We start from the raw sequence: 63,065 nt of genomic DNA, 5'->3' as shown, positions 1-63,065 counted from the left end.
AGCCCCACAGGGTCATGCTGGCATCACTGCTGGGAGAAACCAATGCTCAGAGGTGTGCTGCTGGTCTAGCCACACACCCCGTCAATCGTCACCCGTGCCTCAATGATGCTGGGTGAAGTCCCACTGGCAGCTCATGTTTAGTTATTAAATTCCTATTTCAAACTCTAAAATTAATCTTTTAATCAGCAGCAGAGCAGGGCCATACTTATCAGAGTGCTGAGGAGGTGTTATCTCCCCGCCATCTGCTCGCCACATCCCAGCGGAGCGACCAGACAGCCAAACGCCGGCCGGCACAGCTGGCACCCATCGCATGCTGGGTCACTCAGCACAAAGCTGGCTGCCCCTCAGCCAGGGCTCTCTGTCCACACAAAGCACATCCCAACAGGCAAAGCTGGGGGAGGTTTCAAGCCAAAACCCTGACATATGAGCAGATTTCTGATGTAGAAAATTATTTTGGAGCATTTTTGCCTTGCAAGTGCAGGGAAGCAGGGTTTAGCAGCTCCATGGAACCAAGGATGCCTAGGGGACCCCAGTGAGGCTGCTGATGCTGCCAGGCAGGGGTGTAGGACTGTCTTGACTTCCCTAGCCGTGGTATGCACCCCATGGCCCCATTACATTGACAACCATCAGTGGCACCAAGCTGACAGTGCTCCCCAAAACCCACCCCATAAGGTCGAGCCTGTCCCACACTACCTCCTACTGACTGGCAACAGATTCTGCCTTTTCTGCACCCAAAAGCAGCAGGGAGGCATCGGCTTAGTTCCCCAAACTAACCTCTCAGGTGAATGTAGCAATCACCCCAGGACGCTGCCCTTGCCAGCCTGCCTACACCCCCGTGGGGTGCTGCCACCCCAAAGCCCCCCAGCCCCTGCTCCAATGACCTACTTCAGCAGGAAGCAGATCGTGCCCCAGCAGCATCCATGGCCCCCGGTGACTGCAGGGTACCCTGGGCTCAGTCCCCAGGGAGGATGCCCAGGCTCAGCCAGCCCAAGAAAGCCTCTGCCAAGAGCAGGCTCTGGATCCGGCCCACTGACCCCCAGTTAATCGGCTAAAGTCACACGCTGTGAACCCTGGCCCCAGCCACAGCTGCACTTCCACCAGTTCTCTCTGCCCTACATAGACATCTGCAGCTGCCATGGGGGTCCCTGTTCCCACCCAAGCACCAGCCTAGGGTGGACATAGTCCCTTTGGGGAGGCTGGTTTTGCCAGATGTGAGAACCCAGCACTGGGACAGCAACAGGAGCAAGAGCACCTACAGCTGCTTGCAGAGGCTATAGGTACTTCCCCAGCTGCTGCCTGCAAAATAAATCCCCTTCCCCACCCCTGGCCAATACCAGCCTCACCTGTGCGCTGCCCCTCCCAGGGTAGCTCAGATTCTGTGGGACCCCCGTGAGTCCCTGCCCTCCAGCGAGGAGCCAGCAAAATGAACTGAATTAAACCCTGCAAAAAGCTGAGGGGTCACTGAACGCATCCTCCCTCCATGGGCTAACGCCGCTCGCAAAGATGGGGTCTGACAGGCCAAGCGATGCCCTGTTCCCGCGTGGCAGTATCCTGCCCTGCTTACCAGTAAATGAGAGAAAGCCCATCGAAGTGCTCCAGGTCCCGGCCAAGGGGCTGGAGTTTGGACATCATCTGGGGCCACCTGTCCCCGCTGAGCCCTTAGGGCTGCTGCAGCTGGCTCCTGCTGCCTGGGGCCATGGGCTCAGAGAGACGGCAGCCAGCACTGCTCCCCGGCACAGCCAGCCACATCTAATCCCAGGCGAGTGAGCATGTGATCGTCCCTCTCCCGGCTCCCCCCGGCTAAACCCTGCCAATGTCTCCAGTTCTGCGGCACCAGCCAGGAACAGAGCGGCTGTACTGCTGCCCAAGGATGCTGTGGTACAACTAATTCCAGCTGGCAGGTCCGGGGCCCCCGGGGTCAGAGCTGCTCGAGGCATGGCACAGTGAGTGCCTCTGCCACGGGACCCCCACAGCACCCGGCAAAGGCGTCCCCATCACCAGCATGTGGCCATTAGCTGGGGGCTCTCCCTGCCTGGCATGGTCCCCGGATCAATAGACTGAGTGCTTTTTTTAGAAGGATGACCCCTTCACCCCCATGCTAGTGAGGCCCCCCCTCACCTTGCAATTGCAATGGCTGTTAATGATGTTTATAAGCACTAACAATGGTTATAATCAATGGTTAACCTGCCACAACAAACTATTTAAAGCCAATTGCAGGCGTCGGTGACCTGCACTAAGCCCGGGCTGCAGCAACATGCACTAGTCCCCTCCTCCCCTGCTGCTGCCAACAGGCTTCAGCATTTCTAATTATTTATATAATTTAGGGCACAATTCGTGCATGTTTCTTCCCCCACCCCCCCACCCCAAGATCATCTGGTCATACTTGAGCATCTGAATGGTCCCTCAGGCTATTTAGGAAAACCCTGTGAGTGAGCGCCAGTGGGCAGATAGAAAAATTTTGAAGTAGGGGGGCTCATCTGTGCAAATTATCCCAGAGCAGTGAGGTCACGCTCACCCTGTCATGCTTCCCTGTATCCAGCTGTGGGTGGGATGGACAGACAGCAGGTTGGGCAGACAGTGGGACAGGCAGACAGATCCCTGATTCAGGGTGATGGAAAAGACACAAATGAGCATCAGCCTGCTGCACGATGCTTATTTTATGTCTCACTCTCCCAACCAGGCACAGTCCCAGCAGACCAGCCCAGGGCAGCTGGGTGCCTGGGAATTAGGTGAGTCCCAGAGATTACAAAATGCATCCGTCTGTCCCCGTTCCACATGGCCCAGGAAAGCCACCAGCGCCCCCCCCACCCTCCAGGGGTCAGGTCTTATGCCCACCACTCCCTGCCTGCTCGACATAACACTGGGACACTTGGGGACTGAGGAAAACACCAAATGGTAGGGATGGTGACGATCCGTCTGTCTGGCTGTTGCTGCCTGAGCGGAGGCATCCCGTGGGCACTGAGCATATGTAGGTCCCTGGGAACTCAGTGGTGGCTGTGGCATCTCCAACCAGGGCATGAGTGCCATCAGGAGATTAGTCAGGAGACATCAGTCCTTGGGGTTAGTGTGGCCACCCCAGCCCATGCCATCCATGCTGTGATAAAGAGGAGGGAGGAGGCTGGTGGGTAGACCCAGGACAGGTGGGTGCAGGGCCCTGTGGCACCCGGCAGCCACCCAGGAAGATGTGCCCATGCCCAGGGTGACAGCCCACAGGCACTGCTCGTCAGGCATTAACAAAGCTACCTGGAAGAAAGGGGTGAATTAAGGCTGATCCCACTCAGCATCCTTTCTGAGGGACTGTGCAGGATGTGCTGATGCCAAAATCCTTTTCAACTGCTGCCTCCCAGCCCAGTGACAGGTTCCCTGAGGAGGCACAGTCCTCCACCCAGGACAACAGCCACTGCCCGGGCTTCATTGCTATGCACCTTTAGGGGTGTAGCTCTGCTTTACACCCTGCCCTGGGCCAGCCCTCTGCAGCGCATCCCTGGCCAGGACCCTTCTCCATAGGGATACCCCACAGTGCATTTGGGGCACATGACCTTCCCCAGCCCAGTGACCCCTCCTGCTGAGGTGTACCCCATGCCGGTGCGGGGAGAGCCACCTGCTCCCAGCGCTGTCGCAAGCTGGTGCTGGGCGGTGCCGAGCGTGAGCCCCAGGACTGGTTTCTGCTGCCGGGAGAGGATGGGCAGCAGGGTTTGCCGAAACTGCTGGGAGGGTGCAGGGCTGCTGGCGTGCTGCAGCCAGCTTGGGGTTGGGCCAGCCTCTCCCGGTCTCACCGGTCATGGTTGTCAAAGACACTGTCACCGCGCTCTAGGGCAGGACAGTGCCCAGGGGCTGCAGGGATGGCAAGGCCACCCTGATCCTACCCTGGTGCCAGCAGCCCAGCTCCACCGAAGCACCTGGTGCCCTGGATCATCATTTCCACCTCTCACCCTGCAGCTGCTGGGAGCCTGCAGGGACATCCCATGGATGTGTTCCCCTCTCTTGCCCGCAGCCCTGGGGGGTCACAGCATCCCCTGAGCTGGGCTTGTGGCGTGTATCACAGAGACATGCTGGGAGGGACAAGCTGCCTTGCCCTTTCCTCCTAGAGTTTCTGTGCTGGCGGAAACAGAGCATTATCTCCTTCACTCATCAGAGGCAGTTGCCCGTGGGTACACTCGATCTGCATATTTATACAGATGCAAACACTACACCCCGGAAATTCCAGCCTTTACATCATGGGCCAAAGCCTGCCATGAAGGCTTGGCCTTTTTCTTCTTCTTGATGGCTCCTGGGGAGCCTGCACCAGGGCAGACCCTACCTTAAGAAATCCCAGCCAGGATCTCAGCCACGGGTGATACTCCCCTACAGACAGCAGGAGCCTCTTTGGCATCAGGACCATTGCAATGGTACGGGGTTGCAGGGGGCATGGCTTGCCTCCAAGCTCCCATGAGGCCAGGGCTCCTGTACAGGTGTCTGGGCCTGCAGCATCATGCCACACAGGAGGCAAAGGGGACACCTGGTGTACACCCCTGGGGATGTGGGACCCCCTCCCCTCTCCATCCCTTCATGAGACAGGAGAATAAGGACAAAAAGTGGCTGCCACCACCTTGGATGCAGTGAGCGTATCGTGATCTTAAATTCCTGATGCCACCAGTCCCGTTGTACAGTTCTCAGTGCCTTTCTGAACACTGTGGCTGGGGGACACAGGATACGGACCCACCAAGGAGGGGGTGTCCTTCTCCATCCATCCTCCCCACAGTTTGATGCAGATGCCCCCAATCCCTCCTTGATGCCCTCCATGTGTGCCACCACTTGGTGCCTCCAGCCTGGCACCGGTGGCACCAGCACCCCCGAAAGCCGCCACACCAGCATGCTTTGTTGCACTGCCAGTGACAACGCAGCTCCTCTGCTCCATACCACACCAGGAGGATGAGGAAGACCTGAAATTTAATTTATTCCATGCTGCATTTTCATGCCAAATGAGTCAGAGGACCATCCTCTTTCAGCGGCCTCTCTCAGCTTTTGTTTTGCTTGGCTGCTAGCACCAGCTTTTGCTTAGTGTTTATTCAATATTTAACCCCCTCGATGGCACTTGATGGCTCAAACCAGCAAGTACAGCAGAAAGAAGACACTTCACTGCTGGGACAGGAGCTTTCCCAGCCTTCACCTCCACTTGGGAGCAATGCACTTATTTACTTCTTGCAGCTTGATGAAGTCCTGAGCTTGGTCCTTCAAGTCACTGCACTCCGCAAGACCCATTTAAAGCTATTGGGGCTCACAAGGGCTGCAGCATAGGGCTGGAGCACCTGGAACAGCTTGGCTGGCTGCTGATTTCAGAGAAAACCAGCCTTAAATGGAGCTGGGGGATGTTTTACCCGGCACAGGACCAGTTAGGAACAAGTACGGCTGCATTCCTGTGCACGTGGGAGCTGGCGAGAAGGAAGCAGCAGCATGGAGGTGTTTCGGTGCCCTGCTTTCCTGCACCATGCCAGCCACAAGCGGAAACTCCCTTCCCACCCCGCCAGCGAGAAACCCCCCAGACACAGGAGTGAGTGGTTCAGCTGGCTCCAAGGTAGAGGGTTGTCAAAAAGTCCCACCCAGAAAAATAAATGAGGTTTTGGCCAATCCACTGTTGGTTTGTGTTCCACCAAGTGTCTCAGCTTTTGGAAGATATTTCCAAATTTTTTAACCCCCCATCCAAAGCTAAATCCTAAAGTTCTTCATTGGGAAACACTGCTGAAAAGCCCCCAGGGCTGAGCATCCCCATGGCCAGCTCCTCTGCTGTGATGGGTCCCCAAAACCCCTAGGCTTTGCAGGATGTGCTGGGGCTGCGGTGCCTTTCAGGGCATTCGAGAAGGGGGATGCCACTGCTATGGTGCTGGCTTGACCCACCAAGTCCCAAAGCCTTCCCAAATTAGGATGGGCTTGCGTGGGGTGGGATGGTGGGACATGGTGGGACCAAGCCCGTCACAAAGGTGTTAGCAGAGAGCAAGATGCCGACAGCTGATGCTGATCCTGCACCTTTCAGCAGTGGGGTCGGCCTCGGCCGGCAGTGATGAGGATGGTGCAGGGTGGAGCAGGGCGAGCTCAGCAGGCTGTGGGATCTGTGCCGGCAAAGGGTTTGCCAGGAAAATGCAATCTCATTGCATAATACGTGTTCCTCTCCTGTTCCCCTCCCGCCGCAGCAGCTCAAGAGCTTCTTACCTAGATTAAGTCAATATTGCCACATTGCTGCCTCTGTCGAGGTGCTCACCACCATGGAAGGAGCTTGATGGATGTTTTAAGGGCTGGAGAGGAGTCATGGGAGTGCAGCTGCGCAGGGAGTCCCAGCAGGCTCCAGCCCTGAGTGTGGCTTCTCAGGGTCCCCATGAGCAGCACCCAGTGCACCACTGGGGCTCAGCATCCCCCCCATGAGATCCTACCTGCCCCTCAGAGGGGCCCAGCCCCACTCAGCAGCTCATCAGCCATTGCAGGGCCAAAGCACTCTCCCCACCACAGGGACACCCCTACTTCTTGATGCTCAAGAAACTTCAGAGGAGCTGGTGGCATCAGCTCTGGGTACCAGCACAGGGATGCACCAGGTCCAGCAGCAGCAGGAGTGGGGGGGGGGGGCATAGAACACAGTGGGGACTGGCTGCATCAGTAAACCTCCTGAAAAGCTCATAGGCAAAATAAACACCGCAAAAAACCCCACACCTCCTGTCTCAGCTCTGAGCTGTGGCTCTGGCAGACCCCAGCTGAGGATGAAACCTCAGCACAGGGTGTGCAGTGCTTTGGGCAGGTACCAAGCTCATACGAGAGCTGCCTGTACCTCCAAACCACAGGCCCCCAGATCCACAAAAGTATGCTGTGTGATACAGCTTTGTACAGTGCCTCTGATCCCAAGCCAACATAAAGGAAAAATACCTGGGCAGTTTACATAAGACACAGTTTTCCACTACGACGGAGTTTCTCACCACCCGGCATTTCACCCAGCAGCTGCAATTTTGTGGCTCTCAAGGGCATTCGCACACAAAAATGAGCCACACCAGAGATGCGGAGAGATTAGGAGGATTAAGGCTGCAGAGCTGGCACAGGAGAAGATGTAATGCAAAAAACCTCCAGTAGGCAAAGGCATTTCATCCCTAAATCCAGCCTCTGCTCACCTTTGCAAAGGGTTTAAGAATGACATGGGCTCTGGGATGAGTATGGCTCATAGGGGGAAGCTGGAAGAGGAGGGACTGGTCCCCTGAGCATCTGGGAATTTGTTGCTGCTAGATATTGCGGGGGGATACAAAAGCATGAAAACCAATGTTTCTAGAGCAAATAAAGACACAGAACTTCATGTGGTAAAACAAAAGTAGGTGGGTTGGGTTTCTCTCCTCGCCTCTCCTTGTTTCAGGATCAGAGCCAGCACACGCTGTCCAGGGCAGGGAGGATGGGGATGCAGGTGCTGCCTGGCTGGGCAGCACTGCCTCTGTGGCATAGGGATGCTTGCAGCCTCTGAATGAACTGCAGCGCCGGGCAAATCCCCCCCACCCCACCCACCCAAAAAAAAAAAAAGTAGGGAAAGCCTGGTCTGCTTCCTGGCCCGGACAGGAGCCCAGCAGGGACATGTGGCTGTAGTGGGGACTGTGCCAGCCTCCTGGCACTGCCAGCCCAGCCAGCCCACAGGGATTAACTGGTACCAGGGGGACTGGATAAACAGTTCTTACCAAGGGGATTCTCACAAACCAAATCTATTTAGAAGCAAAATTTGAAGCTGGGCACCCTGAAGACAAAGCTGTAACCTCAGTTATAGTTAAAAGAGCCATCGTGGCTGGTAACTGATAAAGCCCAGAAACTCAGCCCCAGCCAGTTCAGGCCAGTAGCCCCAGTTCAGGCTGTTTCAGGGCTGGCGTGGGAGGGTGGCTGCTGTCAGGCTGCTCCAGCCTTACCCCGCCAGCAGCAGATGGGGTACGAGTCTCATTGCATGGTTTGCAACATGGGAAGCTCAATCCTGGCAGGACCTGGCCACCCCTGCCAGGACATGGCACCACCAGGTTGTGCTACAGCACAGCCTTGGGCACCTGTGAGCATGTTAAATATGTCTTTGCTCACAAAAAGCTTGAGGATGCTTGGATGGATGAGGCCACACAAACGCAAAACATTGCTGTTTTGCAGGGTGGTAGCCCAGCTCCGAGCTGGGCCAAGGCTCCACAGGGCTGCAGGTTTCAGCCTTGTAGCTGAGCTGGTTTCTTATGAGTAATTCACCACCAAGAAGCGGCTGGCAAAGCTAGGGATCACGGTTGTACCACCCCAGTGCCGCAGAGCCTCCAGCAGCCTCCCTGCTGTGTGCCAATGTGCTCAGCCCCATGAGGAAACTGCCTCTCACACCCCAGGAGCAGCCAAAAGGACAACCCACACCAAATCAGCGGGGAGGAAACCTTCCTACAAATACACAAACACACATGTACTTGCCTTGTGTTGTTGCCACTGGGACCTGCAGCCACCAGCACCCCGAGCAGGTGAAGCTGGACCCGCACAGGAGCGTATCACCAGCCAGAGGGCTCTGCACTCTCTAAGGGTGCCTGGGACAAGCCGCCCCAGAGTGGAGACAATCTGATGTACACAGGGGATTGAGATCAATAGGTCATAGCTTGCATTGACTTACCCCCAGAATGAAAATCAGCAGAGGATTTGGGGCTGGTGGGGAAGCTACAATCAGGCCTTTAATCCCACATGGGCACAAAATCCTGGGATAAAAAAGCCAGAGCTAGTCCTAATTGCTGACTGCTGTTTGCTTGTGGACGTATGAGCAAAGCCTCTTAGACTGCAGTGGGCCTGGGGGAGGCATCCTGTTGCCTTCTTGCTGCCTGTGTGTCCAAGCCCCCCGGGAGGAGGGCATCCCTCTTTGTTGGGGGGATCTGTCCCAGCACACGCAAGGGCAGTGCTAGCACTGGCTTCCCGAGTGGGGTTGTGGGCCCAGGGAAGGATTCACCTCTGGAAGGAGCTGTGATGCTCGGGACACCGGTCCCCCCTAAAGACAGAGAAAAACCCGGGAGATGCTGGGTGGTGCAGGGAGGCTGGGGAGGGGCAGCCAGCCCCTTCGGCTGCGCCTCCGTGCCTCTGGCCATCGTCCGCATCAGGGCTGGGGGAGCACCCCGGATGCTCCCGGCTCTGCTGCTCCCTACCCACCCCTGGACTCCAGGGGGGTGTCACGGTTGATCCTACACATTCGAGGGGGGTCCAGCCTCGCCGGAGCCCCTTTCAGGCAGCGGCGGGACGGGGAGTGGTGGGCTCTGCCAAACCCCTCCTGGAAGCCGGGGAGCGCCGGGGGCGGCCGCTGCGGGGCGGGGGCGGCCGGGCCGGGCCGGGGCGGGGGCGGCCGGGCCGGGCCGGGGCGGGGGCGGCCGCTGCGGGGCGGGGGCGGCCGGGCCGGGCCGCTGCGGGGCGGGGGCGGGCAGGAGGCGGTGCAGCCCCGCCCTCCTCCCGCCGCGGCCCGGCCCGGTGGCGGCGCAGAGGCTGCGGGCGGCGGCAGGGGAAGAGCAGGCGGAGCGCGGCGGGCGCCGTGCCGGGGACGCGATGCACTCGCTCTTTAGGAAACGCAACAAAGGAAAATACAGCCCCTCAGTGCAGAAGAAGAGGTGAGTGTCCCGGCCGCGGGGAGCCCCGGTCCCCCTCGGGCCAAGCAATGCCGCGTTGCTCCCATCCCGCAGCATCCCCTCCCGGCGCCGGGGCTCGGCGGAGCCTGGGCACCTCCCGGGGTGGGGGAACCCCCGAGGTGTCAGCTCCTCTCTGACCTGGGTCCGCGTCTCTGGTGCCCGGTGAAGGCACCGAGATGGTTCTTCCCCGGTGCCCCTCACATCGCAGTAGCGGCGGCTCCAGGAGCAGGTTCCTTCGCTTCCCAGTCGTGTGCTCTTAGCTTTTCTTAGGGAAGAAAAGTCTTGTTCTCAGCCTTCATCCACTTGTTCCGTCAGGACCAAGTATTGAGTCAATCATCTTTTCGTCAGCTCTTTCTGGGAGGGTGGGGAGACGTTTCAGTCATGCTGGTCATAAAAAAATGTTGAATGCATGCCGTGAAGAGTCACTGTTAAAAGGGAAAAGATGTAAAAATCCACCCCCTCATCCCCGAGAAGGCTTGGCCCCTCTCTAGGCTGCATGATGCATTGCTGCAAGAGAGGGGCTGGAGAGTGGGCAGCCCCCAGCACCTGCCTGAACGGGGCAGGTGGCACAGAGGCCATTTTTCCAAAGAGGTGGATGTTTGGATTGTTTCAGAAGTGTCCTGTGTTTCCCAGAGGAGCTGGAGGGGCTCTGGAGCACACGGAGTGGGATGGCTGGTGCAGATTCGAGCCCAGGGCTTGTTCGTCTCCCTCCATCCCTCCCCAGAGGCACCTGCCCTGGCCAATGGGCTCAGAGTAGCCACCCTGCTTCCAAAAAATCCTGGTTTGGGCAGGAAACCGGGGAGCTGGTACAGGGGCTGACGTGCCTTCAGGGACCCGGAAAGGGACTGGGCAGCCCAGAAGGCGCCAACATCTTCCAGGCTGGGGGAGCCCCTTGCTGCTCCCTGCCCATAGGTGCTGTGCTGTGGTGTGTAGGAGGGGCACTCCCCAAGAGGGGAGCATGCTGCCCTGGCACAGTGGGTGCTCAGGCTTTAGTATTTGCTGAGCTCCCTCCATTCAGGCTGAGGTTCCAGCTTCAGCCCTGGGGACAGGCTCTCCCGGCAGCCCGGCTGGCTCACCAGGGCCACCCAGGCTACTGCTTCCAAAGCCCAGGGCATGCTCTGCAGCCAGCTCCTGCCCTGGGGAGGGCTGGCTGGAGATGGTGGTGCGGAGCCTTCTGAGGGTCAGCATGTGCCTCCCTGATAGCCCCAGCACCAGCATTCCCATGGTTGAAGGATGATGTAAATACCCAGTTGCATTTCTAGTCTTCAGGGGTGTTAGTGGAAGGCTTGAAAATGAGAAACACCACACCTGGGTTGACATCTTGGGACTCTGAGCAGCATCAGGTGTTGAAAGGCAGAAGACAGACCTCCTCTGCACTGGGTACCCACCCTGTGATCCCCACCCTGGGGCTGGGGCTGCATCTGCGCTCCAAGCCCTGCCAGCACCGGGTACCCCATGCTCACATCATCCCACAGCAGATGGGGCTCAGGAAGATGGTCTTCCCTTTGCCACCCTGCCGCAAGCCCAGCTGGCTCTGGGCAGGTGCCAAAGCACCTCCAACGGCTGCAGGCCAGGCTGAAATCTTTATTTTTCTGGCTGGCTGGTGGCAGCTGAGGAAGCAGCACAGGGCTGTGGCCTCAGGTCACCCTCCCTCCCTGTGCCCCAGCTGTCCTGTCCACGTACACCTTGGGAGGGCTGTGCTCGTTAGCCCCGATTTGTTAATTCCTGTGTTGGAGTTTACAAACCTCTGTGAATCCAGGGAATACTCCCACCGTGTGGAAACAGCCCCACCATCGAGATGGGGAAGCCAGTGCTGGACCGGTTAAACAACTTGCTGGAGAATGGTTGTGAAGAAGTGAGGAACTCCTGCCGCCCCGTCCCCTGCTCCAGGCACTGCCAGGCTCCCAGCCGGTTCCCGCCCAGTTTTGCTGCTAGAAAAACAGAGCAACACTGCTAACATCAACCAACCGCCCCCGCCGTAAACAGGGACAGAGATTTCAACACTCTGTACAGCCCAGCCTCGTCCTGCACTTCAGTGAGTCTCTGCAGCCAGGGCGCAGGGGCTGCACCTTAGATAAGGGCTTAGTGCCAAGGTGCCACTGGTGACCAAGCCTTCAAAGCATGGTGGTAACAGGGCAATAACTGAGTACCAGTTTGGCAAGTGTGCAAGTGTGCTGGAAAGTTTCCTGCAAGCAAGGAGGAGCCGGGGTTACGAGCTCAGCTGATTTAGGTAGGGGTTGCCTAGGAAACACCATCCTACAGCAGGTTGTAGCCTGACAAGAAGCCTCTGTGAGACTTGGTGACTCCTTCAGCCTTGGGACAAGTCCTTCCTGTGACAGGGGCATTTGGATGAGCAGCACTAGAGAGTCAAGATCTCCTTGAGCCTGTGCAGCTCAAGCTAGGTGCTGTAATCTGCCCATGAACGACACTTTGTCTCCCTGGATACAGACAGCCACCTTCCCCAACCCCAAATTGGCCCTTCAGCCTCCCATCCAAGGCACCTTGAAAGCAGCTTCAAGCTTCAAGCAGCACCCCTGCCTATTGCCGAGCTGCCCACAGTCTGCCTGGAATCTGGGGGTGAGAGGTTGGGATGGGCAGGGACAGGTTTCCCTGCTCCATCCCTGCTGCCATGCCAGGGATGCAGCTCCCCATGGGAGCCGAACCCCTCTCTGAACAAGGAAGGAGCCATTTGTGGCAACCATCTCCATGTCTGGAGGCCAATTGGTCCCATGCTAACATTAGGAAGGAGGAAAGCCAGCCTGCTTTGGAGCTCTAATAGGGCAACAGCGAAGAAAAAACAGGAGAGGCATTAAATTCACGATGGTTTGAAGACGACTTGGTGCTGGTCCTTTGCCCTGCTGCAGCCCATCCATCCTCGGCAACTCCTGTTGAGTCTTGGAGCACATCGGTCATGCACTGTACCATAGCTTGGCTGGAAGAAAACCACATGTGCCGAGCACTCTGGACCACACGCCCATCCATCCACCTCCTAACGCCACTCACAGCACCAGCAGTTACTTTAACCCCAGTGTGCAGGTGATGCTCCTCAACAGGCATTCCCCCTGGTTTTGTTTTTCGGATGCACAAGTTAGCAGGACGAGGGTCCAGGTCTCTTCTTAAGAATATCTGCTGCAGTTCTGACCTGGCCCTGTGGTCTCCCGGCTCAGCAGCCAACCAACCCTGGGCACATCAGTAGGTGTGTGGGCATCTTCCTACCTTGCCCGAGGAATGTGAATGATATGATGATGGCACTTCTTTTGTTTCATGGACATTGCTGCTTCTTCTTGCACACCCCATCCCAGTAGCAAAAGGCTCTGGGATTCAGGTGAGACTGGCCATGACTTCTGTGTTAGCGAGTATTATATACATATATATATGTTCCCAAAAGGGAAGGCAGAAGCCTTGACTAGGGACACAGTATGGGGGAAAGCCATCACCCTCCTTCCCTGTTATCTTCTCCAAATACTTGCCACGCTTAGAAAACAGGAGGTTGGTTTCTGTCTTAGAAAGTCCAGGCTTGAGAGGTAGGAAACACAGCTCAGCCTTAAGAAGTTGCTTCTGAAACTCACCATCCTGCCAGCAGGAAAGATGATCATCCTCAGGGTCCCCTGGTGAGAGCATCCATTCAGGAGGGATCCCAGCCCTGGAGACCCTCAGTGGTGTCAGGAGACTGAGTCCCCATCTAAGAGGGGGTGCAGGCATTTGGGACAGAAGCAGGGAGCGCTCTGCCTGCAGGGCAGGCACCCATTTCTAAAGGCTGTTTGGTAGGGCTGGAGTCAGCATGAAGGACCAGACAGCAGGTGAGTCAGGGGAGCTGCTCTGTATTTATGGTGGAGCAAGCCTCGCCATCACCTGGCCTATTTCTGCTTTAATTTCCATGCACATTACAATAATATATCACCATTACTAAGAGGGAAGATAAATATAATTGAAATGAGCTGGACTAAGCACAGCAACGCTGCTGTCCAGCTACACCCTAACATAGGTAGCTTGACAGCACACTGTGCCAGAACTTTGAGCCAGATCTTAGTCTCTCCCAAACCTGAATTCCACTACCATAGCCGAGCCCTTTTGTCCTCTACTCTGTCAGTTTCACTCCAGTGTCATTATAAGAGGCACAAGGGAATATTATGCAGTGGTAGCTGCAGCTCAGGAAGCTTTAAGGGCATTTATAGTTCTGTCCTGTGCCTTCTGGAGGGTTTAAACCCTTTAAGTCCCTCCTAAAGTCTGGTCTCCAGCAGCGGTGCTCACATGGGTATGGTTTTGGTTTTTTTTAATGAGATCTATAAAAATGGAAATTAAATGGAGATGGAATTGAGAGCAGCAGTAGGTGGTCACTGCCGGATGCACCGTCCATGCATCCCAGTAGTGGGATGCGATAAGCAGGACCAGGATCCATGCTCACACACAGTCCTCAACTGATTCCCTTGTCCCTGGCTGAGCAGTCCTACCTGTGGAGAAGCTCCTGGCATGGGGGGACGGAGCAGGACAGAGCCCTTCCCATTAACCCTCCCAGCAAGTATCTGATTCACAGGACAAGCTCCCAGCAGGAGCTTTCCCAGAGATCGTGTTCAGCTGGAGCAGTCAAAACTCCAGGAGTATCTATTTGAACATCCTCGCTTGTGGGGATTAGTGAAGTAGCCTCCTTGTTTGGGAAAAAAGGAGACTGAGAAATCAAAGGGATTTCCTACCACCTGCCAGCAAGTGCAAATAATAATCTTGGGTCCTTCGCACCAGCCAGGCAATGCTAACAGCTGCTCAAGGCAGCACTGAAAACAAATAACGCTTCTGCCGAGCACAGCTTTTCACAAGCGATATTATTTTTTTCTTTCCTGACCAGAAAATGTTAAAGTTCTCCAGAAATGGCAATGCCAGTTTTTCCAAGGTTTTTTTTTTTCCCTCTTCATTTTTCAGACAAAGCCTTATCTATTTTAGCAGAAAAGCTCTGCATTTCCCTTCCCTCTGCCAGAGCCTCGCAAGGGCCGTGCCCTGGGCACCTTTGCTCCTGCCTCCGCCCAGTCACACATGTGCTGCCTGTCCCAGCTGGGCTATGGCCAAATCTTGCCTTTCTCCCTCCCCAGCACTGCTCTATGCTCCGGCCATCCCCTTCTGCCTGATTTTTGGCCCCAGCAGCCCTTTGCCTTACCCTGCCAGCTGCTATCCTCCCAAGCCTGGATGTACACGCGGCTTTTCCTGGCAGCTTCCCAAAAAAGCCATCTCTTGCAAATCCCATCCACACAACTTTCCTGGGCCGGCCTAGGATTCCTTCGCCTGTCACCTTGTATTTCTCCTGCATCTTCTGCCTCTCAGCAGATGAAGGGCATAGGGAAGTGAACTGCCTCCATCCCCTGGCACAGAGATTTCAGCCAGGCTTCAGCTTTCCCAGCCAATCCCTCCAGTACCCTGCTTGACATCCAGATGGATGCAGGAATCAGTCTTGTCCTCATGTTTTATTAACACAGACCCAGCTATGGCAGGGAGGCAGGCAAGTTATTAACAGGGTTGATGATCTCGTATCATTAACATCCCAGTTAGTTGATTCGTGGCACAGAAGTGGTAAGTATGCAGAAATAAATACAGAAATGAGAGATCTTGTAAGAGAGAATAAGATCTCTTTTATTTCTCTATTTATTTCTGTATACTTATTAATTCTATATTTCCAGCAGCAGCAGGGGTGAGCTGGAACACACACCAACCTCCCCATTCGTGGCCCTACACCATGTTCAGCACAGCATGGGGTGCGGGGGGGCAGTGCCCCCAACACTGCGGCGGCTGTTTTGAGATCCATCTCCCATGGGAGGTTATTAGATTTCCCTGCACCAAAACCTGAGCTGGTGACAGTCACCTGCTCCGCCAGTGACGCTTGCATAAACCGCAGAGGCAGAGAGTGCAAATAGCTCTTTTTGCGTGCATCAGGAAGGCCAAGGCTGAGCAGCAGAGCCATGCCCACATTATAACTGAGCATGTCCTTGCTTGCTCTGAGTGAGCTCTGCATTTTCTTTTCCCTTGTCACCCAGATACTGCACATCAAAGCAGTAGTTTCTGGATTACTGGGCAAACCATCCTCTCCAACACAGGGAAACGCCTCCTCTGCTTTCCCTATTCCCCAGCCCCGACACCCGCTTCTGCTCCCTGCAGTGATGAAAAAGGGGCCATCGCCCCCACAGGTACCACCAGGGGTGGAGGGGGGCTTTGCCCCAGCCCTGGGTTCCCTGAGTCACAGGGAAGGTGATGGGTGTGTGGGGAGGGATAGCTGAGGGGCAGTGCTGCTACCTCAGAACTGGCTGGCAGGATGCAGGCAGCCCTGGCTTGGTGGTGGGGTGATTAGAGATGATGGGTCAGACCCAAGGAAAGAGTGGGGAGAAGGGGACAAGAGGCGCATCCTAGCCTGGACACGTCATCCTCATCCCAAACCAGCCTGGCTGTTTCAGCAGCAGCGCTGTGGCCACGGAGCATGGCTCCTGGCAAAGCCAGTGCCTGAGTAAGAGGGTCAGGGCCTGGGTGTTGCACTCTCCAGTTCCTGGCACCCAAGATCAGTTTTCCTGATGCAAAGCGAGCACAAAAGCTGGGCAGAGGCTCCAGGCTCAGCTCTGCTAGACCAGATCAGCAGCAACAGGTCAGGAAGCCATGGCTGAAATGCAGCATTGCCACAGATCCCAAGCAATACCTGGCTTAATTTTATTACCCCTGTAAAATTTAGAAGCTTCAGTCAAAACCAGAACTAGAAAAGCCCCAAACTTCTGCTTTTTGGGATGGTTTTTCCATCCATACTAGAGATCCACTGAAACCCTGAGGATTCATCCCTGGGCTTGCTAGAAAACAGTGAGACCAAGGTGGAGAACACTGAGACAAAGCCAGCAAGCCCTGCCAGCTCTTCCCAAGCCCTGCTCAGTGCCAGTCCACCTCCTGGCTATCGCAGCAAAGCATCCCAAGCTCCCACCTGGATAATCAGCCTCTCCTGCCCTCAAAGCTCAGGTGACCTCCAGTTGATCAGTGAGAGATGAGGAAAGCTCCTTGGTGGTTACAGGTTTTCTGAAGATGCAGGAGATGCCAGCTCTGGGTAACCATCATCTGAAGACACACAAACACATGCAATATGTTTTAGTTGCCCAGCTTCAAACCACCTTCTCTCCACTGATTTCATCTGGTGTTTTCCATGGTTTTCCTGGATGTGGATTAGAAGAAATCCCCAAGTGGATTTTGAAGAGCTGCTTCTACCATTGCAGCAGGATCTAGCCACCCACATTCATCTCCCAGTGCACCCCTGCACCCTCCAGCTGTGATTATTGAACAGAAAATGGGACTCATCCTTGCAATTATTGCAACCAGCTGCATGACTTGCAACAACCCTTTGTTTGCTCCTCTGCTTGAAAATGCCTGCTCAGTTCATTTCTGCCAATGCAGGAGGGCCCATAATTACAGCAATCCCTCTGCTCATCAGGAGGTGCCAGGCAGGCCGCAGCAGCAGTGCCAGACACAAACCACCAGCCATGCCGAGTACCATCCTGATGATGCAGCTTCTATAATAAGAAAAAAATCAGTGTAAATCCTGCCCACGCCAGAACTTCCCAGGGAAGAATGAACTTCTGTAAAGCTGTCAGATGCTATAAGGCTCCTGCAGCCCAGGCAGGGTTCAACGTAAGGAGGAACAAGCCCAGAGCTGGGTTTTGTTTTGTTCTGCTGGATTGAAAGTGATAGCACATGTGGCAGGCAGGAACACATCCTGAAGCTCAGCACCAGTGCCAGGAAGGAGGGTGGCCAGACCCAGGCTTGCCAAGCTTTTTCCCCCAGTGCCTACACTGGAGAAGCAGCAAGCTGAGACATCCCTGCTGGGGGTGGTGTGTGGTCCCCTGAGGTGCACAGGACTGATGAGGCCACATACTGCTCTTACCTGCAGGTAGTTGAGCACTAGCACATGTACAGGGAAGCTACTGTAAAGCCCTGGAAAAGGACTGCCTTCGTCGACAGGCCATTTCCACTCTCAGCTCTGGCCCACCTCACTGTGGAAGTCAGGAGGACTCGTGCTGTCCAGGAGAAGCTCATGTGGTCAAATCCTGCCCTGTGATGGATGTAGGTGCTGCAGGACCCCTCAGAGCTGAGTGACAAAGCTGCTGGATGAGGCTGCCCACCTGGGGATGAGGAGCTGCCCAGGAGCCCTAAGCCCTCCACACCACGAGCAAGCATGGCTGGGCTGCTGGTGCTCCACCAGACAACTCTGCTCTCCCCCAGCCTGCCCACTGCCCTTCAGCCTTTGCAGGAGACACACAACTCATCTACCAGCAGCTATAATGGCAATTAACACTTCCAAGCACCATGTAAAGATTAATTCTACCACCACATAATGAGGTTATTAAGGCTCATTATCCCTGCTCTATAGGTGGTTGGGATTGAAGTGAGCCAACCCTTGGCTTAAGCCCACATGGTAAAGCAGCACAGCTGGGTCATAAGCCCCAGCCTTGCCACCAGCCTTGGCTCTAGGAGCCCTCCAGCCACAGGGACCATTGGGGAGCACGCCCTGCTTTCTGCCTCTGGTCTGCAGAGCCACAGCAGGAGGCTGCGGGCATTGTCTGGCATGCAGCCTGGCACACGGTCATCTGGAGCCCGCCCTGGCACACTGCAACCTCTCCTTGCAGCCAAAGTGATAGCAAGAAGACAAAATGTTTAAAATAACCCCAGCAATGCAAAAGCTGTGTCATAGATTGTTCTGACTCTGCTCTAGCTCAGGTGTCCCTGCAGTGGGGCTGTGAATATTTGGGCTGGCCCTGCACCCTGCCAGCCCAGCTGCAAACGGAGAGCCTTGGACCAGCGTCACCCTGGGAGCAAAAAACAGTGTCCTAGCAAGAGACAAAGCACTGAAAGATAGATGCAATGTGCCGTCCCATCCCTTTATTTGGTTTAAATTGTGAGTAACTTCTTGCAGAGCAAGGAAGCCCTGACAATAGCATGGAGGGGCACAGCTGGGTTTCCAAGGCAGGGCTGCACCCCAACTTGGGGTGCACACAGGGCAGCAGGCAGGGGCTGCCCAGGGCGTGGGCAACAGCCTGCAGGCAACAGCCTCAAACGGGCCATCTCACCTGCATGCATGGGGTCCAGGTCCTCTCTGCTGCTCAGGCTCCTCCATCCCCATGCAGGACACCACCCCCATCCCTTGCAAACAACTCTTTTCTTTCTTGTTCCAAAGCCAAGGGAAGCTCAGCTCGCCTACAGCAATGCTCGCATTTCCATGGTGCGGGAGACACTACGTTCCCATCCGCCACCCCCCTCCTGGCAGAGCAGCCGAGTATTTTGGAAAGTGTTAGAAAGGCAGCAGTGAGTCACACACAGCTGCAGTGCCTGGCAGGCTTGGCTGGCCCCCGGCCACCCTCTGGGGTCACGGCACCCCAAGGGCAGCCCCTGGCAGCAGCTTAGGGCTGTGGCTGTGTTTGTGGGGTGACGAGTCCCCTTCTTTCTCTTCCTCTCTCTCCCCAGCATTTCCAGCAAAGAGCTGACTGAGCTTATAGAGCGCCTGCAGAAAAATGCCGACCAGGTGGAGAAAAATATTGTGGAGACCGACTCCCGAATGCAAAATGTAAGCAAGCCACAGCTCCACGCACATGGGCTCCTCTGAGCAGCCCTGTCCCCCCTGCTCCCTCCTGCCGCAGCCCTTCCCACTTTGCTGCCGTCTCCTCTCCTCTCCTATGGCACATGTATGCAGCTGCCCTACCCCGCAGCTGGTACCCGGGCTGTGATGATTCATAACAGAGGGATGCACAGGTTCCCCCGGCTCATGGGAAGAAGGTGGGAAGGTGTAATGGGTGATGGGGCCCTAAAATTCTTCCCTGCCCAGGGTTGGGCAGCACTGTACAGAGTGGGGATGTGCATCCCTGAACATGCACCCAGCAAACAGCTAGGATAGAGGAGAAGGGGCCTGAACAATCCTCCCCTTCCAAAAGGGTATGATGCATCCCGAGGCAATGCAGCCCCCAGCCATAGCCATTCCTCAGGGATAACACAGGCAAGGGGAAAGCAAAATACATCCTTGGAAGGACAGGAGACGGCAGAGCTCCTGCCTGTCTCTGGTGCCCAGGGACAGAGTGGCAGGACCATCTCTTGGATACCATTTGTTTTCCCCTCATGACCCTTCCTCCCTGCTCTCTGTCTGCCCAGGACTTGCACAAGATCAAGGCATGCCAGCTAGCGCAGTACAAGGACCTGACATCTCAGAGACTCACTGAGTCCGACAAGCTGCTCTACGTGCTGGATGGAGATGCAGCGATTGCCCGGCACATGAAGCACCCCCAGGGTGACATGATCACAGAAGAGTGAGTACTAGGGGGAGAAACCTGTCCCCACAGCCTTGCGGGAGGGGAAGATGCTTCTCCAGTGACTCTGCTCATCTCCTGCCTGCAGATGGGGGAGACACCACAGGCTCCTCTGCAGCCCAGCTTGCATTAAGGTGCATAACCTGCAGCCATTCATGGGCAGGTGTAGAGTGAGACAGGCTGCATGCCTGCTGGTGGCCATGTAAAAAGCTCTGTATGAAGCACAGTGGCGTCGTATCTGCCCAGCATATGGGCAGCCAGTGATCTCCCCCAGTATCAGCCTGCCCTGAGCTAGCAGATGAGCTGAGCAGCCCTTGGCAGGAGACAAGTGCACAGGAACCTTTGTCCTCTCCCTCCCCAAGCTGATTGCACAATGTGGCTGTTACCAGCCCATCTGGTAGTGTTGGGCTGTCCAAGGTCCCCTAAGGATAGGCACCCCCCTCAATGGTGGGGCTGGGAGAGAATCACCTACAGCTACCAATGCTAATGCTGGCCCACATCCTGCACCCACCCTCATCTTTCCCTTCCCACAGCATCCGGCAGCTGAAGGAACGAGTGGCAAACTTGCGTGTGAAACATGAACAGATCTACAACTTCCCCCTGCAGCATATTGAGCCCCAGGTCAACTGGTCAACAGTAATTGAGGAGAAACAGGTACCAGGGGGACCATCAGTGCAACTGCCTGGCCAGCACCACCAGCTGGGGACAGGCAGGACCTCATGCATCTCCTCATGGGGAAACAGGCTGCTGGAAGCCTTCTTGGCTGCTTGATACTGGGAGCAGCAAACAGCATGGGAAGAAGGTGGGGTGCTGGGTATCCAGGGAGGATGCAGAGGTGATGGGACAAGGCGAGCTGCTGTGGCCCCAGGAATTAGTGCTTGAAGCAGCACCGCTGGCAGCAGCTGGGCTACGTGAAGAAAAGCTCTGGAGGACTGGGGGGCCACAGGGGAGCACACCAGCCTGGCCATCAGGAGATGGGCTCCTAAGGCTCAGCCTGGTTGTTGACCTCTTGGGTGAGCTTGGGCAAACCTCTGCCCTTCTCCATCTGAGGACAGAGACCACAATCCCTCTCCAGGCAACATGCTCCAACACTCCACTGTCCTAAGAGTGGAAAAGCTTCTCCTTATACCCAGTCTGCACTTCCCCTGTTTCAGTTTATGCCTATCATCTCTCCTCTTCCTGCCACACATCACCCTGCAGAGCCTGGCTCCATTTATTCAACAACTTCCCTGTAGTTATGGGAAGCATGCTGTTAGGTATCCCCCCAAAGCCTTCTCCTGCCAAGGCTGAACCAGCCTCAGCCTCTCCTCTTGGGTCCTAGGCTTGGCATCCCCAGTCACCACCTGCTTTGGGCTCTACTCTGTAACCCTTCCTCTTAATTTTATCCCAACACTACACTCCTCCAGCCAGGAAAGGGTTAAAACCCCCAAACTGGCCTTCCCATCGCCACGCTGCTGACACTGGAGCCCATCCAAGCCTAGATCCATGGCCACCTCCAAGAGGAGTTTCCCAGGTCTTAGCCACCGCATCTGTTCCCCCATCACTAATCTCAACTCCTCTATGCTGCAGGATGCATTAAGCTGCAAGGGCTTCGGGACTGACCTGCCACTGGTCAACAGCCAAGTAGAAGAGCACAACATCTTCCACAATGAGGTCATGGCCATTGGCCCACACATCACCAAAGGCGGCAACAAGGTCAGTTCTCCTGCCCCTCTCCTCTCTGCTCTGCAGGGTCAGCCCCATCCTGAGCCACTGATGAAGGTGAGGGCATCCCACCATCCAAGCTCCTACAGCCTGGACCAGACTGGATGGTTGCCCAGATCCATACCGAACCTCAGAGCTGAGCATCGTACACTGGCTCTAGCTTTACAATGAGGCCAATCCCATAAACCCCACATCCCCCTCCATCATCAAGCCCCCACCAGACCACTGCTCTCCAGAGACATGCTCCTAACTCCTGCCTTGCTTCTCCTCTGTTACCAGGAATACACAAGTGACTTCCAAGCCAAATACCAGAAGCTGCTGGTAAGAAACCTCCAAGATCTTGGGGGCAGAGCCTTCTTGCAGGGGTCCCTTGCCAGGGGAGCCAGGCACCCCCAGCAGACCTATGAAGAGCAGCTTTGGGCTGAGCCCTCCCTCTGACCTTTCCTAGGCCAGCTCCCAGCAGCGGCAGCAGGATCTGCATTCCCTGCAGGACTACATGCAGCGCTGCACCAACAAGCTCTACTGGCTAGATCAGCAGGCAAAGGACAGGACCCATTACGACTGGAGCGACCACAACCTGGACTACCCTAGCAGACGCCGCCAGTATGAGGTCTGTGCATGCTCTTGTGCTGCCTGGTCCCACGCTGGCTGTGTGCTTTGCAGCAAGGCAGGTGGGCATGGAGCCAGCGGAGTAGGCTGTGGGTTGGATGGGGGCAGGAAGTGTCCCTTCCCCATGCCTCAGTTTCCCCCACTCCAGCATGAAGCACTTTGAGATGTACAGGTGATAGCATATGGATAGTAAGGTTAAGCCTTACCTCCTGCCAGAAATGAAGCAATGAGGAAACTCAAGAGCTTCTTTGTTCTCCTCTCCCTTATCTCAGCATTCACTTGGCAAGAGTCACATCTTTAGCAACATCTGCAAGGGAAGGAAAAGCAAGAGCTGCAGGAGGGGAACATGACACTTTCTGTTTTGTGGAGCTGTTCAGGGCTTTTCAGAGTAGCTCAGTCACAAGACACAGCCAGGGTCCCCTCTCTTTACATGGGGATCAGTATCTTGCCTGTCTTCTTGCCTCCATCTAGAACTTCATTCATCGGAAGCTGGAGGAGAAGGAGGAGGCCATCAACAAGCTGCATGTGGATGGAGATCAGCTTCTTGCCCAGAATCACCCTGGGAAGAATGCCATTGAGGTGAGGATCAGGGACGGGCTCCAGCTTCCCTGCTTGCCACAGAGCTTGGTGGACTTGCCCAGCCCTTCTCTAATGGTCCCAACAAGACTCTTGATTTTACTTCCTGGGATGCCAAGTAAGAAAAAGCCTCCTTCACCTGCAAGTGTGTAAACACCATTAGAGGAGCCGAGATAAACCTAAGTAGCTCTTCACATCTTCCTCATTCCTGTGGCAATTATCCTGTGCCTGCCTGCAAAGAATAAATTATGATGGCAAGTTCCACCTCTGATGGGAAGATGGACATAAGGCCACAGGATTTGCTACCTCCTGCACCCATCCCCATGCTCCCATCGGAGCTTCCCAGCCTTGGACTAGCTCTCTGGTAATCCCATCCTAGCTTTGACCTGAGAGCATCTGGGTGGCTTCACAGGCAGCCAAGGAGTCGCTTGCTCAAGAGGGAAATGGGTACTTCCTGGTGGGTAGCCCAGGCTCACCCCAGCACAGGGTGTCCTGCTAACATCCACCTCCTGCCCCTGTGTTGCAGGCTCACATCGAGGCAGTGCATGCTGACTGGAAGGAGTACCTCAACCTGCTGATCTGCGAGGAGAGCCACCTGAAGTTCATGGAGGACTTCCACAAGGTACCAGATACCCAGGGCAGCAAGGCACTGTTTGCTCTGCACAGCCCAGAGAGTAGGTGCTGGGTTGCAGGAGACCCCGGAAAACATACAGGCTCGTGCTGTGCTGGAAACAGGGTAGAAGAGATTTAGTTCTCTAGTCTATGGGGCTTTTTAGGCTAGGGGGACCACTGTGAGCTGATAACACAAGTCATAATTGCTCAAGCACTGAATGCAGTAATTGCTTGGCCAAAGCATAACTTGCAGAAAGCATCTGCTCCAATGCCAAGGTTCAAGAGCCACGGTCCAAAGTTGGCATCCTTGTCTGCAGGACAACACAGATATCTCACAGAGGCACCTCACCCCCAAAACAAGGCATGGGGAGACCTTGCATGCTCCTCTCAGCAGCAGAACAGGTCAGAGTGGGGAAATTACACCTGCAGAAAGCAGAGTTGGCCCCCCAGGGAGCCCCTGCGCAAGGGCTCAGGGCTCCAGCTGAGCTTGGCAGACAGATGTCTGCTGGATAAATTGCATTTGACAGCCAGGGAGGCTCTGCAGGGGAGCAGGTCAGGCTGGATTCTTTTCCCACAGCATGGGCGTGTTGACAATGTGATGAGTCTGTTGCCAAAGCTGAACCCTGGTGCCCAGCCTAGGCAATGCCTTTTGTGGGTATCTGCCAAAATAACTACCCCGGGGGGTAGTCTGTGTGTGGAAGGGCTTGGCTCTACCTTCTCCTTGGCACTGGCAATGGAGACACCATGCACTATCGTGACACTGTCCAAGTGAAACAAAACTGAGGGCAGGGAAAGGTGGGATTTAACAACTCTGCAGGAGAAGACCATGGAATAAGCTGCCCCTGGTTGTCTTCCCCCTAGCTTTGCTGTCCCAAGCATGGGAGACAGCAATTCTTTACCTTTCTCCATGCACTTCTGAGTGCTCAGATGCCCATCATAGCCTCTGGTGGCTGCTGCCCCTGCTCCAGGCAGTGCAAAGACCAAGGTGCAAGGGTGGGTCTGCTTCATGTTTCAGCAGAACCCTCTCTCACAAGAGACTTGCCTTTCTGCAGTTTCAGAAAGATGCTAAGGATGCCCAGGAACTCTTGAAGAAGGTGAATGCAGACTTGGACCAAAAATTCAGCCCAGAGTTCAAAGACAGATACCAGCTTGAGTCTCTCCTCCGGGAGCTGGATGTGAGTATCAGTGCAGGCAGGACCAAAGGGGAGGCCACAGCAGGAGCCAGTGTCCCTGCAACACCAACAAAGAGACATCGCTGCTGGAGCAGGCATCTAGCCCAGCTTCCAGCAGGACCATGCTGCTGCCTCCCTTTGCCCAGCCTTCATCCGGCTCTTCCTTCCCCTCTAGCTAGAGATTGCCTCTCCCATAGCAACGTAATTGCTCACTGGGTTGGTTTTTATTTGTTCTCTCATTGAGTTAGTGCTCCTTAAGGGCGGGAGCATAATTAGACCTGCTGCCAGAGGAGGTTGTGGAACTTGCTGTGCTGCTGAGAGCTGGGATGAGAGATCGCCCATTGGGAAGGGCTGTGCTGAGCCAAGCCACTAGCCCAGCCCAAGCCCAAGCATGCTGCAGCAGGCCCAGATGATGCACAGGTCCTGGGACAGCTGATAGCTCCTCCTGCGAGCTGTCCCTCTCCTCCTGCGTGCTCCACCCCACTCAATATTGTGGGATATGCACCTGCACAACTAGAAATAGAGCAACCACTGGAGAGTCTTTTCACAGGGCTCTAATTATAGCTGGGAATGGGGCTACCCATCATCATGCAGCTAGGCAAGTGTGGATCATACACCAGAGAATGCCCATTACTGGCTGGTGGCTAGTGCCAAACCTTGGCAATTCACAGGCACAGTCCTAGCCCTCAGCCTGGCTGCAAAAGGTGGCAGGAGAGTAAAGGAGCACAACAGCTGTAGAGCAGGACCCAGGAGCTGTTTTCACTAGCATAAAGCAAAAGAGAAGCCTCAGCCTGTGTCCCAGCAGCATTGGTACCAGCCCTTCCCCAGCTGGCAGAGTCCAGACGCTTATCCTTCCTATACTTCCCTACTGATTTTTGTTGTTACCCTGTGCTAGGACCAGGAGAAGGCCTTGGACAAGTACGAGGTGGTGGTGAAGTCCCTTCAGGAGCGCAGCCAGCACATCCTGCCCCTGCGGTACCGCCGCGAGGTGCCACCCCAGCCCACCCCCGTGGAGGCCCTCTGCGAGTACGAAGGCGAACAGGTAACATCTCCTTCATCCCATGTGCAATGCAGAGGTGCCACTGGGGACCATCTCCTCAGGGGGCACTGGGGATGGGAGAGACACCTGGGGAAGGAGCAGTTTTTGGCAGTACCCCAGGCAGTGATGTTTCCTGCAGCAGAGAGAAGGCAGAGATCGTGCTCTACCCAGTGGGAAAGCAGGTTTTGCAACTCAGGAGGAGCAGTGCAGGAGGGGTCTGGGGGAAACACAGCCTCCATCCACCCTGCGGACAGCGTGCCTATCACACGCCCTTTGGGAGGTTACAACAGCCCAGCTCTGTCAGATTCCCACGCTCCCTGCGCTGGGGCAGTGATGACGTTTGGGATTGTTTCTGATCAAAGAAACTCACCCCAACATCACCAGCACAGTCCCGGCAGGCACATCTGCATCCCCCCATCCCCATCATCACAGCATCAGTCTTTGCAGGACTGGTCAGCTACTCAAAGGGATGGGACAGCAAAGCTGGCAGACACCAGGTAGGGCCCGGGAGAGGAGCAAGCAGCTCAGGCTGACTCAGCTGCCTGCCTCTCCAAAAATGAAAGCCACAGCACAGCCTTGGAAACACCTTCTCATCTCTGCCCTAGTGGGAATTTGCTTGCTGTAGCTGTTGCAAGAGGAGGCATGGCTTCATACCTGGAGGCTCAGGGGAGGGTGGAGTATGCACAGGAAATTTCTGCAAGCAGCAGATACTTGGATAAGCAAGAGGGTGCAAAGAGAAGGACTTGGGGTTTATGCCAGTCCTGCTGCCCTGCAAGTGTGGCTCCCCAGGGCTGCCAGCTTAGAGCAGGGCAGGTGGTGTTTCCTGACCTGCTCCTGTGACCTGTTCCTATCCCCCAGGGCCAGATAAGCCGAGGAGCTCACTATACCCTGCAGAAGAACAGTGGAGACATTTGGGAAGTGGCAGACAGCTCAGGAGACAAGATCAGCGCTCCAGGGATCTGCTTCATGATCCCCCCACCTGATGCAGAAGCAATAGCGCTGGCAGACCAGTATGTGCCCCCCAGCCTGCTGTGCTGGACAATCCTGCTGCCCCGGCACTTTGCCCTTGCCTTCACCAGCCCCAGGCCATGCCACCAGCACTGCACCCCCTCATCTGGCAGCACTGACGAGGGGCTCGTGTCCCAATTCCCACAGCAAAGCCATGTCTGCTCGAAGCCTCAGGCTTCTTCCAGGAGGGATTCCTGCACCCTCCTGCTTGCACAAGAGATCCCACCTGGCAAAGTGGGGCCAGCTCAGAGCCATCCATATCCCCCTCTCCTCAGAGAGAGGTGCCCACCCCTCCCTCAGCAGGCAGGTACCTGCCTTTGCTGCTTCTCCGCAGCTCTTACCCCTCCAGTGAAGACATTGCTCTACCCCTTTGCCAACACAGGGTGACAGTGCCTGTCCCCAACTCACTTCATGGCTGCCTTGAGAGCCCAGGTCCCACAGACCCCTCCAGAGCTGCACCTCCCTCCTGGAGCAGCCTGACTCTGACCTCGTGCCCGCACTGCCCTGTTTTGCAGAATTACTGATCACTATGTGACTGTGAAGGAGAAGACGGCCAACTGCAAGAACATCCTCCAGCAGCGCTACGAGGGGCTGAAGGCAGACAGCATTGGAGGTGCAGCACTAGAAGGGCAGCTTGGGGCTCGCCCCTTCCCAGACACAAACAGGCTGCTCTTTGAACTTAGGTGGTGGTCCATCTTAGTGGGATGTCACCAAGAGCTTCCCACCTCCTACAGGTTCTGGGGACAACAGTGTTGGGGTGCATGCTGTGGTTGTAGCAGGCAGGGCTCAGGGAGTGGAGGGGGATGCGGGTTTTACATTCACCAGTGGGACTGAGCCTAGACCCAGCCTCCAACCAGCTTTAACCTGGTTCTGCCTCATTATTCAGATGCTGCATCGGTTCAAGGGCGCCAGCTTCTAGCAGGGCTGGAGAAAGTGAACAGTGACCTGGACAAGCAGGAGAAAGCAATAACGGCAAACCTCCGTCCGCCGCTGGAGCAGAGCCGGGCTGTACAGGACAGCACTGAGCGCTCCAAGGACCTGAAGGTACAGGGCTGTGGAAGCAGACAGACAGTGCCATACAAGGACTGTGCTCCCAGGGGGTCTTCCAGGGTGGTCCTCAGTATGCTGGGTACCGGGAGCACTCCCTGAGCCCAGGAGCATGCAGGCATGGAGTGATGCTTACAGCTGGCTGCTTCTTCCCGTGGAGATGGGGAACAGCCCTTTGAGCAGCCTCAGAAGCCAAAAACCTTTGCCCTGCTCCTGGCTCAGCTCAGTTGCAGAAAGGTTGAATGGGAAAAAGGTGATGGCTGCAGAGTGGGGACTGTGAGGAAGAGAGGGGAGCCCTCAAGTTTTGTTCCTGCCCATATTCTAAGCACATCAGGGACATTAACTTTGCCACCACCATCACCAGCTCAGAAAGGAGCAGGAAAACACTTACGGTCCAGGGCACTTTCTCTCCTTGTGGACCTGCTCCACTAGGCTCTGATGCTGGTAGCATCCTGCTCCTTTCCTCTCCTTCAGAACCCTAATTAAACCAGGCTCCATGCCACAAACCTCCCTTGTGTCAAAAATTCAGGTGCCACCACAACTGAAAGCAAATTGCTCCAACTGCCTGCAGCACTTTGATGTCCAGGCAAGAATTTATCTGTCAGGCTGCAGAGCCCAGTGGTCCAGATAAGTCCAGCACATTTCTGACAGAGTTGGAGCTGGTGGGAACCACTCTCCAGCCAGACTTTCCTTGCTAAGGACTAGTTAGCCTGCCCCAGAAGAGATACAAGTCAACAGAAAATATCCTTTTATCCCCTACAGGGCTGAAAGGCACCTGCCATCAAACATAAGCCCTCAGCCCTGACCGCTCTTCTCACACTGGACAACCAAGGGACAAGCTTCTCTGTCGTGTAGCCACAAGGCATTAGTTCAGTTGCTCAAAGACTTTGTTCTTACTGCAGAACATCACCAATGAGGTCCGTCGCATTGAACCTGAGAAAACAAGGAAGATCCAGGAGTGCGAGGTCTTCATTGAGTCTGTACCAAACACTGGCAGCGCCACCTTGGTAAAGAACAAGGTGGAGAATACCAACAAGAAGTATGACCGTGTGGTCCAGCTGCTCAGCGCTGCCCAAGAAAAGTAAGTCACAGCTTAAGTCATGGCTTGAGCTTGGCATGACATAGGATCCTGCAGGAGTCAGGTGCGGGCATGCTTAAATACCGTTCCTCTTGTGCCCATACAGAGTTGAGGTAGCCACACACCTCGAGAGGAGCCTCCAACAAGGCCGAGACCTGCTGTCTACCTATGAGAACAAACTGGTCGTAGATGACACGGTACCAGAGGATTTGCGGGTGGTAGACCGTAAGAAAGAAGAGCTGCTGGTGAGTGTTGTCTCAAGCCAGTTTTCTACCCTATTGACATACTCCACATACAAAACCACTTTGCAAAAGCTGAGGTCATTGCTGCTCATCTCACACGCCCGAATCAGTTGGTAAAGGGATGGCTTCCTCCAGCTGGAGATGAGACATGAGACCCCACAGTAACAGCAGGGATCCCCACATACTTTAAATACAAACTGTTCCCATCCCCAAACTAGAAAGCAAATGCCAGTTGAATACTTGTGATTTGACAAAAGGATTAATGGGGAAGTGAAGGATAAAATGGTCTGGGAAAAGCAATGCAGAGGTCTGAAACATGAAAGAGACAGACTTAGCAAGGCTTTGAGAACAGTTATCACTAGGAAAAGCTACTGACCAAAACTGGCAATCCTGCTAGAAAGGCCAAGAATTGCCTAGGCCAGTCCTTCTTCAGCTTTTCCATTAAGTCCCCAAGCTCAGACTAGCATGCAAAAGCTTTCACAGCCCCTTCTGCAGCTGTTGCACCAGTAGGAGGAGGGTTTAAGGCTTGCATGAGGAGCACCAAATATTTTGCACATAATATGCTTGCTTTTAAAGATTAACAGACGGAGAAGGGAGCAAGAGCTAGCTTTTTTCTCCCCATCAGGTTTACCAGATAGCTTTGCTTACAACGCAAGCTTCTAACTTGCTTTTCTCCACAACCTGTATCACTGCTGCAGCTCAGCCATTCCTTAGCATTCTCTGCAGCTCCAGTGCAGTAGCTGCAGTTGATGGGGAACAGCAACAAAAGCCTGGCACATGTGCAAGCCCAGAGAATCCCTGTCCTGCTTTTTCCACAGGCCATGGGCACCGAGCTCCAATCCAAGAGGTTCCTGCTCAGTGAAGCAGAGCAGAACTTGCTAAGGACAAAGACATGCTCCAACACGCTGGCCAGCAAGTTCCAGGAGCACTGCCCTGACATTGAAAGGCAAGAAGCTGAGCTCTACAAACTCAACCAGCGCTTCAACAACCTCAGCAAGCAAATCGACCACAGGTAAGACAAAGAACAGTATCTAGCTAGGGCTGGACCTGCCTGGAGAACCAGGATATTTACAGTGGAGTTGGAACCACACTGAATCTGGAAGAGGCATAACACTATCATGGGAATGGGCAATTGCAGAAGAGCTTCCGGGGGGGCTGAGGAGGAAGAGAGAGAGGTTCCTGGCATGCACTGGCTGGGTAGATCTGGGCAGCCTTTAGGATTAAGTGTTCTTGCAACAGAGATGGGGACTTTGGCAAGAGAACAACTCTGGCTCAAATCTGTGTCTTTAGGGAGCAGGGGAAGCGTGGACAGGTTAAGAGGTGTTTGCAGAAGACACAAGAGATGTGATAGTACTCAAGCTCAGCTGATTTCCCCCACAGAACGCGGACCCTGCAGAAAGCGAAAAATGCCTATTCCAACTATCGCACCAACTATGACAAAGTCAATCAGTTCCTGTGCAACATACCTAACTATGAGCCGCAGGAGACCGACAACATCCAGCAAGTGGAAATGAAGCTGAAGAACCAAGCGGTAATTCTTTCTGAGAGTGCCCTGGGCTCTACAGGGAAAGGAAAAGGAACAACACTAAAAGATAAGGAATAGAACTTAGATAGCTCCTGAACATAAAATAGAAAAATATAAATACTTATTAGCTTTATTTTTATCCTATAAGGTCCCACCGTCCTATCTGTGCCTTCTTTACACAAAGCAGGACAATTTGAGAAGGTTGTAATTCTCGGTGCTATAATTTCAATGGCAACCCTCAAAAAGTCTGAAGAATGTATTTGGATTTTTGTGTTCCCTTTAACGTGTATCTCTGTGCATGCCAGGTGCTCCTCAGTGACATTGTAAGCAAGGAACAGGAGGTGCAGAAGGTCTCTGCCACAGCTCAGCAATACCAGCAGGCAGTGAAGGTAAGGGCTACAATTCTGCTGCTGGGAGAACTTTAACATAGAATCATCAAATGCTTTGCATTGGAAGGGACCTTTAAAGCTCATCTAGTCCACCCCCCCACCGCAATGAGCAGGGACACCTTCCATTAGACCTGGTTGCTCAGAGCCCCATCCAGCCTAACCCTGAACATTTCCAGGGATGGGACATCTACCACCTCTCTGGGCAACCTGGGCCAGTGTTTCACCACCCTCATTGTAAAAATTTCTTCCTTATATCTAGTCTGACTCTATGCTCTTTTAGTTTAAAACCATCAACCCTTGTCCTATCACTACAGGCCCTGCTAAAAAGTTTGTCCCCACCTTTCTTATAACCCCATTTTAATTACTGAAAGGCCTCAATAAGTTCTCCCTGTAGCCTTCTCTTCTCCAGGCTGAACAACCCCAACTCTCTCACCCTGCCCTCACAGCAGAGGTGTTCCACCCTCTGATCATTTTTGAGGCCTCCCCTGGACCTGCTCCAACAGGTCCATGTCTGTCCTGTGCTGAGGACCCCAGAGCTGGACACAGTGCTGCAGAGGGGGGTCTCACCAGAGCAGAGTAGAGGGGGCAGAATCACCTGCATCCTGCAGGGAGCCACCTAAGGAAAGCTTAGTGCCTTTGCTCAGTCAACTGATGAGCTACCTGCTCTGAGCTTGACATCATGCGGCCATTAGCATGGCAACCGGCTCAGATTTATTGTCTGTGAAAGGAAGGTTTCCACTCCGAGCCCAGCATTGGTAAGACAATTGGAAGGTCAGCACATGCCCGCAGCTGTGCTGTTATGTTCAGAGGGCAGTACCTGACTCAGAACCTGCTGGGATGTCCTGCCAACAGCACTCCACATCCCACTGTTCTGAGCAGGTCACCTAACACACAGGTCAAGGGAAGGATTCATTAAAGCCAGCGTTTAGGAGGGACCCCTGCATGAAGGGGACCCAATAACCTCACTTTCCTCCTGGGAACTTCTTCCCACAGGATTATGAGTTAGAAGCGGAGAAGCTACGGTCCATCCTTGACCTGGAGAGTGGCCGGAATGGGTACATGAGCAAGAAGCCCAGGCTGCAGTCTCCAGCTGCAAAAGTGAAAGAGGAGGTAAGCAAGGGGTGGCCTACAGAGAGCTAAAGCAGATGACAGCTTGTGGGACCAGTGTGATTTTGCAAACGGTTATATTTACTGTCAGCAACTGTGGTCCCAGAGGGGACTGCAGGGGAGGGCAGAGAATCAGGGGAAGAATGGATTTTTCATCATACTTAACTCATCCATTTTTTTGGACTAGGCTAGCCAGAATGAGAAAGGGAAAATACTGGATTTAGCATTTCCTTTCTGAAAGGGGAAAAGGAGGAGAACCATCCTGAAATTCTTCCTCTCCCGAGACTTTCAAAGTGAGATTTCACCACTGAAGACTATGTGCTAGATAGAAATACTTACATTTGAGAGCCGGCCACAAGCTACTTATTATACCGGATCTGTTTGCTTCCTGCCTCAAACTCATCCTGTCTATCAAAGCAGGCAGAAGTGTCCACCCGGTTCTTCCCCATCTGCAACTCTTTTTGCGTATCTTGAGTAGGAAACATACAGTATGACCATGACAGTGTCTGTGCATGACAGCACATGTGCATGAGAATCACTCTTCCTCCCCCAAAGCCTGGCAGATCACCACTATAGAAGGTTTTTAGATGAAGACACAGGGTTGCTTCTTTAGGGCCTGGCCATTGTTCCTCTTCAGCATGTCTTGACCAAGCAGCCCTGGTTCCACCACCTTTTCTCAATTTTTGTTCCGTAGGAAGCTGTTCTGGCAGCCAAGTTCACCGAAGTAAGTGCTGTGAATAAACAGAGGCTGCAGAACCTGGAGTTTGCTCAGAGTCTCCTGCGGCAGGTAAGCAATCACCAGGAGCAACATGCTACTGAAAGGACAGTCGTGTAAATAATATACATGTGTGCCTTTGCTATTACAAATTGAACTGGAAACAAATCTAGGTAGCATTTCATGCCTCCAAAATCATTAGCATACACTTAAATCAGATAGACGTCCCCTCTGTGTTTCCCAGCCCCATCTCCCACTCACCATAGGAAGCTCCACGTTATTTTTAACACTTTTTTTTTTCCAAACCCATGCCAGGATTAGTGTCCCTCATGGCTTTGTTTTGACAACAAACAGGATCACAGAAAGCATTTTCTCAGGCTGGGAATCCACAGAGCAGTTCAAGAGCAGCCTGCTTGCCAATAGCCCCTGTTCAGTGTTTGCAATAGGCAACTTCCATTAACCAAGCTCAACATCCTCCTGTCAGTTTGTCACAGGAGGCACTGAAAATAAGCACTAAGAGTATGATTATTTGGGGTTTTTTTTTGACTACACGTTCTTTTTTTCAACAACAGCAACCAGAATTTGAAGTGACACAAGACTTTGTCCAGACCAAAAAATCTATAAGGCCCATGGAAGAAGTCTGGAAGTTGAAGAAAGAGCTTGAAGACGAGACTCAGCGTCGGCAACAGCTAGAAGCGGAGATCAAAGCCATTCAGAACAACATTGTCCACCTGCAAAACAAGAAGCCCCAAGAAACTGTTGTTAAAAAAGAACTGCTGAAGAAAGTGCCTGACCCTCAGCTGGAAGGGAGCTTCCACAAACTGCAGCAAAACTTAGCAGAAGAGCAGCGCAAGAATCAGGTGCTGCAGGATGAGCTGGAGGCTCTTAAAGTCAGGCTGCGTGTTCTGGAGCAGGAGAAGAGGGAAGGAGGGCAGGAGTATATAGTGAAAGAGGTACTGCGTATTGAACAAGATAAGGCTCAAGCTGATGAAATCCTGAAGCTCAAAGAAGAATTGGAAGAGCTCAGGAGGCAGGAAGGAACCAGAGAGAATGAAGTCATCCTTTTACGCCAACAAATTGCTGTGCTGTCCAGTGAGAAGAACAAAGAGCAGGAGAAGGTAACAGAGAGGGAGGTGCTGAAGCTCCAGAATGATCCCCAGCTGGAGATGGAATTCCAGATGTTGCAAGAGAGCAAACAGAGGGAGACCGCCCTTCGGCAGAAGCACGAGGAAGAGCTCAGCTTCCTCCAGGACAAGCTCAAACGCCTTGAGAAGGAACGGGCCATCGCTGAGGGCAAAATTACCGTTAAGGAAGTGCTGAAGGTAGAGAAAGACTTAGCCATTGAGAGAGAGGTGAATGAGCTCCGGCGCCAGTATGAAGATGAGAAGTCCAAGGGTCGTTCCAACGAGCGGGAAAAGGCTGAGCTGCTCAGGAAGATCCAGCTGCTGGAAGAAGAGAACACCAAGGTGGTTGTCCAGGAGAAAGTGCGTGAGATTGTGCGCCCCGATCCCAAGGCTGAAAATGAAGTTGCCAACCTTCGTTTGGAGCTGGTAGAGCAGGAGAGGAAATACCGAGGTGGTGATGTACAGCTGAAGAGCTGCCAGAATGAGTTGGCTGCTCTGAGGAACAGAGGGCCACTGGTAGAAGTCAAAGAAGTCATTAAGGAGGTCATTAAGTACAAGAATGATCCAGAAACTGAAAAGGAGCTACAGCGACTCCGCGAGGAAATCATAGAGAGAACAGGAGCAATTGAAAGAGCTGACCTTGAGATCTACCAGCTGAAACAAGAGATACAAGCTTTGAAAGATACCAAACCTCAAGTGCATACGAAGGAAGTTGTTCAAGAAATTCTACAGTTTCGGGAAGACCCCAAGACTAGAGAGGAGGTAGAGTCTCTGAGAGTACAGCTAGCAGATGAACAGATGAAACACATTGACCTGGAGAGGGAGCGACTACTCCAAGAAGAGAAAGTAAGACAGAAGGAGGAAGAACTTTCCCAGGTGAAGGAAAAAGTGGTCCAACAGGAAGTAGTTAAGTATGAGCAAGATCCTGCCTTGAAAGCTGAAGTCAACTCCTTCTCTCAGAGCATTGAGAGCGAGCTGAAGCAAATTGATTGCCTTCGTGAAGAACTCCGCAAGCTGCAGAGGCGGCGGTCTGAGTTAGAGCGTCAGCTAGAAGAACTTGAGAAAGAGAGACAGGCCCGCAGAGAGGCTGAACTGGAGGTGCAGAGGCTGAAGATTAGGTTGAATGAGTTGGAAGAACAGGAGAGGGAGACAACAGAACGAGTGACTGTGAAACAGAAAGTGATCCTTCAGCAAGATCCCCAGCAAGAGAAGGAGCACTCCCTCCTCAAGTTGGAGCTAGAAGAAGAGAAGCACCGGAGGCAAGTCTTGCAAACTGAACTAGAAGCCCTAAGAAAGAAGCTCCTTTCTTTGGAGAAGATGGAGGTCAAAGAGAAAGTGGTCTTTTCAGAGAGTGTCCAAGTGGACAAAGGAGACACGGAGTATGAGATTCAAAAGCTGAAGAGCAATCTGGAGGAAGAAAGCAGACGTAAGAGGGAGCTAGATGCAGATATCAACCGCCTTGAAACCAAGCTGTCAGAGGTGGAATTCAACAACTCCAAGTCATCCAAGGAGCTAGACTTATTAAGGGAGGAAAACCACAAGCTGCACCTTGAGAAGCAGAACCTGCTGATGGAAACAAGAAGACTGCAGTCAGAGATTGAACTCACAGCAACAGAAGCTCGGGATTTGAGAAACATGACCCACATGGACAGTGGAATAAACCTGGACTCCAGATTTCAAGCTTTGGAAAGAGAGTTAGATGATCTGAAGCAGTTATCCAGAGAAAAAGATGCAGAGATCGAGCAATTGCAGAATCGCCTCAAGACAGTGGCTATCAAGAGGGAACAAAGAGAGAACCACCTGAGGCGCTCCATTGTGGTCATTGACCCCGATACAGGAAAAGAAATGTCTCCAGAGGAAGCTCATATATTTGGCCTCATTGAATGGAGCCTGTTTGTGAAACTGAAGAGTCAGGAATGTGACTGGGAGGAGATCTCTATAAAGGGTCCCAATGGGGAATCGTCTGTGATCCTTGACAGAAAGTCTGGTAGGGAGTTCTCAATTGAGGATGCCTTGAAGAGTGGAAGGCTAACCATGGCTCAGTACAACAGTTACCTCAACAAGGAGATGTCAATCCAGGAGTTGGCAGTTTTAGTGTCCGGAAGTAATTACACAGCGCTCCCTCCACTTTAGAAACTTTCCTAAGAGCAGCTAGTCAGAGCTGCACCACTTGTTCTACTACCAGATCACTGCAAATCCTTGCCCTCCTTTGCATCTTCCAAAATGCTAGAGCCTCTGCCCCAGCCATGCTGCAAAGCCACACTGCTTGCCGTCATACACTGCAGAAGAGCACCACCAGTAGTGGAAAACATATTTGTCAGGACTACAGCAAAGCCTTCTCCCCCTCTTCATCCCTACCTATTGACTCAACCTAACAAAAACCAAGATAAAAAGCCTTAGGACAGCAAATTACCTGAAGCCCCAAGACTCAGTAGAACCTGCAGTTTCCTCAACATATACTCACGTAGTCACATAAAAAGCTGTATACAACAGTCATTAGAGAGACTGAAGGTCAAGATGACTCCAAGGTGACCAGCAGGAGCTGGTTACATCAGCTGCATGTTGGTAAGCCAGACAGTTTCATCGTGGACAACTGACTAAATGATGGGATCATCCTCTGAGAATACCAGCTCTGTAAAAATAAAAGGTGTGCTACACACCTCAATTCAGTATCACCACATTAATACCTAAACACCATCATTTTGTTTACCTACGTGCCTGTGCTGCTGGGGAAAAGCGAAGCAGATGTAATTTGGTGGCATCAGCCATAGATCCAGGAGGAGCATTCATACACCACAGAGGTCACCAAGAAGTACGTGAAGAGACGGCAGTATTGCCAAAGACAAGAGGGGCGTGTAAAGCATGCAACTGTAAAACCGCAGAGTGCCTTCAAAACACAGTTAGCTTACCTCATGGTTAAAAGCCATTTGTGCTGATATTTTACTGAATGGAGTTACATGCAGCTACATGTTTCATTTACTTGTGTAAGGGAATGGGAAATAGAGGGGAATTCTATTTATAGTACAAAATAAAAATGCAGTGGTTCCAATCAGGAGTTGGGTTTTCTTTATTAACTATGGCAGTCTCTTCATCTCTGGCTTTACAGAAAGATGCCATCTCAGAGTCAAAGATTAAAAAAAAAGACACTTCATTTTAGCCGTTGACTCTTTTCCAAGAGGGAAATTGCTGGAGGAGCATTAAAACTAGGACTAATTAGCAGCATTAGATAGGAGTGCACTGCACTAAGGAACATGACTACAGCTAACTAACAGGGAATTACACTGGGATGGGACCAGGGGCTTCCCCATCTAGAGCGTGTTTGTTTCCTCCTTCCCAAATTTTAGCTAATACCCGAGCCCCAGTAAACTGCTGTCAACAAAAGCAGCCATAAGCATTCACTGCATATATGTCCTGGCTTTGGGGATTAACACCATTATTTCACCTTTGTGAATGAAAGAATCATGCAGGATCACACCGTTGCTCCCAGGTCTGAACCCCACGTGTTCTTTCCAGCAGATCACAACTTCAAGCATCAGCAGGAGGACGTTGAATGAGAATATGCAATTCTACCACCACAATGACTAGAAACAGAGCTGTGATTTACTTACCACGTAAAAGACTTTAGTTAAAAGCAGTAAATAATTCATTACTCACTCCAGAAACAAGATGATCAAGAGGTGATCATCTAAGCTGAAAGACAAATTCTTGAAAACAAAGTCATTAAACTAGAGGTAAGGAGATGGAAAAAAGCATTTTGGAAACTTTGAAACTATTTATTCAGTTGTTCTGTACAAGACTAACATTTTTCATACCACCCCCACTATCTCCAGCAAGACAGTCCCAACACACACACACACAAAAAAAAAAAAGTAAACTGCAGCTCTTACACCGAGAGGAACTGCCATACTAAGTAAGTGCCATGGGAGCCTCGCCTCCCCACACCGTCACAAAAGCGTTGCAAGTTGCCTCATCAAGGCAGAGATGCCAGACTCCTGGCTCCCCATCAGCTGTCAGGTCTCTGCGTGGTTCTGCCTTGCTGCGACTGCTCCGTACCATTCACTCATTCATTATAACATGTAAAGAAAAAAATATCCCACAGAATTTCCACCAAATAAACATTTCCCTGAGGCAAGAGGCTTCGCTAAATTCCTAGGAGGGCATTCTGCTCTGGCCACACACGTGGGTGCTTCCCAGCAGAAGCATTCAAGTGAAAGCAAAGAGAGGGAGTAGAACCAGTACCTCAAGTCACTCGCTGAGAGTCCCTATCCTGCCAGGTGTCTGAACACTCTTTCAGCTACCATGGGTAGTTGAAGGTGCAAAGTACCTCTCAGGATTAGGCCTTCAACAGGAACCATGCGACATCCACTGCTCAGAGTCCATCCATAACTGCTGTGCTTAGTTTTAATAACACAAGTTCTGTCTTTGGCTCTTTTGCTACAACCTAGGTATTTTCTGTAAACAAATTTTTAAATCTGAGCTGCATTTTTTTTAAAATACAAACAATGAACTCATCTTGGGAAATTATGCATCAGCTCAAATTGAAAACAGTCCACCTTGGATCTTACAAAAGAAAAAATGGTGAAAAACTAAAGCAGATATTTGCTGGTATACTTAGTGTCAGCATCCTTCCCCAAAGCTCAAGAAGGAAGGTTTTTGCATGAAATACCAGTAAAGTCTATGCAGATCAGTGCTACTGCTGCATGATTCAGGTGTGGCTGGGGGGGCCTGAGAAAAGGCAGAAAAACAAAAACCACAAAGCTCAGTTGGAACCACAGCCTGACCCTAGCGATGCACAGCCTGAAAGGGGGTGCTCAGTAGTATTTAGGTCTAAGAATTAAAAAATTAGAAAGAAAAGACACACTGCAATTCTAGAGGTCCCCATTCCTGCAGCTGTGACAAGCACATGATCCTAGTGCAGAAATCATCGAGGAGAGCAATATTATTCTCTGGAATTCATTTGACTAGTAGCGACCTTGGTTAATCTGTATCATTCCCTCTGCCCAAAGAGATCATAACTGACGATCCTAAGAAAGAATGGCTTTAGGGGAGGGTCTGAAACCCGCCTGCACAAACTCAGATAAGAACTGGTGCTCTTGCTGGATTTGGTACTGTGTTCGCAGTCACCAAGACACCATTGAAGTCCAGACAGTGCAGCTTTTTTTTTTTTTGTGATGTGCAACCATAAAAAGCTCTATTAAATAAAACAGAATACATTTTAAATACAGAATGATTAAAAAAGGGTTGAGGAGCACACAAAATAGGGCTGAAATGTGTCACTAGTCCATTCTTGCTCCACCATAAAAGGCACTGGAATTATGTCTTCCTATACACGTGACATGCTGAGAAGTGTCCCATTCAATCCAATGCATTCGATGGTACTGAGGATAAAACTGAGCAGGAGGGAAAAAAAATCCAAACCCCGAAAGAAGTACAATTCTCAAAGTTAATGACTGCATCTAAAAACATCTCTCTAAAGTCTTCCTTCTCCTCCAGAGGGGAACATCAGGTGGTTCATTAGATTCACCACACAGGAAATGTTAAGTCCTCCAATTAACTGTAGCACAGTTTTATAGTACAATTGAAGAGTTCGTCAAACGTCTTCAGAAAGCACTGGCAGTGCTAGAATTATCCAAGTAAATCCAAAGGAGAGAAAGAAGCACCTTTCATACCCTCCACTGGGAGACCAAGGAGGTAACTTGCTTTGGAGGTACTTGGCAGATATAGACCCAGGTAGGTGGGAATCCACTACAAGAAAGCCAAGCCACCAGAGTCTCCCTGCAAGTTCTAGCTCCTGTCAGTGCCAGGGAATGCGTGAAGGGCAGCAGCAATAAAACAGTGCTACAAAATGCTTCTCTCATTAGGGCATGGCTCAAGGTGGCCCATTGTGTGGGGCTTAGCTCTGAAAGCCTCTGAGCAAACGCACCAATGAGTTCCTCGTTAGAGTTCAGTCTCTCCAGTTGTCGTGAGGGGTGGGGGGGGGGGGGAGAGACACAGCCAGTATCCAAAATTCATGACCTGTTCCTCTTGGTTTTATCCTATGTGTGCTCTATAGCTCCCCTCCTTGCAGACGTCACAACTTGCGCTGCTGTGCATTGGACCCTTTGCCGTGAAGCTGAGAAGCATCTGAAAGAAAATAAAACCAAGTGGGAAGGGGGTTCGACATCAGCTCCATGGAGCTGCGTGCAGCTGGGGCAGCCAGATCTGTCCACACAGGAAAACCTACTTTTTCCCTTCCAGCACCAAGGAATCAGGGGGCAAGAGGATGTGCTTGGAGACTCACAACTGGGAGCAGCCCTGCCTCTGCACCTGAGTAAGGGACACAGGAAGCACTGAGGGTCTTCTGTGGCCTCCCAGCAAAAGCACCACAGCAGATTCAGATTGCTGGTTGACTAGCTAGCCTATGCCCTTCTTTAAAAGCTATCCTACCATGCCTCCCCATCTAGGAAACTAGAAATAAATGCTACTGGCTGCCTTGCATCTAAAGGTGGTTTGAAATAACACTGTTAGTACACCTTTGCCGTTCTAATGAAGGCTTTAGGTGCCCACTGATAGCAACAGGAATCATAGGAATCTAACCACCAAAGTAACAGAAAGGAACAGATGTGGAGGGAAAGAGAAAATGCTGAAAGAGAAACCAAAGACAGAAGAAGGAAGGAAGTTTAAAGAAGCAGAAATTTTCCAGGAGCAATCAGAACTACCATCAGACTGTGATGAACAAATGGGTGTACTGAGATGTGCAGTTAAGCAGCAGCGGCACTGAGCAGTGTAGCAACAGCTTCTTCTCCAGGACAAGGACAACTCATTCCATGCACAAGCTCAGTCCCAGCACGTTGTACTTCTGAAGCGAGCAGTCAGAACCATTGCCACAGCACCAACACACAGGCACCTCCACCAGCAAATGCAGCAGTGACAACACATAAGCAAGCACTGGATGCTCCTTGTCCAAACACTTTTTGATGAAAGCTGGTATAAGCACTTTCATTTAAGATCTCAACGTTTCCTTGCATTTGTAGCAACCTCCCAACACACCAGAGTCCTCGCAGCTTTCAGACAAAGCAATGCAGCTGTGGCCATCTGCTTAAACAGCCAACCACAGTTTATGCCAAAAACAAATTAATTTTGTTTCAAGATTATGGTGGCCACTTAAATATCTATCGTGTTCTTCTACAAAACACCACAGTTAGTGATGTTCCCAGAGATGATAGCAATAGGCTCAATCTCCAACCTTCATGTGAAAACAACAAGTGAGAAAGTGGGTCCCTGCTGAAGCTGCCTCAATGGTCAGTTTTTCTTCACTTATTCCTAGTCACCTTTTGTCTACTCACAGCTTCTAGCACTACATCCTGCTTAAGAGCAGCAGTCCATCAAAAACTTCTTTTGTTATAAGCCCTGTAAGCAACAGCGAAGTAACCACTCTAAATTGCCTCAAATAACGGGACAGAGAACTCCTCAGTGACACAGAATACATTTCACAACCCAGTTTCAAACTGAAGTAAGTCACCTCACTCTCCAGTAACTGTGGATTTACAAACAGGAAGGAAAGGCCTGTCACACCGGTGATTGCTGCTAGTACCTTCTTCTGCTCTACCACACCAGACTGGCATAACAACCCACCTCAGACAAACTTCAGCAAAAGAAACAAAGACAACAAATTCTTTGAATTTTCACCAGTGGACAGCACTCTCTTCTTTCTTCATCAAACAAGCACTGCACTCAGCACTCAAGGGCTTTCTACCCCATGACTGCTACAGGAGGCCACATCAACTCCAGCAGGTTGTCCACACATCTAATTGCCTCAGTGCCACAACACTAGGCTAGCAGATCCACTCCTTAATCAGGCTTATATTGCCCAGTGAGACAATCACAACAGGAGCAGGTACTAAGACAGTGGCACTGACCTGCACTGAAGTGCTAAAGAACACCTGATCAAGAAAGCAGAAATAGCAATTGCAAACGGGATAAGCAACTCCCTGAAGCAGGTAAACCTGATCTGCTGGCCCTGCATTTCCATTTTCAGAATGCTGCATGGATCCCCCTTACTTCTCTCCTTCCTCCACAGTGCTACACATTTACACATGCTCACTCCCACCAGGCAGGACTCCATTTGCAGGCAGAGATGGTGTTCTTTGGAAATCTCTTGGTTTGTGCATTGCTTCCGCAGGCATCAAACTGGGGCAGGAACAGGCTTAACTGCAAAATCATCACGTTGTCAACAGCAAGTAAAGCAGTCTCCATTTACACTACAAACTTGTCGTGAAAGAGATGCAGGCAATTAGCTCAGCGCACAGATGCAAGACATTCTGGTCTGACACATTTTATATAGGTCACCAGAAACAAAACTCCTCAGAACCAGACTACTCATTCCTGGGCAGCCCTGGCAGGCTGTGCATAAACACGCACAGCTTTAATCCCAGCAGGATAATTTTTACCACGACACAAGCAGCAAAGCAGAGTACCTCCAGGAACCAACACTACCTATAAGCACTGAGGGCTCACCATTCCAAAAATGCACAAGTTTGCCCTGGCTAACTAAACAGTACAGGACACAGAACGCAATGCCTCGCTTTGTACCTCGGGGAGGCCGCAAGTTTTAGCGATGACCGCACTGGCCAGACAACATGGACAACCACTTTGCTTTCACCCCTAGAGGAAGGATCTGCTGTGATACAGGATGACTCACGACGCAGAAGACAAACACGACCGTCTGTCAAGTTACCTGGCAAACTTTGCGGTAAATGAGTGGACAGGGCAGAATGTGAGAGTGGCGCTGCATGGTGGGGGCTGGAGTGCAAGCCAGCTAGAAGACCTAGAGAGAAAAACAAAGAAAGGAGAGGGGAAAAAAAAGAACAAATACACATCGAAGGCAGAAACAAGCAGAGGAGCTGCAGCAGTTAGCCTATAGCTCAGCTTCCAGCCATTGGGACTTCTGGACTACCTGCAGGGATGGGCCCAAGGTTCTCCAAATACAACTGCTGGAGATACAAGTGCACAAACTACAGCATGAGGCAACAGCAAGAGAGATGGGTTGGTCTGCAATGGGTTAACACAGCAGAGCATCAGCGTTCTTGTTATTTGACAGCACAGGCACAAGTAACATGCACATGCATGACCAGGAGGATACTCACTGTGGCCAAGGCCATGGTGGAAAGTTCCTGGAGCAGGTCCTGTAACTATTGCATCCTTTGATACTCCTGCTTTTGGGGAGGAGTCTGAACTGAAGGAGATGACATGAAGAGGGAAGGAATGAATAGGAGAGATAATACCTAACGGGGTGGAGCTCAGGGCAGCTGGCAGCTTTGGATTGCTGGACTTGTAGGATGGAGCCAGTACACTTAAGGAGGAAGAACTCGTTAGCAGCACAGCTCCACTAGTTCCTTTCTGAAAAGCAACAGAAAAGGTCAGTCAGGAGTAAGAAAACCAAGGCATAACATCACTCATACTTAAAGAACTGCAAAACGTGGAGTGCTCAAGCATTCCTCCTTGCAAGAAGCGCCCCCCGAGCCGGGCCCAAGAGCTGCCAACCCCTGAGGCCATCTGGAGGTGCCCAGGACACTATAGCATCCAGCAGCTGGATTGCCACTCTTCTAAATGGGACTGTACTGGATTTCACTCTGTTGTTCCCTTACTCTGGAACAATGCCTCCGTTAGGCAGAGGAAAGGCTCATACGCTGCCTGTGAGTTCCAGGAAGGATGCTTCCTACTTACCTGTAGCAGCATATCACTGCTGACAACTCGAGGCACCAAGGTTTGGTGTACCCCGCACCCAAGAATGTTATCTGAGATCTCTCCCATGGAGAGGGATACCACTGAGGAATACTTTGCAGCTCTCTATCTCAGAAACAGACAAGGTACACAGGCTGAGCAGTACATGGTTTTCAGGCCCATTTAAATATACTCATTTAATTGCCCAGCTCTTTCCACATGCCACAAAAGGCAGGTATAAGCAGCCAACCACAAATTAATACAACAGCATTAGGAACAATTACTTTTTTGCTATAGATGAAGACGAAAGTCCTTATACCATTAAATACAACAGCTGAATAATACAAGTCTGTATAGGTAACCCAGGTGTCCTTCATGAGACATTACTGAACTGTATTTTGCTTAGTTGTTACTTTAAGCTGAAAATGAGAGCTTGAGTTCTGGAGTGCAAGCCCATGGCAAAGGTCAGGACTTCCCAGCCTAAGCAACCAAGATCCAGACAGTCATTCAAGAATTTCAGGAAATTATTTTGAAGTCATCACTTTACTGTAGGTCTGAACAAGTTAGGAGATGGCCTGACACAGTGCCACGCACTCTCCTGGCTTTAGGCTAGGCCAGCACACCCCTGCTTACCGGCACAGAGGTAGAAGATGCGGTGCTGCTAACAACAGCTGGCTTTAGGGAGGAGGTCAGCAATTTGGCCACTCCTTGAGTGCCCCCGCTAGAATCTCCATTTGAACCTCCAGGAGGTGCCACCAGAGTCAACTTCTGTGAAACAGGCGTCTTCTTCACTGAGGAGCTTGAGGACTGGCGGTTGGATGCCTGGCCCGAGGAAGGGGTCTGCACACTGGTCAGCAAACTCCCAGAGGAGCAGCCCTGGTTTGCAGAAGCTCCAGATGAGGAGCTGCTGGAAGAAGCCCCATGCTTGGAGAGGGAACCAGAAACAAAGGGCGATCTGTAAGATTGTCCTGAAGAGCTAGAGCCACTTGAGTGCTTTCCTGTGTAGCTGAGAGATGATGAGGATGAGCCTGGGCTCTTGTGGGAGCTGCCAGAGTTTTGGGTGCTGCCGGGTGATGCAGAGGAATGGAAGCTCTGAGCTTTGGTTGATGACTTGACCTGCTGGAGGAGGGAACGTTGGGGCAGTGGGGAGGACGACTTGGGATTCTGCAGTTTGACAAATGGAGCTGGGGAGGTGAAAGTTTTCTGTAGCTGGCTGCCTGAGTGAAAGACCTTCACCTGAGAACCCGGCACTGGGGTGGAGGTCTGAGGCCCATGGCTTGGCCGGACCAGGCTGTGGTGTTTCTGTTTAGCCTGGTGTGTGTCAGGAAGGATTTTGCTGGGGGAGGCTTGGCAGGAGAGCTCTTTGTAATTAGAGTTCTCTGTCTTTTTGTCTTGAGAAGACTGGCCCAATGCCAGTGCCTGCTCAGCCAGGAAGTTTAGAGGAGACTGAAGGGAACTAGAGGATGATGTAGGGGAATGGTTGGACTTTGGAAATGTCCTCTTCTCCTCTGAGGATGCAAGAATTGGGATCTTCTCTGGTGGAGCTTTTGGAGCTCCAGGAAGAGTAAAGTCAGGGCTCCCTCCCACTCTGCTGTTCAGCACAGCCAGTTCCTTAGAGACTGCTTCAAGGGAGGAAGTGGGATTATGAATTAAGTCCTCATCCAAGGAGTCATCCATGAAGGTAGCAGAAGTGCCAGTGCTGCTGGCTGCTTGGGCTGTCCCATGGGACAAGAGTTCTCTGGTTTGGGCACTGATGCCCAGAGCTCCTCCCTGGGGCTCTGAAGACAGAGCTAAGGTGCTGCTTGAGTGCACTGAAGGAACAGAAACCGACACCTTTTTATCTGGCTTGCAGGAAGATTCCTGGAATAAAATCACAAGAGAAGGCAGAGTCAGAACAGAAGCAGGGTTTACTGCTGAAATGGGAGGGGAAGGTTCCCAATCTGGGACAAAAGGCAAAACAGGCACGTTCTGTGCCTGCTGGCCCCCCACCTCTGTCCCAACTGCTGCTGCCATCAATTTTAGCTGCTGTTCTAGTTGTTTTTTCAAGCCCAGTACTGACTAGAACTATTTCACAGTACAACTTCCTTGTACCTAGTGTATAGATACAAGGCTCAAATATAGGATTTAAGATGGCAGACACTTGACTCTTGGTGTACGTTAGCTGTGAGAAACAGAAAACAATGAACTCACCTTTGCTTTCACCTTAGTAGGAGCTATAACTTTTTTCTTCGCCCTGTTTTGAGGGAGACAAAAGAAACATGGCTCACTGAATGCCCACAGGGAAGCATCCAATTAGGGAGCAAACTTGGGCCCTGTTAATGATGATCCACTGGGTCTTTTGCAAAGAGCCAAGGGAACAGAGGCAGCATCTCAGGTTGCTAGGATTCAAAACCATATGACATTTGGTTGCTGCTCTAGGAAGCCTCAATTCCCACACAGGGGAATGAATTAGGGACTGGAGCAGAGTCTTGAAATGGTAGCAGAGCAGTGAAAGCACTCAACAGACACATCCTGCACTGGCTGCCGGGCTAGGAGCTACTACAGGAACCCACTGCTGACCTAACTACAGCAGTACCCAGAGAGAAACTGATACAGAGATTGTTTTGAAGAAAAGTTACACATTTTTCTTAGGTTCCCAGAAGAAGTCAAGGATGCAAAAGCATCTGCCAAATTCACAGAAAATAGATCATTTGGTCTGGTCAGATGCAATCTCTCATACAAGACATCCCTGAACTGCTAGAATGGTATGGCTGAGGGAAGGATGACCCTACACTCTATTTCATACTCTTTCTCACACTTCCCCTCGCTCATCCAGTGCTAAGAACAGGACCATCTGTCAAACAGACATCAGCCTAAGTCGGTATCATCATCTATTATAGACTGCCAGCAAGATCCATGAGGCCCTTTGGCATTAAAGCACCTGCCCAGCTGGATTCCGATGGCTCTCTCGGTTTGCCACCCACAAGAATGTTGCACCCACCTTCACTAGCTTGAGCTCATTGGACCCCTCCTTTAACCAGGCAACAAGAAACAGGGAATCCAGAATCCAGTAAGGACCAACTGAACAGGCAGCGATAATCACAGTGCTGGCATCACACTCCATTTTACCTTGATCTGCCCCCCAGGGACCAGCACAGAGGCCTGACTCCAGTCTGTTGAACAAGGCCAGGACGCAACCTGGCTTCAAAGCTCTTGTCTTTGAGCTTACTGTAAAGCTAGAGCACCTCAAAAAGGCTGTCAGTGAGAGATATCACACAAACAACTACTCTCCCTAGACCTCCCCAAATGAAGCAGCGCCAAACTATCTGATGGGAGCCAAGCAAGCTCAGGTACTCCTGCGTGTTCCACCCAGGCCCCAGGGAATGGAGTTCACCAGTTATCACTCCAAAGGAATGCTGCACGATACTCACAGGACTGATGTGAGGTGTCCGTGTACACGCCTGCTCTCCTTAAACAGTGTCCTAAGAAGGGAAGAGAGCAATGAGAAGTGATATCCAGCAAGACCCAGTAGAGCAGCTGGGATCACTGGAGACAGAGCTGCACAGTACAGCAGGGGACTTAGTGAAATTAAAACCACAGAGAGAAAACAAATATTCATCCCTTTTCCAGGAAAATCCTCCTGAACTCCCACACACAGTTCCCTCTCTGGGGAGCTATACTTGTAGGCGCTGGAAAGGCCATTAAGGCAGTTGTTGGACAATAACTAAGGAAAAAGCTCTGCCAGCTTAAAAAGCTGACAGCCAACTGGAGAGGCAGTACAATCATTCAAGCTGGACATTGCTGCTGCCAGAGATCATCCAAGAGTTGGCAGATCATCCAAGAGCTCTTCAACTTCAAGGAAGAAAGGTTACCTTCCCCTGCCTTAATACAGCAATATGCATTAGCAGCTTCCGCGCATTGCACATCTCTGTTGCTTTTACATCCCCAGCAAGCAGCTGAGGTGATCTCTTAAATCAGCACAACCATTTCTGTAACAATTGACTAACGACAACCAATAAATAGAGCTTCATCCAAAACCCTTTACTACTGAGGCTAAGTAAATCAGAATCTCACACAAACACTATTTCACCTAAAACAGCTGCCACTCAGCTGCCACCTGAGATGTCAGGGTGAGAAGCTTATAAATACACCTGCAGTAATGGCATACGGAATACACTTCCTGTCTCCTGTTAACTGCCTGACAAAGACTTTTGTCATCCTTTTTCTTTTAAAAAGTAAGCTTATTTTAACTTTATACTTTGTTAATCACCTTTTGCTGCTACCTGAGAAAACAGAATCATGGCAGGGTCTCTCTGAACTCATACACATAGGCACTACTTTGTCCATCTTCAAGTTCCTCTTAAAGATGAGCTTCCACGATCACGATGACAGTGAGTCAAGCTGACTTGACGATAAAACTGTTCAAAATTCTCACAGTGTTGCCAATCCCTCCCCTCTCCTGTGTGGCTGTCAGTCTACCCTCTGCCTTTAAACCCCAAAGTCATAGAATTATAGAATATCTCAAAAGATGGAAGGGACCCATAAGGATCATCAAGTCCAACTCCATCAAGTCCCAGCAGGAGAAACCATTGTCCTTGAGCTATTGGAAAGCAACCAGGAAAACTGCTTTTGTTCAGTCATTCTGTAGTTAACTTCACTGGAAGGCCCTCCTACACCGAGTCTTAGGTCAAAATCTGTATACCTAAGAAGAGTTTCACCTACAGACTAAGGGGAAGATATTTCAATTTCCTTCTACTCCAAGAAAAGCCTTTTTAAAACTTGGCAAGCTATGACCCTCAAGCTGGTAATATCTTTATTAACTAAGTAGGAATTTGCACCCACCTCTTAATGCCACCATTCAGCTCCCGTACACTAAAACAAACACACTACAACGATGCACATTACTGTACTTCATGTGCACATGCAACTGCAATGGCCACGGACTTTTCCAACTGGATCTGTAATGTGCTACTCATACTGCTCTTAAGAACTGGTACCTGCTTCTTCCTTTATCCCCCATGAAACCCAAAAAGCAAATTCACAGAAAGAAGACAGTGCTGCCAGCTCTTTAAATGCAAAGTGATAGAGATTCCAGCAGTAAGACTGTACAGTTGCCCTTTTCTTTAAAACTATTGAGCAAAACAAAGCAGGCCAGAAGCTGATGACAGTCCCAGCAGAATGACTGCAATTTGTACGGCTCTCTGCAATTGCTAGCTCAATGGCATGGATGATGGAGGGCATGAAAGAGCCGGAAACAGCAGTGAAGACACCAGATAGGGTAGAGAAAACCACACCAAATTCCTACTTACTCTGCTTTCTGATTTGTATAGTGCAAGTCCAAAGTCCCTAAAACTTTCTGCTTTGCTTTCGTTTGGGAATACTCTAGGATCTAGGGAAGACTTCTCGAAGTGTCTGAAAAATGCATCCTTCGTGAGACAGATTACAAAGTGATCCTTTGTAATACAGATTCAAGAAACCACAGGCCAGTCAGCCTCATCTCAGTCCTGGTTCCACCTTGTAACTTGCCACTGCCAGTGGCATCCATCTGAGGTCAATATGGGGGCCAAGACTACTCAGCATTGTCATTTACAACCTGGATAACAGCACGGACTGCACTCTCAATAAGTTTGAGGGTGATATAAAAACAGACGGAGCAGGTAGAAGGGTAGAATATGTCAGAGGGCAAGGCTGTCATTCCCAGGGGTCCGGACAGGCTGGAGAAAGGAGCCAACACATACCTTGTGAAGTTCAACAAAGACAAACAGAGAGTCCTGCAGTCAGGATGGAATAACCTCACACAGCAACACACGCTGTGGGCCAACTGGCTATGTAGGAGCCTTGCAGATAAGGACCTAGGGGTTCTGGTGGACAAGTTGAACATGAGCTGCTGCTGCTGCAAGGGTGTACTGCTGAGAGCTAACTGTATGCTGGCAGGTATTAGCAAGAGCAGAGCCAGCAGTTCAAGTACTTATTCCACTCTGTTTAGCACTTGTGAGGTCACATCTGGATACAGCATCCAGCTTCAGAGTCCCCACAATACAAGAGAGATGGTGACAATCTGGAGACAGTCTAGAGCCACTAAGATGGCTGAGGAACAGGGACATACAAGGAGAGGTGGAGGGAACTGGGTTTGCTTAGCCTAGAAAATCAGAAGACCAAGGAGGGTTCTAGCAGCAGTCTTCCACTATCTAAGGAGTGTGGGAGGGCAGGGAGCCACAAACAAGATGGAGCCAGACCTTTCTCAAAGGTGCACAGTAAAAAGCAAAAAGAAGGAATATTAAGTTCAGTGCAGCAAGGGGAATTCTGATTGGAAGTAAGGAGAAAAGATTTCATGAAGAGTGATTAAGTACCAGAACAGGGGCCCAGAGATGCTGTGGTAATCTCCATGCCTGGAGATTTCCAAAACTCCATAGGACAAGGCCCTGAGCACTCTGATCTAACTTTGAAGCTAGCCATTCTTTGAGCTGGGGTAGGACTAACGACCTTCCAAGGTCCCTTATGACAAGGAATCCCTGCAGTACAACTGGATTCTTGCTCACCTGGCCTGCATCCAGCCTTTTGGCCAAAGGGGCTTCACCTCTCCATCTAGGAAGGTCTTCACATAATCCTCTAGAGACTGAGCCTTATTCTTGTCAAGGTCATAACCATCCAACTTAATCTTCACCAAGTGGCAAAGCAGCTCCCTGAAGAACAGGAAGATTTCAAATACAGTTACGCAGATTAACTTTCCCCAGTTGGCGGTCATTCTGGTTATCCAGGGCTGGATAAATACACCAATACACACCTGGCTCCTCATAACACCTTGCTAATAAAACCAACCCTGCACTGCCTCCACAAGAAAGAGGAAGGGAAAGGCACATTCCTCACTCTGTGTGTGCATGCACCTTGATGCACCAGGTGCGTGCCTTGTTACCCCTTCCCATTTTAATATCCTGAGACAGCAGAGGTAGTAAACCAGTGCCAGAATTACAGGCATCATTAACAACCGCAGAACTGAACCTCTCTGCTGACCTTTGTGCTGACAGGCAGTGAGAAGGCAGGAAGTGAAGCTTGATTTGTTCTAAATGAATCAGCCATACTATGGAGCAGCACCCCAATTTGTCACAGAATAAGATGGAGAAGACAGCGTGACTGATTCTCATTTTATCCTTTGTCACTCTCTCCTTCACCCAGCGCTCTGTTCTTTGTCAGAACCCTGGGTGCCAGGGGCAGCAATCCCCATGAGTTTCAACTGCTTTCACGACCACAAATCTGCTCTTATTAAGAGTCTAGTCTGTAGGATTTCAGCAATTCAGTTCCTTCTTTCCCCAAAGATCTGTCCCTCTCTTTTGGCCTGCACAGAGGCTCCTTGGCACTTCTCTCAGAGTTAGCCTGCACAAAATTAGCTTAGCTTTGCCATGTATACAAGGGTGAGATTTATTAAATGCAACAGTGGCTTCCAGAAACAGCACAGTCCGCCACAAACCTCCAAGCTGACTGTTACTACAGATGATCAGCACTGCTCTGAAAACTAGATACAAATACTGAAATGCTTCACTTCCAACTGCACAGAATCAGTCAAGTCACAGGTTCACTTAATGTCTAAATTATGCAAACCTGATTTCAGCATTCCATTGAAATTTCTTTCGTGGTCCCATGACACGCTTCCCTCCCTTTTCTTCATCCTCATCATCATCAGAACAAAGTCGATCTCGCTGGTCTTTGTCCTTTTCCTCTTCCAGCATCCTAAAATGCACAGAGAGATAATGTGGAAGTCATGTCCAGGAGATTGAAGGACAGGATTAAGTACCTCTGAACAGTGTTGTTCAGAGGTCTCAACAGTCAATGATAACACAGGCATGGGAAAAGGATCTGAATCTCTTGCTTTGGATACAAGCTGAGCTACTGCTCAAGGTTAAGACGTCTCCCAATATTGTGTAACAGAGACCATGGGATTAATTCAGCTGTTCTGTGACTGCCCTGTTCCTAAAGACGTGCCCACACAGATGTGAAACACTTCAGCCAAATTCTGGTCCCATCAATGCTGCTGTAGTTGGCATCACCATTGAGAGAACAAAGAATGCACACAGCTGATTAGGCCCATCAGCAATTTTTGACTACAGAACAAAAATAGGTGGTAAATTTCATGAGAACAGCCTACAGGTCACAGGGAGCCTGCTGACAAGAGCTACAGATGCATAATGAGCGAACAAGGAGCTTACTTGGCAAACTTGGCCTGAGTGTGAGCTTGGCATTCCTCCTGGTACTTGGCCATCTGCTCTGGCATGGCCCTTCCAATGGCTTCCTTCAGCTTCTGCAGAGGCTCCTTCAATCGGCCACCCTAGAGCACAGCACAGGCCACACTGAAGTTCCATGTGGTGCGTTCCAGATGACACACCCAAATCTGGCAGGTCCAGACCTTGCCAATTCTGGACCCACACCACCAGATGTGGTGCCTGAACTGTGTTCAGCAGAGGATACCACCACCTTAGGTGGGCAACAGCTGTGCTCTGGAGATCAGGGGCAACACGCAAACTAGAGAGGACTGCACTGCCAAATTCACTCACCTGCTCGTAGAGATAAAGCTTGCGGGCACGCTTGACCAGAGTGTCCTTACTGCAAGGGAAGAAAGCAGCCAGGTGGGCGTACACCCCTGACCGGATCTGGCTGTTCAGCTCCCGCGTCTGCAGCTCTATGCTGAAGAACAAGACAAACACAGCACTGACCAGGGAGCTGGCAGGGGCTCTCTGAGCAACATAAATGCAACTCTGAGGCAACCTGGGGAGCTGGAGGCAGGCAGAGAGGGACAACGTACAAGCCAAACTACATGACAGTTCTTTAGATTTTAGAATCAGACTCAAGCCCTTTATCCCAAGCTAGGCCTTTTAATCTAGTTTCAGAGTAACTGAAAAAGTAACAAAAGGATGTCAGCAGCCTCATTTATTCTGCATTTCTTCCTGGCAGCTGAAGTGCAGCAGTGTCAGGCAATGAAATGGGATGTACATGCCGCTCATGTCAGATACTATAGTGGTCTAACACAAGATGATAAAGAATCAAACTTTATCCCTTGGGCTTGAACTTACTTCCCAGTGAGTAGATTCAAGAGGTCAGTGTGTGCCAAACCCACCTCTACAGTTACGTATAACTTCAGAGACTAGCTTTTTATGCCACCTGTCAATGTCAATAAGAAGTGTAAAAACCCCTAACTGATTCTACAGTAAAGTCATACAAATCATTTAAACCCCTTCTGAACGTGGTTACAGGTATCAGTTTGAAAACAGATTAGGACTGTTTCTGCAGTCAGCACTGGAATGCTAAAAGGTGGTAATCGCCACTTGAAATGAGAGGGAAACAGATTCCCAAACTTCCCTTCAGCAATTCCCTTCACGTGCCTTGATAAACCTTAATGAAATTAAAGCCTCTGTGTAAGTATTACACTGCGATGATCACAAAGCTGTGCGCATTCATCAGCCTTCTCCAGACACTTGAAGAACAAAGCCATTATCAACAGCTGCGTGAAGCAACACTGGCATTCTGTAATTGGAGGGACTCAAAAACACAGAGCTGTAATGGAGCTCTCCTCCAGTCTGCAAAGAAAACCAGTTGAACACAGCAGCCTTATCCCAGTTATAAAATATTCCATACAGCATATAACTTAAGTTGCAAAGAACACACTTGACATATCTGACAGGGAGAGATTTACTATTCTTGTATCAAGCTATGATCACACATCAAGTGACCAAATATAAGGACACAGGTATCGAGCATCACCTTGAGAACAGGAGGCCTGGATACCTCCCTTCCAATCTTCTCCTACCTCACTTAGACATCATATTTCAACTGAAAGTCATTTCTAGGAGACTTTCATGTTACCCTAGGCATGTTCTGTGTGGAGGACCTGTATAAGGACAGCCCCACAACTCCTACTAAGCCTGCTCCTGAATTTACCAAAAAGGTTCTACCTAATATTCTCCTTTCCCACTCTTCTCTCCTGGCGGCACTTACTCTAGTATGATGTTGTTAATATCCTGAGTGAAGAATCGCTGTTTGCCTTCTCCCTCTGCAGCTCTGGCAGCCTGGAAATTAGCAAATAGCACAAGTCACCATCAGTTCACAGGTACAGACACAGGAACAAGCAATCAAGTGGTTTTTAAACCACTGAACAGGAGCCAGCAGTGTGCCCAGGTGGCCAAGGAGGCCAACAGCATCCTGGCTTGTATCAAGAACAGTGTGGCCAGCAGGAGCAGGGAGGTGATCGCACCCCTGTACTCAGCACTGGTGAGGCTGCACCTCAAATCCTGTGTTCAGTTTTGGGCCCCTCAGTACACGAAGGACACTGAGGTGCTGGAGCGTGACCAGAGAAGGGCAGCGAAGCTGGGGAAGGGTCTGGAGAACAAGTCTGATGAGGAGCGGCTGAGGGAGCTGGGGGTGTTTAGCCTGGAGAAGAGGAGGCTGAGGGGAGACCTTATTGCTCTCTGCAACCACCTGAAAGGAGGTTGTAGTGAGGTGGGGGTCGGTCCCTTATACCAAGTAACAAGTGTTAGGACGAGAGGAAATGGCCTCAAGCTGTGTCAGGGGACTTTTACATGGGAGATTAGGAACAATGTCTTTCCTGAAAGAGTGGTCAGGCACTGCAACAGGCTGCCCAGAAGAGGTGGTGGAGTCACCACCCCTGGAGGTGTTCAAAAAAACATGTAGATGTGGCACTTGATGACATGGTTTAGGAGGCCTGTTGGGTTGATGGTTGGACTTGATGATCCTAGAGGTCTTTTCCAACCTTAATGATTCTATAAACCACTTCAGAAATACTGTAAAACAGGCACAGTTTTATTCCACCACATTCTGCACCAGCTACTTGCTGCAGATGGGCTAAAAGCTGGGGCAATCAACAGACAGAAGAGAGATTGTGTCCCCTCCTCTTATACCTCCTCACTCAAGTCCAACCCCACCATCTGAACTGGTAAGACCATGTCCTGCCCACAGACCTTCCCATTCTGGATTCTCCTGTGCAGATACACGGGAGTCAAGTGCATTGGAGTGACAAACACTAGAGTGAAGATTCCTCCATTTAATGGTGCAAAGGAGATGGCCTAGTGGCCACTACCTTCCTTGGCATACTTCCCATGGGAAGAAGGGACAGTTTTGGGGCATGGTTTTAACCTCACACTAGAGCTGTTAGACAGAGTAATACAAGCATAGAGCTCATCCCTGGAACAGGGAAGATCATCCTAGTCACATTTAATGACAGTCAGGGATACCTGTCATCAGGCTTTCTAGACCAATCTGGACACTAACCCAAGAAACCAACAGAAAGAGTAGAAGCCACAGGGGATATGTTGTTTCCAATCAACACTATAGAAGCTAAAAAACACAGTCCTGTTCAGGAAGCTTCCTAAGCTATGACTGCAGCACACACAGGACTGTCCAAAAATCACACCCATGAAAAATATGTCCAGAGGGAAAATAATTCCAAGAGATGAATGAGATAGTAGAAAATTGCCAAGAACTTTTAGTCCCTTCTGAGTGGGGATGTAAACAAAGCTGGGATTCACCACAAGGCACCACATCAAGTTAGTGACTCCTGTCATGGGAAAGGAGACCAGGAGAGAAGGGCATGATTTCAAAATCCCCTGATTTAACACTTCAAGGCCGAGGCTGGTAAGTGATTAATTTATGCCCAGAAGGTGTACTTTCCTCTCTGTCAGCAACAGGTCATAGACAGCTGGTGGTATCAAAGGAGAAGGCTCAATGCTAAAGAGAATCCTCAACAGAAAAAGTTCTTTTAGGAAGGAGAATTCAAGTCAAATCAGTTCAAGAAGAGGAAATGCCTGGAGGATCCACTTAACCCAGGAGATGCTCCCACCTGCTGGGATGGAAGAGACCTGGCTGTCAGACAGAGGTATGGCACCTCTTCATTCCCTCCTGCACCAGAGTACATGTCCCAAAATCCTAACTGACCTAGTGGCTTTGATTATTTAAATCTTGTATTTCTCTTCCTTGATTTCTTTTCTTTATGTACACAGTCCAGCAACAAGACAGACAGCAGCAGCAGGAAAATCTAACCAGGAAGATCGGTGGGTAGTCTGATATTACACTACCTTGCAGCAACATAACAATTAACTTGAAACCGTGGGAGCCTCCGTAATAGTCTCCTTTAATTCAGATATAGTTCAGAAACAGCTGATTCAGTGTTAGCTATTCAGGCTGTTAACAGAAAATAGGAACATCCATGAAGAGCCCATTCTTTTTATCAGCTGTGGCAATACTACTTCAGTTCCTCCTCCTCTTCCATCGGCTCACCACCACTATACACACTTAAAATTTCTCAGCAGAACACAGTTATCTTTCACAGAAGCTTATCTTTAGTAACACGAGTTATTAAGTAAGAGATCCTTAAGTCACAGGTGCTCTAAATCGATGTGCCCCAGAAGGCAGAACACACACCACCATAGAGGTCTAAGAACACTGTTTACAACTTAAAGATCAATGTTTAAAAACACCACCAGTAGCGGGAACAAAACATCTCAACATTTGTTGACAGGCTGATGGTGACAGCCCTCACACCAGAGAAGGCCCGCAGCAAATCTGAAAGTGCACTTCTTCAACATGCCAGGAGAGGGATCCCTGACCAGCACCCAACGCTTCCCTGCTTCTCCAGAACAGCAGTTCCCAAAGTGGGTCACAACATTTTGGAGAAGACAGGCAAGTCCCACAGAAGTCCAGCTACTGGTGAAAAGACATGGGATCACCCTTCTAACATATTCTGCTCCCTAAACAGTACCCCAACACTGAGATGTTAAAGATGGGGAAAGAACCCAGATTGCCAGTGATGTGGCTCCAAGGTGGGAGATGCCAAATTGTACCCATGCTTCAGTGAAAGCATCTGCCTGTGTATGATGCAGGAAACGGTTCTAACAAATCCTCAAGCTCCATCTACAGGGCTTCTCGTGCCTTCTCACACTGTAGAACAGGTAATCCTTTCCAGCTGCACCCACGTATTTCACATGCAGAACACTGCATGCCATGTCACAGACCATCACAGCAAATTAAAGCTATTAGGGGGGAATTTGTCCTTCAACCACATTAGTTCACATTTTAAGTTCATTCATGTTAAATTCACTTTAGAAATTACCTCTTGCATCAGATCCATACTTTACCAAGAGAGGTACAGAAGCCATACTGACAGGTGTGATACCAAGGGTTGCACTCCATACATAAGGCCAAGGACTTTGATGCGACCTGACATCTGGGCGTTCAAGAAAGTGACTTGGCCATAAGAGAAAACTGGGTGACACAAAGGTGTGACCTGATGCAGCACTGCGGAACTCCCCCACTGGAGTGTGCTGTCTCTGGGAGAAGCTACACAAACCCAGCAGAGCTATCCCCTCTCCAGCCATCACACAGTCCTACTGCCCAGCAACCAGCTGCCATACCTGAGCCAGTTCTTTGATGCGTTTCTCCAAAGGGGCTGGTAGGCCTTCTGGGAGGGATGGCGGTTGCTTGAAATCCTGCTCCGAGCCCATCCCAGGAGGATCACTCCCATCCTCCACATCAGGAAAGGGACTCCCTTCTGGGGATTCACTGAGGAGCCGCTCCAGGTCTAGGTCAGTTAACGAGTCCATAGCTGTCGCTGCCTGAAGCAGGTCGTTATCACTGGCATGGCCAAAGAGTGAGAGCAAAGGGTCAGGCGTCGCCTCTGCCTCCCTTGGGGCTGGAGGTTCTGCCGGTGAAGGAGTTGCCACTTTTGGCTCCTCATCTTTTTTCTTCTGAGCATCCTTCTCCTTCTGAAACTTCTTCAGCATCTCCTTGACACTAAGAGCGCCAGAGTATTTCTTCTTCTTCTTCTCCTTACTTGCATTTAATGCTGTAAAGCTGTGAACAAAGTACAGAAGATGAAAGGGAATGGAAATTAATACAAAACTAAAAGGGAAGAGAGGAGGACACTGTCATCCCAGTTCACTTCAGCCATACGCACTAATCCCCTGGAAAGTTGTAGCCACTTAACTAATTACACCAGGAAAACTATTCTATTGTTTCTTAAGGTTTTATGGTCCTGCTCCTTGTTCAGCCTAAGGAAGAGAAGGCTGTCCTTCCTCACTGCAGAGAGGTGATGGAGCTTAAACCATTTCCACACAGTTCTGCTCTTATTTAGCTATGTGCATTATTCCAGCAAGGAAGATTTGGAAATGCACAAACAACTAGCACACAAAAAGTGAAGCAAGCAGCAGCTTGAAGCTTTTTGCCTCTTAAAGCCAGTACGGCAAATTCCTTTTCCATCTCTTCAGGCTCTCCACTTTCTGTTCCCACCAGTAGTTCCTAAACAGAGCTCCAGCAAACACCAACACTGCAGCTAGCTATGCCCCTCTTTGCTTGGACACTCTTGCTGTGGAGCTCTGCTCCTTCCCTAATCCTCAGCTGCCTTTTTCCTCCCACTGTGGAGGCGAGGGGGGTTTACCTGCTGCTGCTTATGCAGCACGCACTCAAGCCACCCACCACTGCAATAGGTACCACTGCAGCGTAGCAAATGCCTGAAGCAAGGTGTTGAGCAGCAAGCGTTCCCTCCCCCTCCTTACCCAGCTTTGGGAAACTTGGACTTTTTGGATTTCTTCTCCTTGTCATAAGAGTCATCTTTCTTCTTCTTCTTCATTTTTTCACCTCCATCTTTCAACTTCCGCTTCTGCAGAGGGTTAAAACCAAGTCACAATCAAAGCATCTCCTGCTCATGGAATTGGACCTTTATCCCCATCTTCAATATTTCACAGCGCACCCAGCTCTTACACTAGAGAAGATCCTACCAGTAAAGGGGAATGGATACCAAGCACTCCTGCTCTTTCCCCTTTTAGCCACCTTGCTTCAGCATTATGAAAACAGGGTTGTCTCCAGCAGACACTGCCGCCAAAGAGGAGTGCACCTCTAACAAAGAAAATAATCGAGAAAGCTGGCTTGCTGACCTTGGGACACTTCTTCTTCTTCTCTTTAACATAATCATCTTCAGATTCAGACGCTTGCCGAAACTGCAGCGTTCCTGAGTTGATGTAAAACCCTCCATACTTCGTAGTAAGAGACGCTGGAACGAGCTCATCATACTGGAAATAACATAGAACAACCTATTGGCACTCTGAGCTTTGTTGCTCTATTCTGTCGCTGTGCTGCTTGGAGAATGGAGTGGGACCTGTGCCCCCCCAAGAACAGACGGTGCTGTGGACATGCCGGCCCACTCACATTCTCCTGCCACGTGGTTGCCCCAGGACCTCTCCTTCCCCAGCCTGACACACTCCTGGCTCGTGCCCCATTCAGGGTCTGCCCAAGAGCCAGCTCAGCCCTGCCCCCAGCAGCTGCCTTTAACCACCCTTGCTCCTGCCCCAGTACTCACTGCTTCAGAATTGTCGATGAAGGAGTCAGATTCGTCATATCCATACCCCATATCAATCAAGTCTTGTATACGGTCCTTTCTACGTCTCTTGCCACCCTAAACAATAAAAGATTGACAGTGGGTTCCTTTTCCAGCGATCACAGGGATGGCCCCAATACAGGACACCAACATTGGCACCAGCACAGAGAAGAGAGTGAGATCTGGTTTGCTCCTAGCAGCAGCAGCAGCACAAAACCAGCATTAATGCTGATCATATTGTCACCTCAGGATACAGTAAATCCAGTTTTAGGCCTTGTCACATAGAATCAAAAATGATGCAGTGAAATGAAAGGGAACCTGGACCTGCCAGACAGGCTGACTTTCTGCCAGCATGTCTTATGTTGAATTGGGCCTGCAACCCTTCAACGTTACTGCCAGCACAGAGATGGATTGTGCTTCCCTAACTGCTATACACTCAGCACAACTTGGTACTACACACATCAAACATACAGCCAGTGCATTAGGGTGCCCCATAGGTCAAATTCATATCACAAGACAATACAGCAACGCGCTATCCAAAAGTGCCTTGTACAACATAATGTAGTTTTATTGCAGTCCACAGAAGAAAAGCGAAAGGAAGAATAGAAAGGAAATGGGTAAGACAGATCAGCGCCTCTCACACTATCCCAGCGCATTTTATTGTCTTAAGGGCAGCAAACTCACCAGAGCACCATACTTACAGACTTAACAGATTACATCATGCCACAGTTACAAGGTCTAGAAATTAATTTTTGCTTAAGATTAAATTTTATAAGTTACATTAAGACAATGACATTTTCCACTACAAGTGAGAACGTCATTCACTTTAATTAGATGGTCATCTGATTTAAGAACATATCCGAACTATTTTCATGGACAACAGCCTTGAGACAGGAAAGGAGCATAGAAAACAGAAGCTTCCAGTCAAGATAAAGGACTGCAGGAGAACAGGAACATAAGAGTCAATGACCATTACTAAAACACTACTGGTTGAGCACTGAACAGCATTGCCTGTCCCGACGGATAACATAATAGAAAGAAGTAAAACATACATATTTTTCTTCAAACTTCCTAGCAAGAGCCTCCACTTTATGCCTTTCCTTTTCGTCATCATTAAAGGGATCAGCAGTGTCTTTCTTCTGTAGAAATAAAAGAGACAAAAACATCAGAACCAATCCTGTCACACTGCCACCAAACCACGATGTATTAAACCCATGACAACTAGCACATCCAGGCAGAAGCTCCGACAAACTGACCTGTTTCAGTATTTAGTACAGCACTGTTTAATGTCTTCATCAGTGACACAGACAGTGGGATCGAGGGCACCTGCAGCACGTTTGCAGATGACACCAAGCTGAGCAGTGGGGTTGACACTCCCGAGGGACGGGATGACACCCAAAGGGACATGGACAGGCTGGAGAGGGGGGCCTGTGAGAACCTCAGGAGGCTCAACAAGGCCAAGTGCAAGGTCCTGCACCTGGGTCAGGGCAGCCCCCCGCATCAATACAGGCTGGGGGATGAAGGCATTGAGAGCAGCCCTGCTGAGAAGGACTCGTGGGTACTGGGGGACAAGAACCTGGACGTGACCCAGCAGTGTGTGCTGACAGCCCAGAAAGCCAGCCGTATCCTGGGCTGCATCACCAGCAGCATGGCCAGCAGGGTGAGGGAGGGGATTCTGCCCCCTCTACTCTGCTCTGGTGAGACCCCCCTCTGCAGCACTGTGTCCAGCTCTGGGGTCCTCAGCACAGGACAGACATGGACCTGTTGGAGCAGGTCCAGAGGAGGCCACAAAAATAGTCAGAGGGTGGAACACCTCTGCTGTGAGGGCAGGGTGAGAGAGTCGGGGTTGTTCAGCCTGGAGAAGAGAAGGCTCCAGGGAGACATTATTGCAGACTTTCAGCACTTAAAGAAAGGCTTAAGAAAGATGGGGACTGACTTTGTAGCAGGGCCTGTAGGGATAGGACAAGGGGTGATGGTTTTAAACCAAAAGAGGGGAGATTTCAGCCTAGGTTTAAGAGAGGTGGTAGATGCCCCATCCCTGGAAACATTCAGGGTCAGACTGGACAGGACCCTGAGCAACCTGATCGAGTTGCAGATGTCCCTGCTCACTGCAGGTGGGTCAGACTAGATAATGTTTAAAGATCCCTTCGAACACAAACCATTCTATGATTCTGAGAGTGTCTCTAGGTCTTGGGTGCTCTCTCAGCTAGTTCTGTACCTCTCTCTGCTTCTCCCAACTCTCATAACAAAACAAAAAGAATAAGCAGCATAAACCACCAGATGACTGCTGAACTGTTCTGAAGAGCAACACCAAAAATGAGTAGAGTTCAATCAACTTTCTCTTCATTAAAAACACCCATAAGACAAAGTTCAGGTGCTACAGAAGTTTGTGTGCCATTGTGCCCTAATAAATGGCTTTCAGCAGGCAAACAGAACTGTCAGGCAACACCTGGAAGCACCACATCCACCACCCAGGAACAAGATGCCAAACACTAAGAGGGAAATAGTCACATGCAGTAGAGCAGGGTCCCCAAAAAGACACAGCCACATATTGTAGAAGCATCTCTCCTTTTCACAGGCTTTGGAAAAGAGCTGCTTATAGCTGCTAGCAAGCCACATACCAAAAATCACTTTAGATCAAGCAATTTCAAGCTGAACAAGGACTGTTCCACACAAGCCATGAGGAAACTTACCTTGTCTCCTGAAGAACCACCTTTTACTTTCCCTCGACAACTCTTCAGAAGATCTGGGTAGAAAAATTCTGGACAGCGTTTGTGATCCGGCTCAAAGAGAGTCAGTGTGATTCGAACAGCTGTTGCAGTGGGTTCAGAGTCCTGGGGCTGCTCTCCATCGTCTTTCCGAGACCTTTTCAAGAAGCTGCTGCTGAGCGGACCGTGGAGAGTGGTGAACGAAACCCTGTGGGGTTCTGTCATGGCTACGGCCAAGTCTTACCAGTCCTCATGGCACAGTTCCCATTGCATCAGAAGAGGCCTGCCCCGGCTGCACAGATACGGGCTTCACCAGCTGGTTAAGGATAACCAAGGACGTTGGCAGCGAACAAGTTGCTTGATTTTGAAGTTTTGTTGGGAAATGACAAGTGCCCGTGCTGCTGGCACTTGCTGCCGTCATTAAAGAGAAAGAATTCAGTCAAACCTTGAGTTGGAATTCCCTCCAGCGCTGGCAGCCCCCCACGTTGTAGCTTCTGCCTCCCCCCCGCCCATTTCTGAAGGCAACACAGCTGGCGAGGAAACCAAGCGACCTCACCACACTTGCCGGGCAGAAGGGACGGCCCGGGCCGCACCGCCTCAGGCCGGGGCTCCGCTCCACCTCCCTCCGGCCGGCAGCTCTCCCGCTGCACGGAGGCCCGGACATCCCCGCCCCGGGAGGGGTGACCTCCTCCCCGGCCCCGTCCGCGGCGCGGGGCTGAGGGGAGCCCGGGGGCTGACTGCGCCGCCGAAGGGAGCCCCGGCCGCGCCGAAGGGGAGCTCCCGGGGCTGGGGGGTAGCGGGCCGCGGGGTGGAGGGAACCGGGGCCCGAGGAGGGGCGCGGAGCGCCGCTGCTGGGGCTGGAGCGGCGGGGCCGAGCTGGGCGGGAAAGGGGGGGAAAGGGGAGGGCAGAGGAGGGGAGGCAGGGCCCCCAAACGCTCTCACCGCCCGCACTCACCGCCGCGGGACGCGGCCGCCGCCGCTGCCGGCTGACTCCTGGGCCGCCTCCGAGCCCCTCTCCTGTGTCACGTGCGGGGGGGGGGGGCGCTGCCTTCGCACTGAAGCCGCGCGCCCCGCGCCCAATCGACGTTGCCGCCGCAAGTCACGCCTCGAAGGAAAGGCGCTCTGACGGCCGGCCCGAGCCACGTGACGAGGGCGGACCTATCAGCGCTGCCGGTGCCGCCCCGTCCCGGCAGCACCCGCGCGGCGGCGGGAGGGAAGGACAAGATGGCGGAGGGGTCTCTGGTGGCTCTAAGTGGGGGCTGGCACCGGGTGCCCGCCGCCACCGTCCATCGGGGCGCTAGAGGGAGCAGCCGGGAAAGGCGTGGGGGCAGCCGGCCGGAACCAGAGGTTGAGAGGCGGCGGCTCTTTCGGGGCTCTCGGAGCGGCTGCCCGCGTCCTGCCACTGACAGCAGCGCTCGGGGGAGATCGGTGAAAATCAACGGTGTGATCGCTC

General features: G+C 51.3%; 2 protein-coding genes across 6 annotated transcripts; one reads left to right on the top strand and one right to left on the bottom strand.

Moving 5' to 3' along the window:
* Window positions 1-9,446: 9,446 nt before the first annotated feature.
* PPL (periplakin) lies at window positions 9,447-36,899 on the top strand. Its single transcript, XM_064462179.1, has 22 exons — window positions 9,447-9,587; window positions 19,074-19,173; window positions 19,752-19,906; window positions 20,440-20,560; window positions 21,476-21,601; window positions 21,890-21,931; window positions 22,059-22,220; window positions 22,691-22,798; window positions 23,322-23,417; window positions 24,460-24,582; window positions 25,475-25,621; window positions 26,477-26,628; window positions 27,142-27,239; window positions 27,513-27,670; window positions 28,576-28,754; window positions 28,858-28,996; window positions 29,812-30,005; window positions 30,374-30,524; window positions 30,824-30,907; window positions 31,901-32,017; window positions 32,709-32,801; window positions 33,302-36,899. Exons 1-22 carry the CDS (start codon window positions 9,526-9,528, stop codon window positions 35,984-35,986), a joined length of 5,292 nt encoding a protein of 1,763 aa, XP_064318249.1. The 5' UTR covers window positions 9,447-9,525; the 3' UTR covers window positions 35,987-36,899.
* Window positions 36,900-37,605: 706 nt separating this feature from the next.
* UBN1 (ubinuclein 1) lies at window positions 37,606-62,676 on the bottom strand. 5 transcript variants are annotated; one of them, XM_064462180.1, is made up of 18 exons: window positions 62,568-62,676; window positions 61,598-62,023; window positions 59,957-60,043; window positions 58,887-58,982; window positions 58,465-58,599; window positions 58,087-58,190; window positions 56,947-57,385; window positions 53,519-53,589; window positions 52,081-52,210; window positions 51,736-51,854; window positions 51,131-51,259; window positions 50,074-50,217; window positions 46,966-47,016; window positions 45,746-45,788; window positions 44,189-45,415; window positions 42,979-43,231; window positions 42,570-42,659; window positions 37,606-39,976 (listed from the first exon to the last, which is right to left on the bottom strand). In XM_064462180.1, the coding sequence occupies exons 2-18, from the start codon at window positions 61,835-61,837 to the stop codon at window positions 39,924-39,926; spliced, it is 3,411 nt and encodes a 1,136-aa protein (XP_064318250.1). In that variant the 5' UTR covers window positions 61,838-62,023; window positions 62,568-62,676; the 3' UTR covers window positions 37,606-39,923. The 5 variants fall into 5 exon arrangements, with proteins under 5 accessions (XP_064318250.1, XP_064318252.1, XP_064318251.1 ...); XM_064462182.1 differs by lacking the exon at window positions 42,570-42,659; XM_064462181.1 differs by lacking the exon at window positions 46,966-47,016.
* Between the last annotated feature and the right edge of the window lie 389 nt (window positions 62,677-63,065).

This window comes from Phalacrocorax carbo, chromosome 10, assembly GCF_963921805.1.
Source record: "Phalacrocorax carbo chromosome 10, bPhaCar2.1, whole genome shotgun sequence".
Classification (NCBI taxonomy): Eukaryota; Metazoa; Chordata; class Aves; order Suliformes; family Phalacrocoracidae; genus Phalacrocorax; species Phalacrocorax carbo.
This window is presented reverse-complemented; position numbering and strand designations above follow the sequence as displayed.

Excerpts from the sequence above, each read along its gene's own strand:
- PPL (XM_064462179.1), top strand. The coding sequence starts at position 9,526 with ATGCACTCGCTCTTTAGGAAACGCAACAAAGGAAAATACAGCCCCTCA. Across the intron at positions 20,561-21,475 it reads CAGTAATTGAGGAGAAACAG|GATGCATTAAGCTGCAAGGG; the intron begins GTACCAGGGGGA and ends TCTATGCTGCAG. Across the intron at positions 23,418-24,459 it reads TCATGGAGGACTTCCACAAG|TTTCAGAAAGATGCTAAGGA; the intron begins GTACCAGATACC and ends GCCTTTCTGCAG.
- UBN1 (XM_064462180.1), bottom strand. The coding sequence starts at position 61,837 with ATGACAGAACCCCACAGGGTTTCGTTCACCACTCTCCACGGTCCGCTC. Across the intron at positions 45,416-45,745 it reads CTACTAAGGTGAAAGCAAAG|GAATCTTCCTGCAAGCCAGA; the intron begins GTGAGTTCATTG and ends ATTTTATTCCAG. Across the intron at positions 42,660-42,978 it reads CCACCATGGCCTTGGCCACA|GTCTTCTAGCTGGCTTGCAC; the intron begins GTGAGTATCCTC and ends TTTTCTCTCTAG.